This window comes from Vicia villosa, unplaced genomic scaffold (assembly GCF_029867415.1).
Source record: "Vicia villosa cultivar HV-30 ecotype Madison, WI unplaced genomic scaffold, Vvil1.0 ctg.005558F_1_1, whole genome shotgun sequence".
Taxonomy (NCBI): Eukaryota; Viridiplantae; Streptophyta; class Magnoliopsida; order Fabales; family Fabaceae; genus Vicia; species Vicia villosa.
Window position 1 is genome coordinate 44,911 of NW_026706644.1, and position 67,781 is coordinate 112,691.

The 67,781-nt window shown below is 36.3% G+C and overlaps 4 protein-coding genes across 4 annotated transcripts; 3 read left to right on the top strand and 1 right to left on the bottom strand.

The window, feature by feature from the left end:
* Positions 1 to 16,504: 16,504 nt before the first annotated feature.
* On the top strand, positions 16,505 to 20,233 carry LOC131642654 (protein trichome birefringence-like 43). Its single transcript, XM_058912875.1, has 5 exons — positions 16,505 to 16,988; positions 17,749 to 17,920; positions 18,482 to 18,657; positions 18,747 to 18,905; positions 19,737 to 20,233. Exons 1-5 carry the CDS (start codon positions 16,717 to 16,719, stop codon positions 20,041 to 20,043), a joined length of 1,086 nt encoding a protein of 361 aa, XP_058768858.1. The 5' UTR covers positions 16,505 to 16,716; the 3' UTR covers positions 20,044 to 20,233.
* A 3,901-nt stretch (positions 20,234 to 24,134) lies between these two features.
* Positions 24,135 to 26,790, top strand: LOC131642659 (uncharacterized). Its single transcript, XM_058912880.1, has 5 exons — positions 24,135 to 24,761; positions 24,849 to 25,363; positions 25,442 to 26,373; positions 26,509 to 26,606; positions 26,677 to 26,790. Exons 1-5 carry the CDS (start codon positions 24,135 to 24,137, stop codon positions 26,788 to 26,790), a joined length of 2,286 nt encoding a protein of 761 aa, XP_058768863.1.
* A 269-nt stretch (positions 26,791 to 27,059) lies between these two features.
* On the bottom strand, positions 27,060 to 38,619 carry LOC131642660 (protein MAIN-LIKE 1-like). Its single transcript, XM_058912881.1, has 7 exons — positions 38,604 to 38,619; positions 38,338 to 38,364; positions 37,622 to 37,773; positions 37,289 to 37,470; positions 36,870 to 37,197; positions 36,456 to 36,685; positions 27,060 to 27,504 (listed from the first exon to the last, which is right to left on the bottom strand). Exons 1-7 carry the CDS (start codon positions 38,617 to 38,619, stop codon positions 27,060 to 27,062), a joined length of 1,380 nt encoding a protein of 459 aa, XP_058768864.1.
* Positions 38,620 to 42,109: 3,490 nt separating this feature from the next.
* On the top strand, positions 42,110 to 42,742 carry LOC131642662 (uncharacterized). Its single transcript, XM_058912882.1, has one exon. It carries the CDS (start codon positions 42,110 to 42,112, stop codon positions 42,740 to 42,742), a length of 633 nt encoding a protein of 210 aa, XP_058768865.1.
* Positions 42,743 to 67,781: the final 25,039 nt, after the last annotated feature.

Consider the following 67,781-nt stretch of genomic DNA (forward strand, 5'->3'; position numbering starts at 1 on the left):
TTTGCATAAAATTCAAATTTCCCAAAAATTCCATCAAATTCAAGTGAAATGCACTCACAATTTTCTCATTTTTGCATAATCTCAAGTTTAATTCGTAACCTAATTTTAACTCTATATAAAAGCACATTTTCAAATTAGAAAATGATCCACAACTAAATCCTACTATTGCCAAAACTCTATCAATTTGAATCCTCAAAATTTAAATTTCTTCACTTTGATGAAACTTAGAATTTTCACTAATTCTTTTGAGTTCTTGAGCAATTATGTTTCCACTTTCATTGTATATAATTTACAGAATTTTTACCTACACAAATCACTAACCAAAATAGTTCAAATAAAGATCAAAGGTTTAGTTCGATTTTAGAGGATGTTGAGTGGATTTCAAATCTACAAAAATTTCTAAACTGGAATCTTGTTTGGACCTTCGTTGGTGCATGATCAGAGAGCCACCACATTCACCATTGTTGACGGCAAGTTCTTGATTTTTTTTGTTCAAGTAAACTTAATCTTTGCTTTTTTTTCTTGTGTTTTCTGTTGTTATAATGTTTATGTATGCTTACGGATCTTATTTCAATCATTAGTTGCAAGAAAACACGTTTAAATTGAATTTACGGAAATTCGATTGAAGAGCTCTCATGAACTCAAGAATACAAAAATGGCAAAATCATGAATCTCAACCATTTTGCACAAACTTTTATACCATCTGAATCGGTTTTTTGCGTTGATCATGAATATGTAATTAGTTTTGTGATTGGATTCATATTTCGGCCAAATTGAGCCCATATAGGTCGCAGTTTAGATTCCTTGATTTCATGTTTTTTGTGTTGTTTCACGCATTTTTTATCTTGGATTCTTGTTAGTCGTGTTTTTCTGATCAATTTCATATATTGACTTACTCGAATCCATGACCAATTAACGATTTCCGAAATTCCCACCATGGTTGTTGATGAAGCTTCTAGCGGTTAGCTAAAGGAAGAAGACTATTTCATTTTTTATTTTTTCTGAGCTGCCACATGTCAGCCACGAAGTGGTTGGTTTGTTTTTTTGGCTTTCTACATAGCACCACTTTTTTTGTTTGACCTATATTTGGCCTTGAGCCATATTTTGTTTATTTTCTTACTTTTGCACACTGAAATAATTTCTTGCACCTCCTGTTTGGTTAAGTCTATTTTATTTTATTTTATTGTCATGTTTATTTTGATTTGTTGTTTTATTGTGTTTATGTATTTTGATGTTATTCTTGTTATCCACTTTTTATTTCAGTTAATTACTCAATACTAAAAACACCAAAAAAACATTTTTTTCCTGAAATATTAAAGCGTTCAAAATCTTTTCACAATAAACTAGATGAAAAAAAGATGAGATGGACGTATGTCCTATCTTTTCCTCGAGTATTTGGGTGCTACCTATATAGTTTGTCCCTTAGATACTCGTTTCCGCTCAAAAAATGTAATGAATGCAATCAAATGCCTCAAGCCCTAAGAGTTGAAGAAGGAATAATTAGCCGCATGTCCCTTTATTATGAGTCTATGACGCCTGTTGTATAGCTTTTCATTTGAATTCTCACCTCCATCCATGGACTTTAATTCGATTCTACTCAAACACTTTTGCAATAAAAGGGATGAAAAAGGACGAGATGGGCGTATATCCTACCTTTCTCCTTAGTATTTGGGTGCCTGTTGTATAGTTTGCCTTTCAAATTCTTATCTCCCACCTAATATCAAACTTAACCAATCAAACCTCTTTTTTTCCCCTTAGCGCAACTCCCAAAACCTTTTCTTAAACAAATGATACTTTCTCAATTTCGAAGCGAAGCTCAAACTAACATTTCATTCTTCTCATGTGAAAGTAGCTAACAACATTGTCCCTCGAGTGTGATTAAATGCATTTTATTTGTCTCCAACCATATTTTTCATTTTATTTCTTTATTGTTTTAAAAATAGAAATTCATATTCATACATTTTATTTTTGTTTTGTTTTTGTATTTGTTTTTTAAAATGAAATCATGTAGATCAGAAAATGAACCCATTGAATACAACAATGCTATAATCCAATGTAACTTTGAATTCCCAATTAACTACGCCAACGAGAATTCTTAGGATGATTATGAACTTTCCCATGAGCTAGCAAGGTTTCTAAAACATGATAGGTTTGGGAATCGAAGATGACACAAAAATTAAAATTGGCATTTCATTGAATGAGAGTGAAAGATAAAAGTTTGTTGAACTCTTACAAGAATATGTGGATGTGTTTGCCTGGTCATATCAGTATATGCCAGGATTAGATACAGAGATAGTTGAGCATAAGTTACCATTAAAGCCAAAGTGTGCCCTAGTTAAGCAAATTTTGAGAAGGCATAAGCCTGACATGTCGCTCAAGATTAAAGAAGAGGTCAAGAGGAGATTCGATGCAGGATTCTTAGGTGTAGCAAAGTACCCGCAATGGGTTGCCAACATCATTCCTATTCAAAATGAAGATGAAAAAGTGTGAATGTGTGTTGATTAACGAGATCTAAACAAAGCAAGTCTAAAAATGATTTCCATTTGCCTCATATTGATGTATTGGTAGATAACACTGTTCAATTTTCACTCTTTCCCTTTATGGGTGTTTTCTCTGGTTATAATCAAATCAAGATGGCCCCTGAAGACATGGAAAAAAATGTTTATTATCCCGTGGGGAACTTTTTGCTACAAGGTGATGTTGTTTGAGTTGAAGAATTCTGGGAAACTTATCAAAATCAATGTTACCTCTCTTTCATGATATGATGCATAAAGATATAGAGGTTTGTTAGACAAAGGCAATGATCTAGAGGAGGGTGAATAGATCCCCAATAAAATTTTCTGATTTAAAATTATGTTTTTAAAAATATTTTATATGGAAAGCGAAGGTTATTTCGGATCAACACTTGTCTGTTTTGAACCGTTATCAAAAGAATCAGATATGTGTGTTAAACTATAATGTTGTAATTTAAATGCACCACAAATAACGAGAAAAAAATCAATCAGTTTTTCTAAAATACGTTTGAATAATTTATCACTTTGATAATCAATTTCCAATGAAATAGGAAACAAAAAACTAACTAAGACAATTTATCAAACACTTGGTGTGCAATAAACATCAAGCTGAATTTCCTTTGTGTTGATGATATGAAAAACCAATTGCAATTTGAATAGATTGCATTTTTCTTACAAAAAATTTAAAACGCTTCAGCAAAAAAGGATCAAGATAGAATTTTATTCAACAATTGCCGATTCGTTTTGGGGGATGGGGGGAATGCGATGTTTTGGATTGATAAATGGAATTCTCACTGCTGTATCATAGATTAATTTCCGAACTTGTTTGCGCTTAGCTCTGAAAAACTCGCATTGGTAAAGAGCTTTGGTTTTAGGCAAGGGAAGGATGGGCGTGGGGGAATTTTGGTTTTCCTGTAACAGCTCAAGCTGCGGCTGCCGCCAGTATGCAGGCCATGCGACAGTCTCTAGATGGCTTGACAGTCGGTGTTGGCTCGGATCTTGCGTTGTGGAGTTTGAGCATTGAGGATGGCTATAACATTAGTAGTGGTTATAACATTCTGGTTTCGCAGCAGACACAACAACAGGTTTTGTCTTTGAGTAACAAGGAGGAGGATATTTCCGGTCAGCTATGGAAAGTTTTGGTTCCTTACCAGATCAAGGCTTTTGGATGGCGGATTTTTTTTACAGAGTTGCGACAAAGAACAACATGCTTCTTAGAGGTATTATTTGTTCTCCTTCTGACATTGTTTGCCCGTTTTGCGAGGTTTTAGACGAGTCTTTGTATCACCTCTTGTTTTCTTGTTCGGTATTGAGGGAGGTGCGGAGTCGGGTAGCGCTGTGGTTCAGTTTTGTTAATAGGCTGGAGGTTAATATTGGGGAGCATTTTCTGAAGTGGATTGAATTTTTCAAGATGAAGAAAGTTAGATTTGCTAACAAAAGAGTTGTTTGGTTGGCAATTTGTTGGTCCTTATGGAGGGCGGGAAATGGTTTGATATTTAACAATGAAACTCGATCTTTATCGGACATTATTTGAGATATTAAAGTGGTAGCCTGTAAATGGTCTTTTATTGGGGATATTTCTTATACTAAATGTAACTTTTACGAATTCTGCAAACACTATTTGTTGTATTTAGGTTAAATTTTATTTGGATAGTAATATCTCTGGTTTGGACCGATTTCTTGTATTGAACTTGAGTACCTTTATGCTCTATAATGATTATATTATTTCTGGCTTAAAAAAAAACAAAAATGAAATTTTATTAATATATTTTAGAAACATCACTTTAAAAGTGGTTATAAACATCTAAAGAGGTTGGACCAACTTTTCAATTATTTATGTCTTTATGTAATAATAACAATTGGATGTCACACTTGCAACTTGACAATTTTGTTTAATTTATCTAATAATAATAATACTTTCATTTAAGTTTAATTATAAATTTTTATAAAAATTTTATTGGTGTTGTGGTCTCATGTCAATTTGTGTCTATCTATATGTCACTGTTGAATAGAGAAGCATAACGACCTTAAGTCTTAACATCATAGTCAAGTAATAACAATTTAAATGAATAACATGCAATGATATATATTACGACCTTCTATCAACTAGTCTCTTTATCAAGTAGTATTTCATTCTCAAAGTATTAGAGTTCCACACGGACAAGCAACAAAATTATGTAACCGAACAATTTATTTCGGAAGAGAAAATTGATAAAAGGAGTAATTTAATGTTTTAAGATACATAAATGAATAATCAAATGGCTATTAATTATAAAACTATAAAACCATGAAAGATACTAAGTAACAAGAAATAAACCATGCTAAATGATCATATACGCGGATAAGTTTTAATATAATAGCTCATATTAGTAAAAAAATATAGGCAACAAAATGTAATTGGGTAGAAGAAATTAGAACAATATTTGTTTAATGTAGAAACGAATGATGGATCAACATATGTGAAATCTCATGAATTCTAAATTAGTTCACCCCCATATCAAACATAACACTTTTTGAATGTTGGTCTTATTTTTATTTACTATTGCAAAAAATATATATCACTTCATTTCATTTAACAAAGGATTTCATCATAGTTACACTACTATGAAAAACACATATGAAAACGGTTGTGAAACACATATAATGACGGATATATATCCGGTCCATTGTTAGGTTGTGTGTGATTGTGTGTATGCTGGTTTCCACAACAGGCGCGTGACCATAGTGATAAGCTAGCTAGCACGTTACATATAACAATGGCTGAGAAAAACAACCGTTGTGATATAATTTATAAGTCTTGGGTTTGATTCCCAACAATGCCATTATTGAGTTTTAATATTCTAGATAACGTTCTACTTATAACAACGATTGAATTAGACAATCTCAAATAACTTTTGAATTTGAGGTTGCTATATTTTCTCAAAGGATATCCCTTTATTCTAGAACGTATAACCTCAACCTTTTTCAAAATGTTGGTGTAGTTTCAGCCAAACCACCATCCAACCCCACGGGTCTTGGTCAAACCATAAATTATATTAATTATATTAATGCAAAATTACTTACCGATACAAAACAATTCAAAAGTTTAACTGATAAATTACTTTATTTAATTCACTTCCCGCCTTACATGATTTTTTTGTCTGCATGCTAAGTCACTACCTCTCCAAACCCACATAAAGACATATGCAAGAAGTTATATGGATTTTGTGATACATCAAGATTGCTTCTGCATTATGAATATTATTCAATGAAAATTCAGATCTAAACCTCATTTGTTTGACAAATTTAAATTAGGGTGTAGGGTCGGTCCTGACTTTTTAGAGGTCCAAGACAAATAATAAAAATAGTATTTTGAGGCCTATCACACAGGTTCAATCCTTACTATAAGTAGTTTTGGTATTTTAATTAAATAACTAATTAAAAACATAAAAACAAAGCCTTAAGTCTCGAACCAGAGACCTCAGCATGAAAGGCAAAAATGCTTGGCCCTCTAGGAGGTTCATCTTAGCGAGGAGAGTGATATGTAACTTTGGAGGCATTCTAGTGATGGGTCTCTTTTGATGGCATTGGCTTATTAAGTTCCTGGTGTTATTCTTCAGACAACGGACCCTCCTTTAGTTAGGGACTTTCCACCTCTTCCTCTTATTTGAGATAGTTGGACTCTCCCTTTAAAGTGGTGAACTTCTCCTGGAAGCTTCTTTTGGATAGGTTCCCCTCTAGAGAAAACCTCTTCAAAATGAAGGTTATCATTGATCTAGAGGCTATCTCTTATATCCTTTATGGGGACTGGCTTGAATCGGCCTCCCACTTCTTCGTCACCTGTAGTCTTTCCTCTATTGTCTAATATATGATCGTTGGATGGTTAGGGGTTTAAGTGGCTCTTCTTATGGACATCGTGATTCTTTTTGAATTATTCGTCTCTTTAAAAGCTTAGTCTAAGTCTAGGAGAGTCTTTGATGTGATTTTGCATGCTAAAGTATGGTCCATTTGGTTAACGTAGAAATAAAAATACTTGTTTGTTAAGACAACAAACGTAAAAGAGTTGGAAGAGAAGAGTGTTTTTTTGACTTGAAGTTGGTGTTGTAGTTTGTTACCTGTGAACGTCTTCTCTTTCTCCGTCTAACTTCATAATCATATCCACTATCATGACCAATAAAAATGGCTATTAATTATAAAATTATAAACCATGAAAGATACTGAGTAACAAAAAATAAACCATACTAAATGATCATGAGGGTAAGTTTTAATATATATCACTTTATTTAGAAAATGATTTCGTTATGGTTACACTACTATGGAAAAACATATGATAACGGTTGTGAAACACATATAATGACGGATCTATGTTCGTTGTTAAGTCGAGTGTGTTTTTATTTAGGCTGGTTTTCACAACATGCGTGTGACAGTGATGATAAGCTAGCTAGCGCATTACATATATATGGTGTAAAGGGTATCCCTCCTTGAATAAAAAAAATATGATCCCCCTAATTGGTTTGAGTTAAGTTTTGTTAAGAAGGTGAGAACATCTCTCCAAACTTCTTTTGGAATGATACTTGGCTAGTAAATACTCCTCTTAAAGCCAGATTCCCAGGTCTCTTCTCTATTTCTAAGGTTTGGAAATGGGTTTGTTAGTGAAGTGGGTGTTAGAACAAGATTTGTTATGATCAATATTCTATGTTTTGATGATAACATTATATATGAATTTTGTATAAGACAATGTGGTACTCTAATCCTTTTCATTTTCCATTCCAGGAAATATATGAAGAGTATGCACAATTCAGCGCTAAGAAACACTGACTCAGAAGGTTCTGGATGGCTACATCAGAACATACTCTGGAAAGACATCAGAAGATGGTCAAGCGGAATCAAAACATGGACTATGAAGCATCAAAAGAACATGAAGTCAGAAGCAGAAGCACTGAAGTTCTGAGAGGTATCACGCTCAAGCTCTTCAAAGTCAGAAGACAAGAAAATGCTCTGCACCAAGTTAATTGACTCTGATATTCAAACGTTGTATCTACAAATCTGAGTTCAGAAGAAAGTACAAGATGACAGGCTATTAAGTCTAATCTCTGACTGACAAAAGGAACGTTAGAAGTTACAAAAGGCAAAGTCAGTAAAAGCAGGAAAAGCATGGCTCGAGGTAGTTGACAAAAGTGTGAAACATTAAATGTAAAGTTGTACTATTCACGCAAAGCATTAAATGCAACCCAACGGTCATCTTCTCAACGCCTATATATATATATAGAAGTTCTGATCAGAAGCATACAGCGAACTCTTGCGCATTACACCAAAACGCTGTCAAATTCAAAGCTCACGAACTTCATCTTCAACCTCACAAACTCTTGTAATATTTAGTGAGTGTTAAGCTTGGAACTTAAGAGAAATATGACTGTTGTGATTATAGCTTTATAAGAAGCAATTCATACTCTTGTAAACATTATTTTTACATTGATTGTAAAAGGTTCCTAGAGTGATCAGTGTGATCAGTAGACTCTATAAGACTTAGAAGTTATCTAAGTGGTGAATTCCTAGAGTGATCAAGTTGTGATCTGTATACTCTAGAAGACTTAGAAGTTATCTAAATGGAAAACCATTGTAATCAGTTGGATTAGTGGATTAAATCATCAGTTGAGGTAAATCACTCTGAGGGGGTGGACTGGAGTAGTTTCGTTAACAACGAACCAGGATAAAAATAATTGTGTTCATTGTTTTTATCTTATAAGTTTTTAAAGTCACACTTATTCAAACCCCCCCTTTCTAAGTGTTTTTCTATCCTTCAATTGGCATCAGAGCGCCGGTTCTAGGTGCAAGCACTTAACCGTGTTAGACAAAAGATTTAGGGAGAAAAACACAAAGTCAATATGGTTGAAACAGCTACATCCACTCCTACACCTGAACAAAACAACAATGGTAATGGAAGCAGTAACTTCAATGGCTATAATAGACCACCAGTCTTTGATGGTGAAAATTTTGAATATTGGAAAGATAGACTCGAAAGTTACTTTCTTTGTCAAGATGGTGACTGATGGGATCTAGTCTTGGATGGTTACAAACATCCTGTAAATGCTCGTGGTGTAAAGATGTCAAGACAAGAAATGAGTGATGACCAAAAGAAACAATTCAAGAATCATCACAAGTCAAGGACTATTCTGCTGAATGCTATTTCTCATGCTGAATATGATAAAATAACAAAGAGAGAAACTGCCTATGACATCTTTGAATCCTTGAAGATGACTCATGAAGGTAATGCCCAAGTCAAGGAGACAAAAGCTCTTGCTTTAATACAGAAGTATGAAGCCTTCAAGATGGAGGAAGATGAAAACATTGAAGCGATGTTCTCAAGATTCCAGACTCTGACTGCTGGATTAAGAGTGCTTGACAAGGGATATACAGAGGCTGATCATGTCAAGAAGATCATTAGACGCTTGCCCAGAAGATGGGGCCCAATGGTGACTGCATTCAAGATTGCTAAGAATCTGAATGAAGTTTCTCTTGAAGAGCTTATCAGCGCCTTAAGAAGTCATGAAATAGAGCTGGATGCAAATGAACCTCATAAGAAACGTAAGTCAATTGCTTTAAAATCAAATAATAAAAAATGCACTAACGCTTTTCAGGCTAAAGAAGAAGATTCTGAAGAGTCGGAAACAGAAGAAGAAGAAGATGAACTCTCTATGATCTCCAGAAGAGTAAATCAACTCTAGAAGAGTAAGCAAAGAAAGTTCAAGAACTTCAGAAGTTCCAAAAGGCCTGAAAGAGGAGAATCTTCTGGACACAGAAGATATGACAAAAAGAAGGTGACGTGCTATGAATGCAAGGAACCTGGTCATTATAAGAATGAGTGTCCAAAGCTTCAGAGGGAAAAGCCCAAGAAGAAGTTTGAAAAGAAGAAAGGCCTTATGGCTACTTGGGATGACTCAGATTCTTCTGATCAAGAGTCAGACTCTGAAGATGAGCAGGCAAACATTGCGCTGATGGCCACTGTTGATGATGAATCAGAATCTACATCAGACTCAGATTCTGAAGAGGTATTTTCTGAACTTTCTAGAGAAGAGTTAATTTCTAGTCTAACTGAACTTGTGGAAATCAAGGCTCAACTTAGTATCAAATACAAGAAGCTGAAGAAGCTCTTTGCATCTGAAACTAAGAAGCTTGAATTAGAAAATTCTGAACTTAGTGAAAAAGTTCTAAAACTATCTAAAGATGCTGAATCATCTTCTAGTTCAGAAAAATCTATTCCAAGTATGAACAATATTCTTAAGGAATATGACTTGAGTTTCAGGAAGTTTTTATCTAGAGGTATGGGCGGAAGTCAGCTAGCCTCTATGATATATGCAGTTAGTGGAAACAAGAGAGTTGGCATAGGCTATGAGGGTGAAACCCCATATAAACTTGAATCTATTGATGAGATTAAAATCACATACAAACCTCTGTATGATCAATTCAAGTATGGCCACTCCCATGATATTAGGCTCACATCACATGCTAAGAGTTTCCACATTACACACACCAAGAAGCATGTGGCACACACTAGAAAATATCATGCTACTCAGAATAGGGAATATCATGTTGTACCTCCTGTTAATTTTTATGCTAAACCCAAGTTCAATCAGAACTTGAGGAGAACTAACCCAAAAGGACCCAAGAAAATGTGGGTACCTAAGGGAAAGATAATTCCTGTTGCAGATATCATTGGCAGCCAAGAAGACAAAGGAAAACATGTCATGGTACCTGGACTCTGGGTGCTCGCGGCACATGACGGGAAAAAGGTCTATGTTCCAAGACCTGGTGCTTAAATCTGCTGGAGAAGTTAAGTTTGGAGGGAACTAGAAGGGAAAGATCATTGACTCTGGAACCATAAGCATTGGTAACTCTCCTTTTATAACTAATGTTCTGCTAGAAGATGGATTAGCTCATAACTTATTGTCCATAAGTCAATTAAGTGACAATGGTTATGACATAATCTTCAATCAAAAGTCTTGTAAATCTATTAGTCAGGAGGATGGCTCAATCCTATTTACAGGCAAGAGAAAGAACAACATTTATAAGATTGATCTTCAAGATCTTAAGAATCAGAAGGTTACTTGCCTTATGTCTGTTAGTGAAGAGCAGTGGGTCTGGCACAGAAGATTAGGTCATGCTAGTTTGAGAAAGATTTCTCAAATTAACAAACTTAATCTCGTCAGAGGTCTCCCAAATCTGAAATATAAATCAGATGCTCTTTGCGAAGCATGTCAGAAAGGGAAGTTCTCAAAACCTGCGTTCAAGTCTAAGAATGTTGTCTCTTCCTCTAGGCCGCTAGAACTTCTGCACATTGATCTTTTTGGCCCAGTCAAAACAGCATCAATCAGAGGGAAGAAATATGGATTAGTCATTGTAGACGACTATAGCAGATGGACATGGGTAAAGTTCTTGAAACACAAGGATGAGTCTCATACAGTGTTCTCTGACTTCTGCACTCAGATCCAATATGAGAAAGAGTGTAAAATCATAAAGGTCAGAAGTGATCATGGTGGCGAATTTGAGAACAGATTCTTTGAGATTTATTTCAAAGAAAATGGTATTGCCCATGATTTCTCTTATCCTAGAACTCCACAGCAAAATGGAGTTGTAGAACGAAAGAATAGGACTCTACAAGAAATGGCCAGAACCATGATCAATGAAACCAATATGGCTAAGCATTTCTGGGCAGAAGCAATTAACACTGCATGTTATATTCATAATAGAATCTCCATAAGCTATATTCTTAATAAGAATCCTTATGAATTGTGGAAGAACAGAAAGCCCAACATTTCTTATTTCCATCCATTTGGATGTATATGTTATATTCTGAACACTAAAGATCATATGCATAAGTTTGATTCTAAGGCACAGAAGTGTTTCCTTCTTGGATATTCTGAACGCTCTAAAGGCTACAGAGTATTCAATACTGAAACATTGGTTGTTGAAGAATCAATCTATATCAGATTTGATAATAAGCTTGGTCTTGAAAAGCCAAAGCAGTTTGAGAATTTTGCAGGTATAGAAATCTCTAATTCAGACTCTGAAGAACCCAGAAGCAAAGTTTCAGAAGATCAAGTAGCTGCTTCATTAGAGAATCTCAGAATTTCTGAAGAGCCAACTATCAGAAGATCTTTTAGACTCAACTCTGCTCACTCAGAAGATGTTATCATTGGGAAGAAAGAAGATCCTATTAGAACAAGAGCATTCCTGAAGAACAATGCAGAATGTCAATTTGGTATAGTATCTCTGATTGAGCCAACTTTTGTTGATCAAGCTCTGGAGGATGCTGACTGGATAATTGCCATGCAAGAAGAACTAAATCAGTTTACAAGGAATGATGTTTGGAATCTAGTTCCAAGACCAAAAGGATTTAACATCATTGGAACTAAGTGGGTCTTCAGAAACAAGCTAAGTGAAAAAGGAGAAGTTGTAAGAAACAAAACCAGACTGGTTGCTCAGGGCTATAGTCAGCAAGAAGGAATTGACTATACTGAAACCTTTGCTCCAGTGGCCAGATCAATCAAACTTCTGAAGGAACGTATGTTCATCAGACCAAGTATGTGAAAGAACTTCTGAAGAAGTTTAATCTTTCAGAAAGCAAAGAAGCAAAGTCTCCTATGCATTCAACGTGTGTTCTAGGTAAGGATGAGGTAAGTAAGAAGGTAGATCAGAAGCTCTACATAGGTATGATTGGATCTTTTCTATATCTTACTGCTTCTAGACCTGATATTTTATTCAGTGTTTGTCTGTGTGCAAGATTCCAATCAGATCCTAGAGAATCTCACTCAACTGCTGTTAAGAGAATACTGAGGTATCTGAAAGGTACTACTAACGTTGGTTTAGTCTACAGAAGATCTGAAGAATACAACTTAGTAGGATTTTATGATGCTGATTACGCTGGAGATAGAGTTGAAACGAAAATTACTTCTGAAAGTTGTCAATTTCTTGGAAGTCATCCGATCTCCTGGTACAGTAAGAAGCAAGCTACAATTGTCCTCTCCACAACAGAAGCAGAATATGTTGCTGCTGTTGGATGTAGTACACAAATGCTCTGGATGAAGAGTCAGCTAGAAGATTATCAGATATATGAGAGTAACATTCCTATCTTCTGTGATAATACTTCTTCTATTTGTTTATCTAAGAATCCAATCTTACATTCCAAAGCTAAACATATTGAGATTAAACATCATTTCATTAGGGACTATGTTCAGAAGGGTGTTCTATCTTTAAACTTTGTTGATACAGACCATCAATGGGTTGATATCTTTACAAAACCCCTTGCTGAAGATAGGTTTAAGTTCATTCTGAAAAATATCAGTATGGATTTATGCCCAGAATGAAAGGATGAGATGTTCTGATATATGGATTAGATTTGAAATGATTATTTATTTTTTTACTAGAAGTTTTGAAAATGTTGATCTGTTAGATATTCTGATTCTGTTATTTCTAACATTTCATATGTCTAAGTTGATTCAGAATTTCTTTTAAAGCAAAACAGCTGTCACCAGCTATTCCAGAAGATGAACACGTGTTCACTCTGAAGGGACAAGCATGCATGCAGTTGATGAGACGCCGCCCTAGGTAACTGTGAAAATCATTTCAAATATCACATTTTACCCTAACATCACTCAGCATTAAATGCTAACTGATTCAATGAACCTTCTGGCCATCTTAGCTTCTAGGCTTGGCCCGTCGTAGTCTGTCTTTGGTCTTAGTCTGTTTTCTTTGTTTCTATGCATCTGTTTTTCTTGCACCTGCTTCTATCAATTTTTTTGTACCTTCTGATATTTGATCAATGAAATGTTATCTTCTTCACTATGTGTGTCTTTTATCATCTGAACCTTTTATGCTTTTTGATGTTATGACAAAAAGGGGGATAAACATGATAATTGAATTGGTTTATTATATCAGTTGTTGGGATTAAGTCTCAACATTTCCTAACATTATTTGCAAGTTCTATGTCTTTGAGATTTTTTGCAAGATTGAAGATATTCTGAAAAAGCTCAACATGAGAAGCAAATACATGAGGAAAAGAAATTCTATAAAGAAGCATGCTCTTAAAGATTTGAAGCAAGCTTAGTGTTGTGAAGCTTCAAGATCAGAAGCAAGAAGAATGTTCTGATAGTCTTCTTAGAATGCTCTAATACTTTTTTTTAAGAATGCTCTGATACATTCATGCTCTGATACATTTTGTTTAGTATGCTCTAATACATTCCAGGATGTAAAAATGCTCTGATACATTCAAGAATGTTCTGATACAATCAAGCATGCTATGATTCAATTGATTACAAAGGAGAAATTCAAAGCTCTGAAGTTGTTCTATGGAAGCAAGAAGTAGAAGCTCTGAATATTCTAAAGTTCTATGCAAAGTGAAAGTCTCTACTGAAATGAAAAATACTCAGGGAAGTCTTTTATTTATAAATTCTTCTAGTATTTATTTCAGGGGGAGATTGTTAATCTCAGGGGGAGACATATTCACACACTCTGATTACATGCTTATGCTATATCTGTGTAATTATCTTTTGTCATCTGATATTCTAGTTACAAATTCATATCAATTATATATGTTTTTGTCATCATCAAAAAGGGGGAGATTGTTAGAACAAGATTTGTTCTGATCAATATTCTATGTTTTGATGATAACATTATATATGAATTTTGTATAAGACAATGTGGTACTCTAATCCTTTGCATTTTCCATTTCAGGAAATATATGAAGAGTATGCACAATTCAGCGCTAAGAAGCACTGACTCAGAAGGTTCTGGATGGCTACATCAGAACAAGCTCTGGCAAGACATTAGAAGATGGTCAAGCAGAATCAGAACATGGACTATGAAGCATCAGAAGAACATGAAGTCAGAAGCAGAAGCACTAAAATTCTGAACGATATCACGCTCAAGCTCTTCAAAGTCAGAAGACAAGAAGATGCTTTGCACCAAGCTGATTGACTCTGATATTCAAACGTTGTATCTACAAATCTATGTTCAGAAGCAAGTACAAGATGACAGGCTATTAAGTCTAATCTCTGACTGACAAAAGGAACGTTAGAAGCTACAAAATGCAAAGTCAGTAAAAGCAGGAAAAGCATGGCTCGAGGTAGTTGACAAAAGTGTGAAACATTAAATGCAAAGCTGTACTATTCACGCAAAGCATTAAATGCAACCCAACGGTCATCTTCTCAACGCCTATATATATAGAAGTTCTGATCAGAAGCATAAAACGAACTCTTGCGCATTATACCAAAATGCTGTCAAATTCAAAGCTCACGAACTTCATCTTTAATCTCACAAACTCTTGTAATATTTAGTGAGTGTTAAGCTTAGAACTTAAGAGAAATATCACTGTTGTGATTATATCTTTATAAGAAGCAATTCATACTCTTGTAAACATTATTTTTACATTGATTGTAAAAGGTTCCTAGAGTGATCAGTGTGATCAGTAGACTCTAGAAGACTTAGAAGTTATCTAAGTGGTGAATTCCTAGAGTGATCAAGTTGTGATCTGTATACTCTAGAAGACTTAGAAGTTATCTAAGTGGAAAACCATTGTAATCAGTTGGATTAGTGGATTAAATCCTCAGTTGAGGTAAATCACTCTAAGGGGTGGACTGGAGTAGTTTCGTTAACAACGAACCAGGATAAAATTAATTTGTTCATTGTTTTTATCTTACAAGTTTTTAAAGTCACACTTATTCAAACCCCCCTTTCTAAGTGTTTTTCTATCCTTTAGTGGAAAAATGGGAGAATTTCATGGGATCTTAGGTGGAGAAAATCATTCTTCATCCAGGAAGAACCTATGGATTTATCCTTTTCTTTGCCCTCTAAGTGGTTCATCTTAATGAGGAGAGTGGTATGTGGGTTTGGAGGCATTCTTGTGATGGGTCTTTTTTGGGGGCATTGGCCTATTAAGTTCTTTGTACGTGTTATTCTTTAGACGTCGGACCCTCCTTTAGTTAGGGACTTTCTATCTATTTCCCTTATTTGGGATAGTTGGGCTCCCTTTAAATTGTTGATCTTCTCCTGGCAGCTTATTTTGGATAGGTTCCCCTCTATAAAAAACCTATTCAAAAGGGAGGTTATCATTGATCTAGAGGCTATCTATTGTATCATATGTAGGGAATGGCTTGAATCGGTCTCCCACTTATTCGTCACTTGTAGTCTGTCCTTTATTGTATAGTATATAATCTTTGGGTGGTTAGGAGTTCAGGTGCTCTTCTTAGGAAAATCAAGACTCTTTTTGAATTATTCATTTCTTCAACGAAAAATTGAAATTCTAAGAGAGTCTTTGCTATGATTTAGCTTGCTAAAGTGTGATCCATTTGGTTAGCGTAGAACGACAAGTAAGACAACAACCGTAAAAGAGTTGGGAAAGAAGAGTGCCTTTTTGGCTTGGAATTGGTTTTGTAGTCGTTTACCTATCAACTCCTTCTCTTTCTCCGTCAGACTTCAGAATCATATCCAGTGTCTTAACCAATAGCAAAGCAAGTGGTCTGACCTACTTCAGAGTTGTTTAGTGGTTCTTGGTTTAACTGTGCTGCTTTTAGCCTATTGATGGTGGATTTGGAGGTCTGAGATCTAGCAGATACTTCGTTGGGTGGACATTCGTTATGCAACTGCTGTTTTAAGACTTTTTTTTATGTCACTTGAATTCTTATGGTGTTGTTTATTTTTGGGCATTTTTGTTTTTGTTTTTTCTACTTTAGCTTTTGTTTGTTGTTTTGATATTTATTGTGTCAGTTTAACTTTTGCATTCATATTCAAAGTTGAATTTTTTTTCTCTTTTATTATATATTTACATTATTTTACTAATAAAAAAACTCCAATTTAAAAGAAGATAAAACTAGTCATACTAAATTTTGAGGAGTCAATGTATCAAATGTATCTACCTCATTATTTGAATTGTATTTACATATATCATTAATTTTATTTATTCTCACTTACAAAGTCTTCATTTCCAATAAAACTATTTCAACACATTCTGTTCACTACCATACACTCACACGCCTAAAATACTCACATATTTTGTATATGGTATTTGTTTTTGTTAATGCATATCCATTCCAATTTAAATCCATTTGATGTTAACTCATCTCCCTCCTTCATCATATAAATAGATACAAACCTTATCAAAAAAAATTGCAAACATCTTCCATCAACAAAAGAAAAGAAAACACACCCTTGTTGTGAGTACAAGTATACCATGAAATTTATCATCATATTTGTTTTGATATTCCATACTCTTTCCATGAGTCTTGCACATGGGAAGAAGGTTAATATTGATCACAAGGAAATAATTGTAAAGAGTGGTTGTGATTTGTTTAAAGGAAGATGGGTTTATGATGAATCATACCCTTTATATGAAACTTCACAGTGTCCTTTTATTGAGAAAGAATTTGATTGTCAGAGTAATGGTAGACCAGATCAATTCTATCTCAAGTATAGATGGCAGCCCACAGGATGCAACTTGCCTAGGTACACATTTTTCATTTAGTTACTTTTATTATTTTTAGTCATGTATATTTTATTCATGTTATTTTACACACAATAGTGTGAGAGATTTAGGGTTCGATCCGGAGTTCGATTTTGTCAATGACGTCCAATTTAGTAATATTGATTTTGTTAATTATTTTAAGATTTGCTTGACACATTTTATGAATGTTATTCATTGTTTAATCTTAAAGTATATTGTATAAGCTTTTAATTAGATTTGGTTTAATCCTAACAAATGTAAAATCTAATGTTGTAGCCCAACTTGTAAGTACTCAAAAATTTGTTGTTCTCGTGAATTCGATATTTTTTTTGATTATTAGATCAAAATCAAATGATCAAAATGTTAAATTAAATATTTTTTATTCAATATAAATTAAAACTATATTTAAATTTAGACCATTCTATCTTGAGAAATAAGCTATTTGTTAAATCTATCTTTAAAATTTGAACTCAATTTATTTTTTGTTAGGATGTCTTTTTAATGGTTGTCATACTCCAAACAATTAGTTAAAGGTTGTAATTAGACTTAAATACACGTATTTCCTTGACCTACCAATATGACTTATATGTGAAGAAGTTGAAATTGAGATGATCATATTGTGAAGTAACTTTCAATCATTTTGTTTGTAAATAAGGATTACTTGTCATGTTAGAATCAAACAAAAAGTTCATTTAATGATGATTTAGACTATGCAACTTTATTTGGATCCACTTGTGATTTTGAATTAATTTTATTTTATAGATTCAATGGTGAAGATTTCTTAAGAAGATATAGAGGGAAGAGTCTATTGTTTGTGGGAGACTCCTTGAGTTTGAATCAATGGCAATCACTCACTTGCATGCTTCACATAGGTGTTCCACAAGCTCACTATACCTTAGTGAGAATTGGTGATCTCTCCATTTTCACCTTCTCGGTTAATCTCTATTCTTTTTTTAATCTCCTATTTGATTCTTGTCTTATTCAATATTACAACTAAATCTATCGTAATCAAAATTCACAAATATATACATATTTAGATATATCTCGTAACATATAAAATATCGTTGCTCAGCAAATATAAATAGATATAACTCAAATACAAGTGTTATTTTCGTCAAAGAGATAGATAACATACAACTAGGTCGATCTTACAAGTGCAAAGAGATCCACAAAACATGACTTCAAATAATTAGGGAGCTTAATTTTATGTTGGACTTTATAAAAATATAATAAAAAAATAATATATAATTCTGTTTTTGAAAATAAGTAATATTTATTATATAGTCTATCGGTTATTGTGGATATCAATGTATAGAAGATCGTCCGTTTAAGCAACAAAATATAACCAAACAATTTATTTCAAAAAATAAAATTGATAAAAAAAAATTAATACTTTAATGTTTTTAGAAACCATAAAATAATTTCTTATTTTTATTAATTGTAAAACTATAAAAGTAGCTTATAACTTATAGTTTGTGTATGACATGATTTGCAGAGCTACAATGTTAAAGTGATGTTCTCTCGCAATGCATTTTTGGTGGACATTGTTGGTGAAAATATTGGTAGAGTTTTGAAACTAGATTCTATTCAAGCTGCCCAAACATGGAAAGGAATTGATGTCTTGATTTTTGACTCTTGGCATTGGTGGCTTCACACCGGAAGAAAACAACCGTAATTAAAACTTATTCTTCATTTTTTTTTAATCTTTCTAGTACATACTTTGTATATATTCTTTTAGCCCTTTTATTTTGTTCATGCAGATGGGATTTTATTCAAGAAGGGAATAATAGATTTAGAGATATGGATCGTTTGGTTGCATATGAGAAAGGACTGAAAACATGGGCCAATTGGATTGATACAAATATTGACGTTAATAAAACAAGAGTGTTCTTTCAAGGAGTCTCTCCGGATCATGTTAAGTAAGTATTTTTTGATATTAAGTTGACTATGAGAAGAAAAATAAAAATTATGATTTTTAAGATAGTTTTAAATAACAATGGTAAATGTTGCAATTTTGACTATTGTGATTGTTGTGATACGTACCGTAAAGTATTGCATCTTAAAACTTAAGAAATCATAAAAATTATGGTTAACGGACCGTTAAAGTGAACAAAAATTATTCATTATATTGTTGGAAGTTTAAAGTTTTGGAATTCTAAAATTTTAATTTTTAATAAGAATTCAACGTTGTTTTTAAGGATGTGAAAGACATATTAACGCACAATCTAAAATTTAATACTATTAAATTGTGGTCAAATAGAAACTAATAAAATATTTGTCACTGTCAAACTCTAAAAAAATATGGGCTCTATTTATTTTTAAATTGTGACTAATCAATATAGAGTTTTCAAAAATTTAAGACGACGCTTGAAGAACTAAATAAACATGATTGAAATTGTATCATATAGGTCACACGTATGATTTTTAATTACATTGCAATCCGATATGATTTTAAAAACTTCTCAAGGGCAGTGTCAATTTGAAAACAATTTAATAAAGAGTAGTGCTATTTAGTACGAATCAATTTGAAGAAGAAATGCAAGAATGAGTATGTGTCACTATTTTAGTGGTAAATTTTAAATTAATTTTAAATTTAACTTCCTTTTTAATAGGGATTATGGGGATTGTGGTGATAATGGATGGTTGGGATCTATTCTTGCATTTCTTGTTTTTCCACTTTCTTATTAATAAGCATTTTCCTTTAATAAAATAGCTCAATTATGAAAATCTTCATTTCTAATTATTTGCAGCTCAGAGCAATGGGGAACACCAACAGAAAGTGCAAAATTTTGTGAAGGACAAGAGAAACCATTATTAGGAACCATGTATCCAGGAGGCCCCCACCCAGCAGAGTTGGCTTTACAGAGAGTTCTAAGTACCATGAAAAAGCCTATAAATTTGCTTGACATTACAACTTTGTCACAGCTTAGAAAAGATGGCCACCCTTCAGTTTATGGACATGGAGGACATAGGGACATGGATTGCAGCCATTGGTGCCTGGCTGGTGTTCCTGATACTTGGAATCAACTTTTATATGCAGCTTTAATTCAAAATTGATTAATGTATATTTTGAATCAATATTTGTAAAGATTATTGAATAAGTTATCTCATTGCAAAGAGTGGAATTTTAAGTTGGAATTAGAAAAGTTGGCAGAGCATTGAAGATTCTACCAGAATTTTTTGTTTTTGGTTAAATATGTTTTTGTCTATGTAAATTAGTAAATTTTATATTTGATCTCTATAAAAATATAGGTATGTTTTAATCCGTGCAAAATTATTATGCACGTAGTTTTAATTTTTAATATTAAATTAATGTGTATTTTTGAATAATTATTATGCAGATATGTCTAGAACGTCATAAAAAATTTCTTTAAAAAAAATAAACTTAAATTTTGATTTTTAAATTGAGATTTTCATTACTTTTATTATTATCTTTTAAAATTTTCAAAATTTATATTTAATTCTCATTTTAAAATATTTTAAAATTTGATAAATAAATATTCTACAATATTCTAAATCAGAGTCGATCTTAGGTCAGGGCAACCAAACTCACGGTCCATGGTCTCAAAACATAGGAGTTCAAAATTGGAAATATAAAATTAAAAATTATAATAATTAATAATATACAAAATTGTTTTTAAATATAAAAAACAAAGCGGGGTAGTTGAGTGAAAGTTGGTGATATTGGAAACCATGTGAGTTTGATTCTTGGTTTAAGCTTTTTACTTGGCATTATATTTTTGTTTTACTAAAATAAGCTTATTATATAATTTTGTATTTTTACTTTATTAAAAAGGGAATTTGTATTAATATCACATTCTCATTATTAAAAATACAACTTGTATTAATATAATTAAAAATATCATATATGTATCTTTTTAATTTTTTAAAAATAAATTTTGAATAATATATATATATATATATATATATATATATATATATATATATATATATATATATATATATATATATATTAGGGGTGACAAAACGGGCCACGGCCCGGCAAGCCGGCTCGCGCACCCGCCAAAAAATAGCGGATTGGGTTGAGATTTTAGGTCCGCCGCTCGCCAAAGTCCGCCCCGCCAAAACCCGCCGCCCGCCAAAGTCCGCTCCTCCTCCCAAATTCACTCTTTTTTTAATTAATTTTAGTAATTGCAATTCTTGATGGTTTATTTTATACATTTATTTATAAATATATGTAATACTTTTTTAATTAAATTTGTTAAAAAACTGCTTTTATAAAAAATTATTTTAAAAACTAAGTGAAAAGTTTAATTAAAAGGTAAAAAAAGCCTATTAATCTATTAAAAAAAATATAAATAAAAATAGGCGGATAAGCCTGCCGCCCGCCAACCCGCCATCTTGGCGGGGCAAGCATGACTTTTATGCCCATTTTACTTGGCGGGCATGCCTGCCCCCGCTTGTTTTTTGACGGACATAAGGCGGGGCGGGCGGCCCATTCTGCCACCCCTAATATATATATATATATATATATATATATATATATATATATATATATATATATATATATATATATATATATATATATATATATATATATTTAATTCATATTTAAAGATTCAATATCAACAAATTCATTTATCATTAATTTTATATGATAAAATATAATATATTATTATTTCTGTCTAAATCTATCATTTTTTTTACTTTATTTTATAAAAAATATTATTAAATTTTGTTTTATAATAATAAATTAAAATTTAAAAAATTCAATATTATATTTGTGTAAGCGGATCTTCAACAATTATTTATGTATAACAATCTCTAACTCAATACTCTGATTTAATTTAATTGCATATTGATGTCAATATAAAGTTGACATATTCTTCAATACATTTTCATATTAATACAAGGTTAATTTTTTTACTATGACTTTACTTAAAACACTTACATAGTTGAAAGATTATTATACTAATAGCCATAGTTAATTAAGCAGAGAAAAATAAATTATAATGATACACATCCTACTAAACCATTGTTTAAAGGTTTTAAATTAAAAGTAATTTATTTTAATGGTTAATGTATTGTCTCTTTGTTAAACATTCACTTATTATAAAAAGAAATAATAGACGGGACTTGACAATAAAAAGTTTAATGATTTAAGAGTAAATGAATATAAAATACTATATAAAATTTTATGCAGAGCTAACTGTTCTCTATGCACATTAAAGTAGCAGATATTGAAAATAAAGGAAAACTCAATCATTTATCGGTCGTAGTGGCGGAGCCACATTGAGACAGATGGTGGCCATTACCACCCCAATATTCTCACAAATATGTAATTTATGTATAGTACTTTTGTATTCATGAAGTAAAAAGTAAAGTGGCCAAGTCGTTTTAAACTCTGATTTGTAATTTGAAGTCCCCAATTCTACACTCAGCAGCTTATACCACTACAATCTTTTTAGTAGAAATGCATTAAAAATATATATATATTTTATATGGTTCTAGTATTAGTACTGAAAACATTTCATGTTAACATTTGTTTATTATATAAAAATAGAAAGTAAATTAAATTTTGAGATTTAGAAATATTTGAAGAATCATAAGCCAAATTTTTTGATGTGATTTTTGATGACGGCGAGACGCATTGTTTTAATTCGTTGTGGTTATGTGGTTACAAAGACTACTATATTAATGATATTGCAATTACAATTGCGATTGCAAATTGCAATTTAAAATTATGTTATGTATATTATTTATATTTGTGGCCCCCTTAAAATGTTGGACCTGGCTCCGCCACTGATCGGTCAGTGATGGATTTCAATCTGCATCTGTCAGTATCAATCCATTGGTAACTAAAAAGTGTAAATTGTGAAACTGTAAACCAGTTTCAAACCGATCGTGTCTTTTAATTTTTATCGATTAATGCGGGTTTTGGATGGTTTAAATTTTCTGTCCACCCCTAGACTAAAAGGCATATTAAAAGATTCAAAAAAAAAGTTACAATGAAACTCGAATAAAAAATTTACAATGAAACTCGAATCCAATTGCTATTATTTTATAATAATATCATAGCAGTGTCTTGTTTTTTATCATATGAAAAAGTTACAATGAAAAAGTACACAATTATCTATCATGCATATACTGCTGCATTGAGAGCCACAAAAGGCTAGATAATCACACTTCAATCTATTCTTCTTTTTTTCTAGCCTTTTATTATTATACTACTACCAGTTTTTCCTTGATAGTGTGAATATAATTTGTTAGGTGTTGAATCCAACTCTGAAAAATTAACTCCCTAACAATAAACATAATATATACTTATAGACAATCATATTTGATCAAAACTAACATGTTTAAAACAAAGATGTACAGAAACATATTTACCACCATTAATGGCATTATGCTTTCTCATCCTTTCAACCAAAAATTCACCTATGGTATATATACACCTAGAATTTTGTTTTCAAACCATAATGATTCAAGTTAGAGAAACCAATCATATGAAAACATAACATATATGATAAAAAATATTCAACTAAGTATGAAAATATAAATTGTTAATAGCTACCAACATAAGAAAAAACAACAAGAAATATTGGATATTTTACTCGATATGTTTAGATTATATTTATATCAATCAAACACATAGTATAATAGCCCTATCTTACATTTAGAAATGGAAAATTATACCCCGTACTCCTACATTTATCCCAATACCCCTACAATTTTAAAAAATTCCAATTTTGTCCTTTTCAACTTTTAACTTTTAATTTTTATTTTTATTTTTTTTTATTTTTACTGTTTGTACGAACATTTGAGTGGTTGGAACCTGTACGTTGCTTCAACCAGATATCCCAAGATGCAGAATTCCGGTTAGTAAATATTCAAAATCGGACAACCCAGGGTTGGGTGTTCCGGTTCACATTTTCCTCAACCGGATATCCCACTAATGGGTGTTCCGGTTTGTTTTTTTCTCAACCGGATATCCCACTAATGGGTGTTCCGGTTTGTTTTTTTCTCAACCGGATATCCCATTAGTGTGTGTTCCGGTTCCGCTTTTTTTAAAATTTTTTTTTTATTTTTTTTTAATTTTTTTTTATTTTTTTTAATTTTTTTTTAATTTTTAAAATTATATATTAAAATAAATTAATTTTATATATTTAGGTGTGGATCCTCCTTTGATGAAATGCGATGTAACTCAAACATGTGTGGATACAATTGATGTTTTTGTAACTGGTCAGAAATTTGCTACAAGAGAAGAGGCGATAAGTTGGATTAAGGAGGTTGGAATCAGGAATAAAGTGACAGTTATAATAACTCGTTCAGATACCAAAACAGGCAAGAGAGGAAGAAGTGATCAATTAGTATTTGGTTGTGATAGAGGTGGAAAATACAAAAAAACAGACAGCGAAACCCAAAGTGCTAGTAAGAGATGTGGCTGTCCTTTCAAAATTAGGTCAACACCGTCGAAAGATGGTTCTGGATGGAAAATCGATGTAAAATGCGGAGTACACAACCACGGCTTACCTGATAGATTTGAAGGTCATGCTTTCGTAAGTCGACTAAACACAGATGATAAGCAACATATTGTTGACTTCACAAAACGCCATGTTCCATCAAGACACATATTGTTGTCATTGCAAGAGCGTGACCCGAAGAATGTCACTCAGATCACGCAAATATACAAACATAAGAGTAAGATACAAAAAGACATAAGGGGTCCTAGAACAGAAATGCAACAATTGCTCAAGTTGGTTGAAGAATCAGGTTATGTTTATTGGAGTAGGAAAAAGGATGAGTCAGAAGTTGTGAGAGATATTTTCTGGGCTCATCCAGAATCAGTGAAGTTGTTGAATATGTTTCCTATTGTATTGATTATGGATTGCACATACAAGACAAACAAGTACTGGCGACCGTTGTTTGAAATAGTTGGTATGACATCAACTAAATTAACATTTGCTGTTGCATTTGCCTATATGGAATCTGAGCAGACAGAGACTTTTTGTTGGGTATTGGATAAGTTGAAACAGTTGTTTATCAAGCAGGATGATTGTCCTCAAGTAATCTTGACTGATAGAGATCTTGCTTTAATGAAAGTCATTGAAACAGTATTTCCAAAGACAACTAATTTGCTTTGCCAATTTCACATCAACAAAAACGTGAAATCAAAGTGTAAGGAAGATGTTGTGGATGATATGCGAGAAACAGTGGAGAAAATATGGTTTGAACTGACAAAGGCTAGTGATGAGATGGAGTACCATCAAAGGTTGAAACAACTTGAGGATGCATGTGTTGACTCCAAAGGTTTTATTGATTATGTGAATGACACATGGTTGACACCGCACAAACATCGATTTGTCGAAGCATGGATCAATCAAGTGTTACATTTGGGCAACAACACAACAAATAGGTATGTTTATGTGTTTTTATCGACATTATTTCTTTATCTTAATATTACAGATAATTAGTTGTTTTGTTTTATTTAAAGGGTGGAATCTGCGCATTGGAAACTTAAGCAAATGTTAGAGAATAGCTTAGGTGATTTATGCAAATGTTGGGAGGCTATGAATGACAATATCAAGATACAAGCGAGCAACATTAGAGCTTCATTTCAAAAGAGTTTTTATGAAGTTGAGCATGCACACACTAGTCCTTTTTATTCAAATTTGCGTGGTTTAGTATCAAGAGCTGCATTGAGGCAGATTGCTGAAGAGTGGTTAAGGACTAACATGGTAGGTACCGATACGCAAAAGTGTGGATGTACTCATAAAAAAGTATATGGGTTACCATGTGCTTGTGAGTTAGGGAGATATACATTGAGTGGTGATGCGATACCAATTGAGGCTATTCATATTCATTGGAGAAAACTAAGTATGGAAGGAAATAAAGATGTAGATGCAGATGATGGATCAGAAGTAGACATGACAAATGCAATCGATGAAATCTGGAAAAGGTGGAGGTCACTAGATGTTGTCGGAAAAAGAGCATTAAAAAGCAGAGTGTGTGAGATTGCTTATCCGACTACAACAAAGATGTGTCCACCGCCTGAAAAAATTAAAACCAAAGGAGGGGTTAAGAAGAAAGGGAAGAGACCTGTGGGATATGATGTTTATCGTGATCCTTCAGGATATGGGTATGTTGATCAAGCACATTCGAGTTTGCTAAGATATTTAAAGAGGTTATGTTCACAACTATCCCAAACCTCAAAAAATAAAGAATTTGATAAATACATTGTACAATTTCCAGATTACATCAGACCATTTATTGATGACATTGTTGATGTAAGAGATGATGGAAATTGTGGGTTTAGAGCCATTGCATCTTTGCATGGTTATGGCACAGATGGATGGTCAATGATTCGTCGGGATTTGGAGAAAGAAATTATAAGTCCTAGAAGCAAGTTGTATGAGGATTTATTTGGTAAACGCCTTCCAACAGTGAGATAATCGTTGGTGATAGAAACTTTAGGACAACAGCCACCAAATAAATGGATGACGTTACCTGAGTTGGGCTACGTAATAGCTAATCGGTATAACGTTATTCTCGTTTCTTTAGGTCACCCTAGTTTGAGTTACTTTCCTATGACCAGTGCATATTCACCTAATGCATCCATTTACTGCATCGGATTTGTCAATGGAAATCATTGGGTTCAGGTAATTAGTAACACAATTTTGGTACATTCAATCCCTATTTGACTTTTTCTGATATTTATTTTGTGTGCAGGTAAACATGAATGAAGGATTCCCATTGCCACCTGTCACAACTGATTGGAGGAAATATCGCACAAAAGATGCAACTTCTTGGATGGTAGGATTTGTCGAGCGGTTACAACATTAGCAACGGCTTACGCCTATACTGCCAAAATATGTCAGTTTAGTTTGATTTTATGATATTACAACATTGACACTATTTAGTTTGATTTTATGATACTAAAACATTGGTACTATTTAGTATGATTTTATGATATTGGATTTTAATATGTTGACAAATGGATTATAAATAGTTAATCTCAAACTATAAGTCTCATAATAATACATACGTCTACAAGTCTCATAACAATACATAAGTCTCAAACTAAAACATAAATATAAACATAAAATGTGACATTAATCAGACTCATTGTCATAAGTAATTGGACCTTCACTAGGTAATGGTCCGCCCTGTGCAAGTCTGAGTGCTCTAAATATCTCTAGAAACTGTTCGTCTTCAGGAACAGCCTGATGACGCTGTAAGTAATGATGAAGCTCATGAGATATATATGATAATCTCGGGTATGACAGTCCTTCGTCATAGACAGGCACTGGTACCTCCATCGGCCGATCATCCCGTGGTGCTCTCAAACGATGATGTGACACCATACAATACCACGGCAAATAATCATCGTCTGTCTCATATAGCATGGTGGCAAACGCAGCTGGGGGATCATTGTAGGATCGGATCACCTGCAACACACTCTGCATATATGTAGCCCACTCAACATCCACATCAAGTGTGTCTACATTAGGAGGAGCAGTCGGTATGTACTGTCTGTATCCAAACTGACGCATGCATCTGTCAGGTAAATATAGAACTACAGTACCATACCACTTCAAACCACCCCGGTGAAGGATAGAAAAACACTTAGAAAGGGGGGGGATTGAATAAGTGTGACTTTAAATCTTGGACGATAAAAATAAATGCACAAATATTTTTATCCTGGTTCGCTGTTAACGAAGCTACTCCAGTCCACCCCCGCAGAGATGATTTACCTCAACTGAGGATTTAATCCACTAATCGCACGGATTACAATGGTTTTCCACTTAGCCGCAACTAAGTCTTCCAGAGTCTTCTGATCACAACCTGATCACTCCAGGAACAACTGCTTAGTTCACTCCTAAGACTTTTTCTAGAGTCTACTGATCAACACGATCACTCTAGGCTTAGTTCACTCCTAAGACTTTCTGCTCAGCCAACTGCCAAGACTTCCTGCTCAGCCAACTGCCAAGACTTCCTGCTCAGCCAACTGCCAAGACTTCCTAGAGTATACTGATCAACTGATCACTCTAGTTCCTTACAACTTAATGTAATCTATTCAAGAGTTTACAAATGCTTCTTAAAAGCGATAATCACAACTGTGATATTTCTCTTACAATTTAAGCTTAATCTCACTAAGATATTACAACAGCAATGTAGTGAGCTTTGATGAAGATGAAGATTCTGAGTTTAGAGTTGAACAGCGTTTCAGCAAGTTAATTTGAATTGTCTTTGTTCAGGATCGTTAACCTTGCTTCTCATCAGAACTTCATATTTATAGGCGTTTGAGAAGATGACCGTTGAATGCATTTAATGCTTTGCGTGTTCCGTACAGCTTTGCATTTAATGTTATACGCTTTTGTCAACTACCTCGAGCCTTGTTCACGCTGTGTCTACTGACGTAGCCTTTAGTAGCTTTAACGTTCCTTTTGTCAGTCAGCGTAGTCTGCCACGTGTACTTCCTTCTGATCTGATGTTTGTGAATACGACGTTTGAATATCATCAGAGTCAAACAGCTTGGTGCACAGCATCTTCTGATCTTCTGACCTTGAAGTGCTTCTGAGCGTGATACCATCTTCTGATCTTCAGTGCTTCTGATCTCATGTTCTTCTGATGCTTCCATATACCCATGTTCTGATTCTGCTTCGACCATCTTCTGAGTCTTGCCAGACCATGTTCTGATGTTGCATGCTGAACCATTTGAGACACATCTTCTGAGCGCTGAATTATGCGTACTCTTTATATATTTCCTGAAAGGGAAATTGCATTGGATTAGAGTACCATATTATCTTAAGCAAAATTCATATTATTGTTATCATCAAAACTAAGATAATTGATAAGAACAAATCTTGTTCTAACAATCTCCCCCTTTTTGATGATGACAAAAACATATATAAATGATATGAATTTGCGATCAGAAAGAGTAGACGGCAAAAGACAAATTACACAGCTATAGCATAAGCATATGAATATGTCTCCCCCTGAGATTAACAATCTCCCCCTGAGATAAATAATCTCCCCCTGAAATAAATACTCAAAGAACTTTGATAAAAGACTTCCCTGATTATTTCGGTAGAGACGATCATATAAGCTTCTGCCTTCAGAGAATTCATAGCTTCTGACTTTTGCTTCCATTGGACAGCTTCAGAACTTGAATTTCTTTAGATCCTTAGAACACTCACAGCTTCTGACTTCTGCTTCCATTCAGGACAGCTTCAGAACTTGAGTTTCTTTTATCTTCAGAACATTCACAGCTTCTGACTTCTGCTTCCATTCAGGACAGCTTCAGAACTTTGAATGTCTACCAACATCACTTCATGCTAGATTTGTATCAGAACATTGTTGAATGTACCAGAGCATCATCTGAGCATCTCTACATCCTGAAATGTTACAGAACAAAAACTAAACGACAAAAGTCAGCATGAACGATTTAGAACATAAAATGTATATTCAAATACATGATATGTATCAGAGCCAAATGTATCAGAGCATTTAGGCTAAAAACATGTATCAGAGCAAATAATGTATCAGAGCCATAACATTATATGTATCAGGGCAAATAGAATTTTGTCATAACAGGATAGACAATGATATTCAAATTCTATTATCAGTGCTTCTGATTCATTCTTCTTTCTTGCTTCTGATCTCTGAAGCTTGATAGCACTCAGCTTGCTTCAGTTTCCATGGTTTTGCTTCTAGTGTTTGCTTTGAAGATTCACTTCACTTCTTTGTACCTGCAAAACACTTAAACCATATAGAACTTGCAGTTCTTGTTAGTGAATGTGTGGGAGCCTTTACCCAGCAACTGATAGATTTAATCAAATCATTTATCATTTATCTTCTCCCCCTTTTTTGTCATAACATCAAAAAGAATATATAAAAAGATTCAGATGTATAAAACAGAACACATGGAGGAAGAAAATGATTTCATTTAGGTTCAACCAATGGGTACAAAAGTACAGGATGAAAAGATCAGATGCACAGAAACAAAACAGATGCAAAGAAAAGAAAGAAACGACACAGACTCAATCTAAGATGGCCCTAGTCTTGATAAGATCTTGGCCAGCATCTGTTTAACATCGTTGTTGTGTCCTTCTTGCCTCTCAATGAAAGCATCATACTTCTCATTGAGTGAGCTTTGCTCATCCTGTCTCCTCTGAATCGCTTCTAGAGTCCTTGCGAGACGAGAAGGTTCATCAAGAGAAGTTTCACCGCTTTCAACCACAGGAATGACATGTTGATCTGCAGCTTCCATAGAAGTATCATTTGCTGGGATATCCTCAACAGGGTCTGATTTAGCAACATGATCTTCAGCATCTGCTTCTTGCATAGAAGCATCTCCATATTCTGCAGCAGGAATTTCCGAGTCGCCATTCTCAAGTGCCTGAAGAATGGCAGCTAGATTCCTTGGAGCAGAGGGACCTTCAACTTCTGGTGGGTCAACAACTTCTGGAATGACCAAGCTAGGGTCTTTCTTAGAAGGGTTTTCCCTCAGAAAGTCAAATAAGGTCTTGAAGTCTCCAAGCAGAACAGGATACTCAGGAATCCAGATAACCATGTCCCTGCATGGGTTTGCTTCCATTGCAGCAGCCAATCTCAATACTTCCAATTCATCCACAAAGGGCTTCTCCTCAGCAGCAACACAATTTCTGAGAGGATGGTAGTATATACCATTATCTTCCTCCAGAAAGTAACCAGGGTAACCAGGGGCAGCAGCCACTAGTCTTTTCTGAACTCCCATTGCTTCTACTTGAAAATCCTTGCGAAATCTTCTCCAGAGATTTCTTGTAGAAACATCATCCAGACCATTTAGGAATGCATCCTTCAGAAGGTCTAGACTGCTAATCACCTCATGTCTGAAGAGTTCCAGGAATGTAGAAGGTTCAGGTTCAGGCGGATTGAAGGAGAATTTGTAGTCAGGATAGAGAAGACAGTAGGGTTGGGATTTTCTGGTAGGTAATGGATGGGATAAAGAAGGTGGAGGTGCGGTGGTTGATGAGGAGGGAATATCTGAGAGAATGATTGATGAGGTTGGAGTGTCAGATGGAATGAATTGAGGAGAGGGTGGAGTATTTGTAAAGGGAATTGGTGAGGGGAAATAATCAGAAGGAGTTGGTGGAAGAATGCTCAACGGTGTGGGGTTTAGAATGGGAGAGGAGGAGGATGATGGAGAAGGATTTGGTAGAGTGAAGTTTACTTTTGGTTCAGATAGAGGTGATTGGAAAGATGGTTTAGGGACAGAAGGAGGTAGAGAAAGGACATTTCTGGAGATTTGTACAGAAGAAGAGGAAGAAGATCTGGTTCTGCGAAAGGAATCTCTGATCCTTTTATCTCTTCGTTCTTTAGAGTCCACCTTGTCAGGATCATAGGTGACCCTCAACTTCTTGGCTCTTTCAGCCTCATCTTCTTCAGCCTTTCTTTTTAACCTTGCCTATCGTTCCTTCTTATCCTTCTTCAGAATATCCTCTTTAGACGGAAGTACTCTGCCACGGATCCAAGCAGGATCAACATCTGATTGCTTCCTCACGCAATCTTCCAAGTAAAACTTGACAACTTGATCAAGTTCTTTATGAAACAGAGAGATGAACCCTTTAACAGCTATTCTTCTGGACAGAATGTCAGGAAAGCTTGTGCACATAACAGGTACATTCTTAATGACTTCCAGTCCGAACAGATCAACACCATTGAAGATGGGACCTTGAGTTACTCCAAGAGAATGCGAGGCATTACGATTTCTGATGGAGTCCACCACTTTGCTTTCAATCAGAATGTCTGAAATCATCCTTCCAAAAGGAATGGTTGTTCTTGGAATATGAGGATACTTCGCCCTTTCATCTTCTCTTGACTCAAAGATAGAGGTTTTCAGATTCTCAAATAGAATATGAGAGATGTTGATTTCTATCTTTTTGCCAATGCAGAAAAGAGTATACTTGTGAGTCGGGCTGATGTAGGAGGAGCAGCGCATCTTTTTTCTATGGTGAAGAGAACCCAGGATAATCTCAGTCCATACTTTATAAAAAGGCTTTAAGTTGCCCGTAAAAGCAGAGTCTGTTCCGACAACCGTAGAGATTTGTTTTTCAACTAAAGTCCAGTCAACAGTGTGGGGTTGAAACTCAGACCAACCTTCTTTATCATCAAGATTGTACAGCTTTCTGATGAGTTTCTCAGTGATGGTCACTTCATGCCCTAGCACGAATGAGATGATGGCAGTTGGGGTAACTGTTGCATGTACCCAAAATTCCTTTACAAGTTCAGGGTAAATTGGACCAACCAATCTATCAAGATATTTAGACCATCCTTGCTCAAAGATTCTTGCATCACACTGAAAGCCATTTGCCTTAAGGTTGTTGACGTCCACTGCCGATTCACATAGAACTTCCAGTTCTTTCGTGGGTATTAAGCATGTTTTCAACGGAGCATCATTTTTGCTTAAACGGTTCTGTGTGGAAGTGATACTATCTTTAGAGATTGATGAACGAGGAGATGGATTCATTATGATAATGCTTTGAGATCAAATCAAGAACTAGGGTTTGAAGAGAGATGCAACAAGGTGAATGCACAACAGAGAGAGAAGGAGAGAAAAAAATGGGAATGAAGATGAAGCGGGTTATTTAAAAGATTTAAAAAGAAATCAATATGCATTTAATGAGAATTGACATTAGGAGAGAGAGGACACAGTAAATGAAATGATTTAATACAGTTACCTAGGTCGGCGTCTTTTCGACTGCACGCTTTGTACAAACCGTACAGACACGTGTTCATCATTTGATAATAGATGACAGCTGTAAATATCAGAGGGATTTTACGCCTTCAAATTCTGATCACTGCTTCTGAGTTGATCAAGTTTCTCTTCTGGAAATACTCCTTCTGAAGTGTGCTGATATAAGACTGAATGATCTTCTGATCCATTACTTCTGATATACACAGCTTCTGGAGGATCACTTCTTTGTTCTGCAGCTTCTGATAAGATAAAACTGTATCTGCAGAAATTCTTAAGCTCTTTGTTTCATCAGAAATAAGTTTATCATCAAAACAGATGTTTATTGATTTGTCCACAATTAATGTTTCAATGTTGTATATTCTGTAGCATTTAGAGCAAACAGAAAAAAAACAAGAATGAAACACCAATGCTTTAGAGACAAACAAAACAGATGGATCCAAGACTAATGAACTTTCTTTTCTGAATTCCTACAAACATAGTTTCTTCAACAGATTTAAGAACCAGAACTTGAGAGACAATCTTTCTTCCCTTCAAGTGTTGAGACCACCTTGAATCCAGGTGTCAAGTCATGTTGAATGTTGTCTTCTTTGTTATCAGGAGAATCTGCAAAAGAAATAATCTTTTTCTTTGGTACCCACATCTTCTTGGGTCCTTTCTTGTTAGATTTTCTCAAGTTCTGTTTGAACTTGGATTTAACATTGTAATCAATAAGAGGAACAGCATGATAATTCTTAATGTGAGTTTCATGATATTTCCTAGGTTGTGTCACATGCTTCTTAGTGTGTGTTATGTGAAAACTTTGTGCATGTGAGGTGTGCCTAATATCATGAGAGTGGCCATACTTGAACTGATCATACAATGGCTTGTATGTAATTTTCATCTCATCAACAGGTTCAAGTTTGTATGGGGTTTCACCCTCATAACCAATGCCAACTCTTTTGTTTCCAGACACAGCATATATCATAGAAGCTAGCTGACTTCTGCCAATACTTCTAGATAAGAACTTTCTGAAACTTAAATCATATTCTTTCAGAATATGGTTCAGACTAGGAGTGGATTTTTCTGAATCAGAAGGAGATCCAACATTATTGGATAATTTTAAAAGTTTTTCTTTTAATTCAGAATTCTCCAGCTCAAGCTTCTTTGTTTCAAATTCAAATTGCTTTTTCAGCTTTTTGTATTTGAGACTGATCTGAGACTTGAGTTCCAGAAGTTCAGTTAGACCGGAAACTAACTCATCTCTAGTAAGTTCAGAAAATACCTCTTCAGAATCTGATTCTGATGTAGATTCTGATCCGTCATCTTCTGTCGCCATCAGCGCACAGTTGGCCTGCTCATCTTCTGAATCATCTTCTGATTCATCCCAGGTTTCCATAAGACCTTTCTTCTTATGAAACTTTTTCTTGGGACTTTCCTTTTGAAGATTTGGACATTCATTCTTGTAGTGTCCAGGCTCATTGCATTCATAGCACATGACCTTCTTCTTGTCAAATCTTCTTTCATCAGAAGATTCTCCACGTTCAAATTTCCTTGAACTTCTGAAGCCTCTGAACTTCCTTTGCTTGGTCTTCCAGAGTTGATTTAGCCTTCTGGAAATCATGGACAGTTCATCTTCTTCTTCAGATTCTGATTCTTCAGGATCTTCTTCTCTAGCCTGAAAAGCGTTAGTGCATTTCTTGATATTTGATTTTAATGCAATAGACTTACCTTTCTTTTGAGGCTCATTTGCGTCCAGCTCAATCTCATGGCTTCTCAAGGCACTGATAAGCTCTTCCAGAGAAACTTCATTCAGATTCTTCGCAATCTTGAATGCAGTCACCATCGGACCCCATCTTCTGGGTAAGCTTCTGATGATCTTCTTCACATGATCAGCCTTGGTGTATCCTTTGTCAAGAACTCTCAATCCAGCAGTAAGAGTTTGAAATCTCGAAAACATCTTTTCAATGTCTTCATCATCCTCCATCTTGAAGGCTTCATACTTCTGGATTAAGGCTAGAGCTTTTGTCTCCTTGACTTGAGCATTTCCTTCATGAGTCATTTTCAAGGACTCATATATGTCATAGGCCGTTTCCCTGTTAGATATCTTCTCATACTCAGCATGAGAGATAGCATTCAGCAAAACAGTTCTACATTTATGATGATTCCTGAAAAGCTTCTTTTGATCATCATTCATTTCTTGCCTTGACAGCTTCACGCCTCTGGCATTTACTGGATGTTTGTAACCATCCATCAGCAGATCCCATAGATCACCATCTAGACCCAGAAAGTAACTTTCTAGTTTATCTTTCCAGTATTCAAAGTTTTCACCATCAAATACCGGCGGTCTAGTATAACCATTGTTACCGTTGTATTGCTCAGCAGAGCCAGATGTAGATGCAGGTGTAGGTATGGTCCTTTCACTTTCATCAGCCATCTTTTAAATGAAGCGTTTTTCTCTTCCTGAATCTTTTCTAAACACGGTTAAGTGCTTGCACCTTAGAACCAGGCTCTGATACCAATTGAAGGATAGAAAAACACTTAGAAAGGGGGGGGATTGAATAAGTGTGACTTTAAATCTTGGACGATAAAAATAAATGCACAAATATTTTTATCCTGGTTCGCTGTTAACGAAGCTACTCCAGTCCACCCCCGCAGAGATGATTTACCTCAACTGAGGATTTAATCCACTAATCGCACGGATTACAATGGTTTTCCACTTAGCCGCAACTAAGTCTTCCAGAGTCTTCTGATCACAACCTGATCACTCCAGGAACAACTGCTTAGTTCACTCCTAAGACTTTTTCTAGAGTCTACTGATCAACACGATCACTCTAGGCTTAGTTCACTCCTAAGACTTTCTGCTCAGCCAACTGCCAAGACTTCCTGCTCAGCCAACTGCCAAGACTTCCTGCTCAGCCAACTGCCAAGACTTCCTAGAGTATACTGATCAACTGATCACTCTAGTTCCTTACAACTTAATGTAATCTATTCAAGAGTTTACAAATGCTTCTTAAAAGCGATAATCACAACTGTGATATTTCTCTTACAATTTAAGCTTAATCTCACTAAGATATTACAACAGCAATGTAGTGAGCTTTGATGAAGATGAAGATTCTGAGTTTAGAGTTGAACAGCGTTTCAGCAAGTTAATTTGAATTGTCTTTGTTCAGGATCGTTAACCTTGCTTCTCATCAGAACTTCATATTTATAGGCGTTTGAGAAGATGACCGTTGAATGCATTTAATGCTTTGCGTGTTCCGTACAGCTTTGCATTTAATGTTATACGCTTTTGTCAACTACCTCGAGCCTTGTTCACGCTGTGTCTACTGACGTAGCCTTTAGTAGCTTTAACGTTCCTTTTGTCAGTCAGCGTAGTCTGCCACGTGTACTTCCTTCTGATCTGATGTTTGTGAATACGACGTTTGAATATCATCAGAGTCAAACAGCTTGGTGCACAGCATCTTCTGATCTTCTGACCTTGAAGTGCTTCTGAGCGTGATACCATCTTCTGATCTTCAGTGCTTCTGATCTCATGTTCTTCTGATGCTTCCATAGACCCATGTTCTGATTCTGCTTCGACCATCTTCTGATGTCTTGCCAGACCATGTTCTGATGTTGCATGCTGAACCATTTGAGACACATCTTCTGAGCGCTGAATTATGCGTACTCTTTATATATTTCCTGAAAGGGAAATTGCATTGGATTAGAGTACCATATTATCTTAAGCAAAATTCATATTATTGTTATCATCAAAACTAAGATAATTGATAAGAACAAATCTTGTTCTAACACCCGGTACAAACAGATATCATCAACAGGACGGTGCACCCTATGATCCTCAAAAGGGCGCCAGACGATATCGTGAGGAGTCAACTGATCTAACACAGCTCGGATGTCAGCCACTTTTTGCGTCCCCTGCCTATATTCCCATTTCATCGCCCTAGCCATTGGACTATCAATGCCACATAATCCAGAAGTACCTCTCTTTCCAACAGTTGGAAAATACTCATGAATCCAACACTGTAACAAAACATTACTATTATAAATTAAACTAAATTATAATAAACTAAATTAAACTAAAATAATAGATATTAAGTATAACTAAATCATAAGTAAAATTTTGTACCTGAAGAAGAGAGGCATAACCGCCAAGCTGCTTGCATGAGTAAAATGAGGCATCCCCTAAGTATCTCTACAGAGTAACCAGTGCAGCTGCCCCCCAGCAATATCTTCCACAAGTACTCAAATCTCTAAACAGTGGTAGATATTTTGCCTCGACAAGAGTAAAAGTCTTGTCGGCAAGAATAGTACAACCTAATAGCAACATCATGTAGGCTCTCATAGCACTCGTAAAGTTATTTGCCGCTCTTTGTTGCTCAAAAATTTGCTTCAACCAATCCAATTTATAGTAAGGACCCCTAACAGTAGAAGCCTCTGTAGTTGCATCACTAAGTGAAACACCAAATAACTCAACAACTAGATGGATAGCATCATAATCGGTGACAACAACATTGGGGTCAACTAGCTCGCCCCTAATCGGTACATGAAGAAGACATTGAAACATCATCTAGCGTGATGGTCATCTCGCCGAACGACATATGAAATGACGATGTTTCAGGATGCCATCTCTCAACAAAAGCAGATAATAGATGTGTATCTACCCTGGCCAAATAAGTATGCTGCAAAGATGACAAACCAGATGCAACTAGCCAATCATTCATTTTCCTTGGGAGCATTGGCGGAACCCATCCTATTAATTTGCTGCCATGTGCAGCAACCTTTAAGGTTGGCTTTGGTCGTCTCTCCTGAAAATAATTTGTAATATATGTGTTAATATATAAGTACATATAATTTAAAATTATTCAACATAAATTTTTAAATTATTGAACCTAAAAGAAAACATTTACGTACCTCGCCAAACCATAAATGTCAGGCAACATGATTCTGATATCTAACCAATAAAGAAGTATCAGTCGGTTCTCTGGGAAATGCCTGGTGCTCCGGACCAACCTCAGGTGCAGCTCCCTGATGTCCCTCTCCATCAGGGTCTCGACGTTGTCTTCCTCTTTGACGCATTATGTCGATCGCACTTCCTCTTCTTCGAACCACTGAAAAATAAAAATAAAATATAGTTAACAATAAAATAAAATGTTATTAAAAATTAAATATAATAGTGAAAAGAAAAACAAAAACGAAAAAAAAAATGAAACGGATACCCCAAGGGGGGGTTATCCGGCTGAGACTTTGAAGAACCGGAATACCCATTGGTGGATTATCCGGCTGGTACAACATAAAACCGGAAATCCCACTATTGGGTTATCCGGCTGAGGCCTGGCAAAACCGGAATACTCACTCTTGGGTTGTCCGGTTGGTTGCTTTCTTGAAATTGAAGAACCGGAAATGGGAGCCTTGGGTGTTCCGGTTTTGGAAAAAAAATTCACAGAATTCCCCTAGAAACGTAACTGACTCAATGAGTGAAAAGTGTAAAAATTTGAAATTTTTACTATTTTATGCAGGGGTAAATTTGTCCGAAATTTTTTTAGGTAGGGGTATTGGGAAAAATGTTGGGGTATGAGGTATAATTTTCTTAGAAATGAGTTGAAGGCACAACTTCAAAACCATAGATTTGTAAATTGCATAGAGCTTCAAAATGTGTTACAAAGGAAACATACCAGGAGCAGCAACAGAAGTTACAAACACTGCAAAAAGCCCACTATCAGCTAAATGGAACAATCAAAGCCATAAAGCCCTCTCATTTATTGGATCCATAGATACTTCTTATTTAATTTAAAAAGTAGTGTTTTATGCAAACTCTAAATAGTGAATTACATGCATAAAATATAGGCCTCAAAAAGATCAAGTCAATATCTTCATTAAGATAAATAACATTATAAAAAAGAAAACTTTAATAGCCTTAAGATGATAAGCAAGCACTCACCCGATACACTCCACATTTCGATATCAAATGTTTCAAGAAAGGGGACATTTCAAATGGTGTAGTACGTATTGTGGATGAAAATGAAACCCTCAATACTGCAAAAGATACATTTTCAAGTTAAAATTAGAATTATAGAACAAATTAAGTACATTTACAAGTAAATTATCCATCTCATAGGTTCAAAACTAAGACCAAGTTTTCCTGGCAGAAAGAATAGAAATAATTGGTGGCTTTAGATGTTACTAACTTTGAGCTCAACTGACTTTCATCAGTGTCATATACACTTGCATTTTTCTCATCTAATAACAACGATAAGAAAAGGAGTTAATCATCCAATGAAAACACTTAAATATTTAGAAATCGAAACAGAGTTAAACAGAAAAATAAGACAAGTGAATAAAAAACAAATAGTGAAACAAAACACAAACCTAGGATGAAGAAAAGCACCAGTAAGAAAAAAACAAACTCGGTCACTGTTCCTTCATGTTTGGTGATTTTACGCTCTTTTTTATTCTTCTTTTAGGAACATCAGCAACATCACACTATAAAATGAGTTGAGTTTGTTGAATAAGAAGAATCAGGAGACGAGAGAGAGTAAGAAATCTAAGTTTGAATTTAAGAAACGGAGTTATGAAATGAGAGAAATAGAAGTGTAAGTGAAAAGTAGTGGAAATGAAAAAGTTTATTTCACATAACATTTGTTTTAATCGGATAATGGTGTGCTTTAAAGGATTTTGAAAAAATTGACTGCCATTTGGCATAAAGCAAAAATTTGATTGGGTTGTATAATTTTATTTAGTAAATTATGAAAAAGGGTATTTTGTAGTGTAAATGAAATATGAATTAAAAGTTAATATAGGGTGTTTGATGATATGTTTTATTGATAGGTAAGTAGTTGATGGAATGGTGAAGATTTCTTAAGAAGATAGGAAGATTGTTTTATTTGTGGTAGACTATTGGTTTGAATGAATGACAAACACTCACTTCCATGCTCTACATAGCTTTTCCACAAGCTCATTATGGCTTAGTGAAAGTTGGTGGTCTCTCCATTTTCACCTTCATTGTTGGACCTTTATCTATATTTTTAAATTTTATATTTGATTCTTCTCATATAAATACATATATCTCAACTACTTGTTAGTTGATATATGCAGCAGCAAAAACAACGGGAGCTGAATCAACATTAACTGTTTCCATTAATAAATTAGAGAAAATAGTATTAAAACATAATCTTTAAGGGTAAGTTTTTTTGCTATGATGTGGTTTGTTCCAATATCATCTTCCTATCTTGGAGATGGTTGTCTTTTGGTTACTCTAAGTTTAGTGTCATTTATTATGAATGGTTTAAACTCCCTTTATCTTGTTCAAATGCTATTTAGCGTTTCTTTGTAAGGGTTGCACCCCTGGTGCGAGCTTTATATTATCAATTGCTTATTAAATAAATAAATAAATTAGAGAAAATAAGTAAAAACCATTTAACTTTAACATGAATTTCTCCCTATAGTTTTATTGGAAAAATGATAACGTCAATAAAGTGATAAAGTTGATATATTATATTTTTATGTTTTAATACTATTTTTATAGTTTTAAAAATATGAAAAATTGCTTGAAACACTTATATTAATGAAAATTTATATTGTAAATGTCCGATCTCCTAGTCGATCTCATAAAAATATTGAGTTACTTTGTGATTCATACTTAATAGATTGCGTAAATTTTCAAACTCTTAATCGGTCTCATGAAAGCATTTCAGCCAACGTGGTTCATCCTTAGGGAACGTAAAGATGTTTGATATTTTTTCTTGTCTCAAGAAAGCATTTATCCACTACGTGACTCATATTTAAGTGATTAGGTAAATGTTCAAACTCTTAATCGATTTAAGAAAGCGTTTTACCCCTACGCGACTAATGATTGAAAAACTATGTAAATGTCTGACCTCTTAGTCAGTCTCAAGAAACAATTTTCCCCTAAGTGGCTTATTTTGCATAAATGTTTAACCACTTGGTAGGCAAGGATTCCTTAAATTTAAGTCCATTGTATAACATAGTGAAGAGCGCACCAGCGACAGTAAATGAGGTCAGGTCTGATTAAAGGATTGGGTCGTCCCATCCACCCCAAAGCTGGCATTAAGGATGCAATCAAATAAAGAAACTTACATGTATAAGATAATTCATTTATAGCTAATTGGCAAACATCATGACCCAATTAGGGGCGGCTCAAGGGTAAGGCGGGCTAGGCCCTTGCCTTGTACCTAATTTTTTTTTCTAAAGGTATTTTAGACCTCAAAAAATAAAAATTCACTAAATTTTTTAAAAAACGAAAAATGTGTACATATGCTTGTTTAGCTGGTAAAGAAATGACGTTTTATTTGAAAGGTTTTGTGTTTAAATTTAATAGAGCTACAAAAGAGCAAATTTTACTATCCTTTTTATTAGAACTAATGATTTTTGGGTGTTTTTTAAACATTGTTTCAATCTTTAACAAAGCAACGATCATTTCTAGAGTAATTTGAATATCTAAACTATTATTGAATAAATTTTTTTTATTTTTATAATCGTAATACCAACTTTATATTTAATTTTAAGTTAAATATATTTTTTAATTCTTACCTTATAAATAATTAAAACACAATATAAACAAAAATTATATTTCTTATATAAAATCTTTACAAAATACAAATTTTTTTGTTTAATAACCTAATATGTGAGAGTTGACAACATGACTAATCGTTTTCATATTTAATTTTTTATTTTGAAAGATAATTAAACCTTTTTGTTTAATAACCTAATATGTGAAAAAAAAAGTTGACAACATGACTAATCATTTTCATATTTAATTTTGTATTTTGAAAGATAATTAAACCTTGATATAAAATGTAAATATTTAACTATCAAAGAGGCGGTGTGGATTTTAAGGCGATTTCTAGAGAGGATGCGGAGGGACTAGAAAAACATTTTCTTGAGAATGAAATCAAAGAGGCGACATGGAATTGCGGTGGAATGAAGAGTCTGGAGCCGGATGGTTACTCTTTTCTTTTCATAAAGAAGTGTTGGCATTTTATTAAAGATGACTTTATCAATTACTTCAATCATTTCTTTGATGGAACATCTATTTCAAAGGCGATCACTTCTTCCTTTTTGACATTAATTCCGAAGTCTAACAATCCGATTAGTTTGGATGGATATAGGCCCATTTGTTTGGTGGGATGTTTGTACAAGGTGGTAGCTAAGCTCTTGGCGGGGAGATTAAAAGGCGTTCTCAATTCTATTATTTCTCCTTGTCAAAGTGCCTTTGTTCCCGGTAGGCAATTGTTAGACGGAGTGCTAGTGGCGAACGAGGTGGTGGATTATGCTAGAAGAGAAGGGAGCAATTGTATTCTTTTTAAAGTGGACTTTGAAAAAGCGTGTGACAAGGTTAGTTAGAATTTCTTACAGTACATATTGAAAAGGATGGGTTTTGGGGAAAAGTGGAGGCGGTGGATGGAGTTATTGGTGTTTTCTAGTAAAATGTCGGTGTTGGTCAACGGGAGTCCAACAAAGGAATTCGAGGTTTCTAGAGGTCTAAGGAAAGGTGATCCTCTTTCACCTTTCCTTTATGTGTTACTGGTGAAAGGTCTTACGGGCCTTGTTAGAAAATCGATTAAAGTGGGAGAATTCCAAAGTTTTGCTATTAGGGATTCTTGTAAGGTGGACATTCTTCAATTCGCGGATGACACACTTATTGTGGGGAATGGTAATTGGAAACATGTTTGGGCGTTAAGAGCAGTTCTTCGGGATTTTGAACTAGTATCGGGGCTTGGAATCAACTATCTCAAAAGTAAGTTAATTGGCATTAATACTAATTTACGTTTTTTAGAGGCAGTTTCTTACTTTCTTTCTTGTAAGTTGGAAGATAGAAATTTTTATTTTCTTGGCATTCCAATTGGTTTCAATCCAAGGAAGGAAGCCACGTGGAATCCGCTCTTGTTGAAAATGAAGAATATGTTGGAAGGTTGGACGAATCGTTTCCTAAATTTGGGAGGGAGAATTACTCTTCTCAAATGTGTGCTTAGTTCATTAAGTATTTTCACTATGTCATTTTACAAGATGCCGAGAAAGGTGGTGAAAAAGTTTACTATCATTCAAAGTAATTTCTTGTAGGGTGGAACGAAAGATAAAAGGAGAATTCATTGGTTAAAGTGGGAAGATGTGACTTTAACTTTGAATAAAGGTGGATTAGGTGTCAAAAACATGGCTATGTTTAATTTGGATCTTCTTAACAAGTGGAGGTGGCAGATTCATCAAGGTCAAAGTTCTTTGTGGTTTAATGTGTTGAAATCGCGTTACGGTGATTTATCTTCCAAAGTGTTTGGATGTGGCACGGAAAAGAAGGCTTCCTCTTCTTGTTCCATTTGGTGGAAGAATATTTTAAGGATTAATTCGTCATCTTCTCATGATCCTATAGCTAGTTGTAGTAAGTTTAACGTTCATAATGGCTTTAATACTCCTTTTTGGGATTCTATTTGGTTGGAAGACATCGCTTTAAAAGAGTGTTTCCCGGATTTGTTTCTTGCTTCCCGTTTAAAGAATGATCCGGTAGCGGCCATGGGTGGTTGGATGGATGGTGTATGGAATTGGAGTGATTTTTTGTTACCCGTGGATGTAGGGGATAATGTGGTGCTCATGGAGGAAGTCTTGGCTTTTAAGGATAAAGTAGCGGTTTTTAGAGGGTGGTCGGTAGGGAAAGATTCCGTGATTTGGCCCGGAAATCCGGATTTGAGTTTTTCAGTAGCTTCTTATTTTGCTTTTTATGAGAGGCTTCGTATACCGTATGGTCCTCCTATTAATCATGCGGAGGTGTTCGGTTTATTGTGGGAGATGGATGTGCCTTTTAAGATAAAAGCTCTCGGATGGAGACTTTTTCATAATAGACTTCCGACGAAAGATCTTTTGGTGACTCGAGGTATGTCTGTTCCCTTGGATGATTTAAAGTACATATTTTGTGGATATTGTATGGAATGTAGGAACCATTTATTTTTAAGTTGTTTGGTGGTGAAAAATATTTGAAGGGAGATAGCTTTTTGGGTGGGTAAAGGGGTTATTTTTGAAGAGGAGTGCCGGTCGAATTTTATGGAGTGGCACCTATTTTTTCGTAGTAGAAAGGTGAAGGATAGAAAGTTGGGAGTAGTTTGGTTTGCTACTACTTGGAGTCTTTGGTTGGTTAGAAATGGGAAGTGTTTTCGGAAGGAGGCTTGGAATGTGAACAATACCGTTTGAAACATCAAGCTCTTGGTGTGGAAATGGTCGTTTTATAGGAAAATTACACACCCCAATTATTCTTTCTACGAGTTTTGTATGGATCCTTTGTATTATCTCTCGTGATAGTAATTGATTTGTAATCTTTCCTTTTTATCGGGGTTTCCCGGTTCTTTTGTAAGCGGGTTGGAGAACCCTTAGTTCTCTCTTTATTGGATTCTTGCTTACTAAAAAAAAATAGTTGATACAAAAAATTTAATTGTAAAAAATATTAAAATTTTTTTTAAAAATTAAATATTTAATTATGACGGATGAAAAGAACTTCGTTCTAATAATCGTCTTAAATTTCAAATTAGGTTAGACCCGCCCTAAACCCCATATCGAGGTCAAAAGGGTCACAATAAATCAAGACAGTCACCATAATGTGCATTAAATGCGAAGAAAATCATATTTACTATATAAGTATAATAAGTATGTTATCACAAAATGGATATACACACACAATTTACTTGAGAATCTGACTAAGACTTTACTAATCATCGTCTATAAAGTTCCATGGTGTTTTTCTATAACTCATTAAATACCATAGTCTAGCGGATATTTTCACAAATATAAGTCAAATACAACAGTTTTATTCAAGGAGAAAGATAACATATAATAGATACACCTTCTTAACATTGACATGAGATACAACCACAACAATAATTTTATAAATTTAAATTTAAATATAGGTCATGCTAACAAATATTTGCAAACACATTTTTAAAAAAAAACGTATTGCTTTAATCACTTAAAAAATATCCCAGGAACACTCGTTAGCATTTTTCTTTAATATTTCCATTTAAATATAACCACATACTTTTATCGGGAAAAAATAATAATTCAGTTGCGAAGTTTGCAGCCATAGATTGATCTTATGAAATTTAGTGAAACATCATAATCAAGTAATAACAATTTAAATGTGATAATGCAATGATATAAACAACCTTCCATCAACTAGTAGTCTCTTTATTAAGTATTTGATTCTCAAAGTATTAGAATTCCTTCCTTAAGTACAAGCAAAAAAATGTAACCAAACGAGTTATTTCAGAAAAGAAAATTGATATAAAAAAAAAAAGGGATAACTCATTGTTTTGGTAACCAGAAAATGGGAATTATTTACTTTTTTGGTGACACCTTTTTTGCAGTGCTACAACGTTAAGGTGATATTCTCACGCAATGCATTTATGGTGGACATTGTTAGTGAAAATATTGGTAGAGTTTTGAAACTAGATTCTATTGATTTTTGACTCTTGGCATTGGTGGCTTCACGCTGGAAGAAAACAACCGTGATTAAAACACATTCTTCATTTCTTTATCTTTCTAGTATATAGTTTCTATCAATGTTTTTGTCTTTTCTTTTCTCACTTTTATTTTGTTCATGCATATGGGATTTTATTCAAGAAGGGAATAAGAGATTTAGAGATATGGATCGTTTGGTTGCATATGAGAAAGGATTAAAAACATGGCCAATTGGGTTGATGCCAATATTTTAAAAAAACAAAGGTGTTCTTCTAAGGAGTCTCTCTGGATCATGTTAAGTAAGTATTTGTTGATATTAAATTGACTATGAGATGAAAATTAAAATTTGTGATGTCTATGATTTTAAATTCTGGTTGTGTGGATGCGGTTGGAAGTGTAAGAGACACTTAAAATACATTACTTAAAGTTAAGGATTTTCGTTAAATTAGATGAAAAGTAAAAATTGTAATGCTAACTATGATTTTAAATTGTAGTTGTGGGTGTTGTGATTTTAGATATTGCGATTGTTGTGATGCGCATCGCAGGAATTATAACATGAATACCATGAATTTTGATTGAGATGAAAATAAAAAATTATAATGTTATCCATGGTATTAAATTGTAGTTAGGGGTGATTGCAATCTATCGTGATTGTTGGAATTAGGGCTTGCAATGAACCGAATCAACTCGAAAATAGTTTGAAATTTGGTTCGACAATTAAATCGTTGAATTAGGTTGATGAACCAAATGACCTGGATATGAGATAGCAAAAAGACTAAGTTTGTTAATTAAATGAGCTGAACTTGAATTATACATAGTTTGACTTGTTAGGTTCATGAGTTAGCTCGATTATATATGAGAATAATTATATTATCTTTAAGAGCTGAACTTAAATGATAGTTCCAGTATATATAACACTTTGTTTGAATTTTTTTCTGAGAGAAAGGTTGTAAATTGTGTGAAAGAGGTGAGACATTGAAATCTGATATGCATGGTATTTATAAGTTACTATATGCTTCTTAGAAGGATTGTGTGGTGTCGTTTTCTTTTACCTCCCCGTTTCACTTGGGAGGACGGCACGCTAAACCCTTCACGCGAAATTTGGAAGGAGAATGCGCCCGTGGTGGGATGAATTTTATTTCAGTTCTTCCTACGATATCACACGAACTTTCTTATTTGTCCTACGAGTAGGAAAGGGGAAAAAAGATCTCAACTAAACCCTAGGAGTTTGCTAAGTGTGGGGATTTACACCTAGACTAGAAATTCTGGAGTCCGGGAGGTCGGTTATACATAGGGAAGTGTTTAAACACCCTACATATCTGTAGTACTCTACAGGAACCTTCTCTGTGTCATTGTGATTGTGTTTGCTGCTAATGATTGGGAAAGTTTCTCCTTTGTATTAGGAGAAGGAATTGAATTGATTTGAAAAGACAGACAGATAGATAGACTGACTATTTTTGGTATTTTATTAGCTTGCTGAGATTCCTTGTGAACCTCATGCCTACATATCCCTAGTGGAAGTCAGAGCTTAATGTAGTTCGGGGAACTAACTAGGGAAAATAATTGTTTTTGGTGCCTTGCTTGAAGCTCAAGGTTGAAGCTTGGAATTAAATCTCTGTTTACAGTAAAGAGACATGAAATCATCTCTACAGAGAGGTATTTGTACTATTCTACCACAAACATTTTGAAAGAGTGACAGAATAACTGAATTCATTTCATTCAAGAGGGGGACCTTACTTGTGTGTGTGCAAGTATGCCAGTCAGATGCCTCTTAAATGAAAGAAAGATGCTCGTCCAAATTAGGGAAAGTGTACAAGTCTGGGGATGTGCCAGAGCATGTCTTTCAGAGTCCTAAATGGGAGACTTTGATTGAAATTGAAATTGAAATGTTTGTTTTTTTGAATGTGGTAGAGTAGTAAAAATATCTCTCTATAGAGATAAGCTATGTCTATCTACTGTATGAAAGATTTGACTTTAGCTGGCTTGTATGAGGCCCAAGCTTGAGGCTTTTTGATTGATTAATTAATATTATTGACTCTGGGAGATGACTCTACTGAGGATTAATTACAGGGTATTTTTGTGTTCTGTACAAAGCCCAGAATTGAGGCTGACTCTACTTAGGGAGACTCTATTTATGTGCCTTGTACAAAGCCCAAGGTTGAGGCTGACTTTAGCTAGGGAAAAAACACTATTTTCTGCCTTGTACAAAGCCCAAGGTTGTGGCGGACTCTTAAATGAATTAAGTATGGATGACTATATGGGGAAAGATCCTAAGTGTTAGGAATCTTTGACACATGAAAGATATGGTTTATCTGCCTTGTACAAAGCCCAAGGTTGTGGCTACTGAATGATGAAGAACTCACTGGGGAGACTCTATTATCTGCCTTGTACAATGCCCAAGGTTGAGGCTGACTCTTGACAGGGGAGTTTTATTGTTTGGGTGCCTTGTATGAAGCCCAAGGTTGAGGCTAACTGTTTTTGTTGGTTTTGACTCTATTGAGGAGATTTTATCTATTAAAAGACTGTTTTTTGATGGAAGCTAACCCTTTCCAGGGATTTGACTCAGCTGGTGAATTTGTCTGTTAAAAGACTGACTTTTATCATGTTTTTGGAGGCTGACCCTTTCCAGGGGTTTTGACTCTTTTGGGGAAATTATCTCCTAAGAGAAATGAATCTTTATTTTTTTTTTTTTGACATTTATTAATTGACTTTGGAGGCTAACCCTTTCCAGGGATTTTTATTGAAATGATGGATTGATTTTAATTGACTTTGGAGGCTAACCCTTTCCAGGGATTTTTATTGAAATGAAAAGTGGATGGCAGACAGATTATCTAGTGGAGACTCTTTGTTTAAAGCCCAAGATGAAGGCTGACTCAATGCTGAGGATGACCAAAACATAGATCCTAGACTCTACTAAGGAGGATTGATGAAGATAAGGGTGACAGAGACTGTCCATGTCTCTCATTCCAAAAATGTACTCAATGCAAAATTGAGACAAACTTAGCTTGTTTAAAGTCTGGTTTAAATTGGAAGAAACTCACCAGGGTAGGCTAAAAGGTGACTAAAGACCTGTTCCTATGTTTATAAGAAACCTGATGGGTCCTTGTATACAAGCTCAAGAGGAAGCTGGAAATGCTTTTAAGAAGCCTGTGGGTCCTTGTACAAAGCCCAAGAGGAGGCTAATCGAGGGTCCTTGTTATAGCACAAGAGAAAGCTTATGTAGTTTTGAACTTATTTTGGCTCTAAGCAAATGGGTAAGAGGTTTCACCGGGAATAATTCCTCTTTGGGTGGATGTGTCCTATTTTTTTGGATTCTAAGGTTTTTGCCAAGATGTTTCACCGGGAATAATTCATCTTGGGGGTTTGAACTACAGATCTCTAATTAGGAAAGAGCCTTCACCGGGAAGACATTCTCAATCCTAGGTCATATTCCTATAATATATATATAGTTTAACTGTCCTAAGGTTTATACTCAAACGCAGTTCTAAACTAATATATGCACAGTTTATATTTGACAGTAATTTAAACAAAGACTGTAAATTGAAAGCTTGTAAAGCCTAACCTGGATGGAGTGGAGGCCATTGAAGAAGTATGTACAGAGCCTCAACAGTATTTTTGTTGTTTTGTTGATAACAGTTGAGTATATATGATAAACAGTTAATGGTTTTTGAAAACAGAAGAAGTGAAGATGGACAAAGGTCACATAGGTATCTGAAGAGTTTCACCGGGAATAATGCCCTTCAAATACCAGAAGAATGTTTTGAAAACAGGAAGAAGATTTTGAAAATACAGTTTTGAAAACAAGCTAAGAAGAGAAGATTTTTGGGACTTACACTCTATTAGAGGCCCACTTAAAAATGATTTACTGTTTATGAAAACAGTTGAAGAAAAGATTGAAATGATATAAGGTTTCGTTGTTTGAAAACCTTAATCATCTGTTTAATCGGAGATTGAAAACAAATTTGTAGATTGACAAAAGTCAACTTAATTAAGGCAAAGATGAAATCTATACCTAATTAAGACCTAAATAAATAGGGTTTTTATCATAACATTATTCACAAAGTAATTAGGTTGAAACAAAATGAATATATATATTTTAAAGTATTTAAGAAAACATTTAAAACATACTATTTTAAACCTAATTAAAATACATGAAATAAATAATATTTTTATGATTTTTTTGATTATTTATAAAATATATATATTAATCAACAAGTGTTTAAAAAATGAAGTCAAAATGAAATAATTTGATAAGTTAAATAATTGGTTAAAGTTGTGAAGGAATTAAGTTAGAAAAGTGATAAAAAAATAGGTTTTGGTCCTAGCAAGGCTTGAACTCACGCCCTTATAGCCACACACTCAAAACAACACCACTGAGCCAAACGCCAGTTGGTGACTATAACACGCGCGCATTTGGTTTTGTTTTAAAACAAGTTAGAAAAATCTGAAAAAAATAAAAGGATGAAAAAGTCTGGGGCGAGGGGGATTCGAACCCCAGACTTGTGGCATGATGATACTAAGGGCGCATGTGTGGCCACTAGGGCAAGTTGTTTAGTCGTTAATAAAACGCATGCCATTCAAAATAAAATAAAACCTGCCCTGAGAATTCAAATTTGCGCGCCACCACCATCTTCGTCTTCAACCTCAAGCTCTCCATTTTTGGATTTCTGAACTCACTCGTTTCTCAACCATTTGTCATGATGTAAACACGAAACTTGCTCTAATTTCACTCACGATTCTAAATATGTAACTAACATGAACTATCATTAACTACATCTAACTAATTTATCAGAAATCGTGAAGAACCCTAAAATTTCAAAATCAAATTAAATGACTATACTGAAAGATAAATGGATGATGATAGAGGGTTTTCAATCCTCTGATGATGCTGAACAAGATAGAATCGAGCTATTTCACAAAAGGTACTTAAATTAAAGAGGTGAGGTTCAGAAACTTACCTCTGAAAATGGAGATCGTGAGGATGATTGAGAGCACCTGGGTTTGAATGAATGATCTCAATAGCTTCCCTGAGACTCAATGATGCTAACTGGATGCTTATTGTAGCCTGAATCCTTCTGAATTGTTCTATGGACCTCCCTCGATTTGAGCTTCAAGTGGACATGGAGGTTGTTGAATCCTGAGTTACAGATGAGCTGCAGCCATCTGGTTAGCTTCACTATGACCTGAGGAGTGTGTCTGGATGATTGGCTTGCCTTGAAACCTTCTGAATCACTCCATGGACCTCCAACTGCAAGTGCTCCAAAGTGAGAGCAACAATGGTGTTCCTCCACCTACAGAAGTGATCCAGGTGCTTGGATCACCTCAAATGACCTCCCTTGAGATGTTAGAATGCTCACTTCCCAAAGATAAGCTTTGGTTTGAAGAAATCGATTCTTCTTGCCAAAGAACTTTGAAAAACAATGAACAAGAGGAGAGAAGGAGAAAGCAAGTAATATGGTTGCTTTGGTGTGTTTTTGAATGAGGAATGCATCTGTATTTATAGGCAAATGGATCAGTATAGCTGCAGAGGAGTGAGCTTCCTTAGTGAAGTTGATTTGCTTTCTTAGCCATGAAGGAATTTTGCAAATATCTCTTATGCAATGATGAGAATTTTGATTCCATTTGATCAATCCCCTAGCCCTCGATTTTGCTTGATCTTAGGGGACAATTCTGAGCCAGAAATGAGCTCTAATTGGTTGGTGAGAAGATTCCTTGGGTGATTCATCAATTTGCCATAAATTCACAAATGTAATCATTACATAATCACATGTTCTTGTTTTTTTAGAATCTTCTTCAATCCTTATGGCATGGTGAAAATGAATGCATGGCATGGTTTCAGATGTGTTATGGGTCGTGTAGCATCCATAAGAGAGGTTATTTGCACAAAATTTGCAAAGTCCAAAAGTGTCCATGACCTATAATTTTACTTCATGAGGCCAACTTTGAACAAGCATAACTCCTAGCTCAAATTGAATTTGGAGAAGGTTGAACACAATTTGGAAAGCCCTAAACATCTACTTCAAATCATTAGTTTATGTCTTCTTCAGAATCATTTAGGAAATTTGTGAAAAATGAGCCTAAAGTTGGATGAAAACTAGGTTAAAACACTTAGAAAAATTTCTAAGTGTTTATGACCTAAACTTCAAAATTTCCAAAACTTCATAAATGGTTGATCTTTTGAAAAAAGTTCCTTTGTAAGATGTTGTTTTATTTTGCAAGATCTACAACTTTCATGTTGGAAGTTTTTTGAGTTGTGTAGGTGAAATTTTGAGATTCTCACCATGCCTTCAAAAACCCTAATTCCCGACTTTTCGCTCCTTGATGAATTTCTTTGAATTTCTTTGGCCAAATGACTTTGACATCCATATATTGATGATATTGATCTTTGAAAGTCATTTTTTGACCAAAAACCTTAAAAGTCAATGATGATCCTTCACAGTTGACTTTTTCCTGACAAAGTGAATTTTTGGGCTTTTGTGTAGAAATAAGATCTTCTCCACAAATGGATGATATAAATGGATTATATGGAGGTAGTAGAGATCCTTGAATCATGTCTTGAGTTTTGGATTCATGCCCTGATCAGAAGTCAACTATCTTGGTGAATTAGGTCAAAACCCTAATTTGTCGACCATGTGAAAGTAATGACTGTAGACTTTGAATTGAAGTGTGATGTCCAGTAGACCTTGTAACATGAGTTATTTGAAGATGATTGATGTCTTTGAATGACCCTCTGAGGTTTTTTAGGGTTTCCCAAATGTGATCCCTGATTTCAGTCCTTGATAGGCTCAGAACCCTAGTCTGGCGACCTGAGTAAACCTGTACTCATATGACTGGATGTCTAATCAATCATAGATGAGAAAAGTGAAGTCTTTGAGCCTCATGATTGTATTAGGGACTAATCCTTGTATTGATTGATCCTTTGCCTGAGCTTTCTTGTCTTTGAGCATCCTCGATTAGGTACCAGATGGAGAAATGACTGCTCTGGGTATTTGTCTTGACCTGATGAAAAATCCTGAAGATATGTCATCTCAGGGGGGTCAAAAATTAGGGTATGACAGATGCCCCTATATAAGTTTCTTTTATCTGGAGGGAGAGAGATTGAGATCTCGATCTCTCCTGCGTAAAAGAGACTTAAATATCAAAGAATGCCCGAATTTTGGGCGCTCCTGAGATGTTGTAATTGATAAAATCTTTGCATGATTTGATCCTGTTGTCGCGCTTGGCGGGGGATGAGGGGACAAACTCTTGTAGAAATACTTGATGTGGATTCTGGAGAATGGATGGCAATGTAGGATGCGCAATCCATCTTCTTTAACTAAGTGTTGATACTTAGAAAAAGGTAAACAACCTCCTCTCGTTCCGGATGTCCAAATCTCGAAACTGGTCTTAGTTGCGTTTGGACAATATCTCAGATAAAGAGAAAATCTCCAAAGGTCTGTTTCCTCATCAAACTTCTTACCAGCGCTTGGAGGTAAGATGCCATTTGACGGCTGTAGAGAAACTTCAAATGTTTGTTTCCTCGTCAAACTTCTTATCAGCGCTTGGAGATAAGATGCCATTCGACGGTAGTAAAGAAACTTCAAAGGTTTGTTTCCTCGTCAAACTTCCTATCAGTGCTTGGAGATAAGATGCCATTCGACGGTAGTAAAGAAACTTCACCATCTTCCCTTTTGACTTGACGTCTTTGAAAGATTGTCATATGGGCCCATGATCTTTTGAGGGGCTAATGACTTCGTTTGAAGGCGGACGAACTGTTTTCGGGGTGAAAACTGCCATTTGTCAACTGATGCCTGGGGAATCAACGAACTGTTTCCCTAAGAGGAAAACTGCCATTCATCGACTCTGTGGGGAGTTAAGCATCCCAGAAACAGACAAACTGTTTGAAGAAACTGCCATTTGTCGATCTCTTGAGTATTTAGCAGACAAACTGTCTTTTCTTGGGAAAAGACTGCCATTTGCCAATTGCTAGGGGAGCAAACTGTCTTCTACTGGGAGAGACTGCCATTCGTCGACCCTGTCATGAAAGTAAGTGAGCAAACTGTCTTCTGCTGAAAGAGACTGCCATTTGCTGACTTTGTTGTGATAGAAAGTGAGCAAACTGTCTTCTGCTGAAAGAGACTGCCATTTACTGACTTTGTTGTGATAGAAAGTGAGCAAACTGTCTTCTGCTGAAAGAAACTGCCATTTGCTGACTTTGTTGTGATAGAAAGTGAGCAAACTGTCTTCTGCTGAAAGAGACTGCCATTTACTGACTTTGTTGGGGAATCTGAACTATCTTCTGGATGAAGACTATCATTTGCTGACTCCGCTGGGGAATCATTTGTAGATCTGCTGGGAGATTCTGAATTATTTTCTTTGACGAAAAAGAAGGTGGCATCTCTCGACCTTGCTGGGGAAATACCAGACCTGTAGGGAGTTCCGGAATGTGAAGCAGACTATCTTATCTGAAGGAGACTGTCGAATGTCGCTCTGCAGGAGATTCTCAGTTGAGGGATTCCAAAAGTGAACAAACTATCTCTTTGAGGGAGACTACCATCTATTGACTTGCTTGGGGAAACCTCTCTACATGGATCGTTGTCTTGAAGGAAAAAGTTTCTCCAGTGTTTGCAGGGGAAACTTGAGTTCATGCCCTCATGACTCGGGCATTCTCATGATTAAAAGCCTCAATTTAACTATGCAGTTGTGATGTAATGTATGCATGAATATTATGACAATTATAAAATGTAAAGTGAATGTGAATAGAATTGTCGCAGATGTAAAATCCTATGATGCGACTTAAATTCTTGTGGATCAGAAGATGTCCTCTTCTTGGAGTTCGAACTCTCTCGGGAATATCTGGTTATCAGTTGTCCGCTGTTTGAAATGAGTAATATGAATTGAAGTGAAGATCCGTCATCGGGAGATGTTCGCAAAGCGACCTCATGGGGAAATCTTGGTTCCCGGAGTCTCCCCCGTTCTCGGAGCAACTGTTTGCATTCTTCCTATTGTTTGTAAGCCTTAGAAAGAACTTTCACCTTTATTTTTGCAAGTAAATTCATTTTTATTTTATGAAAACATTTGTTTCAAGAAATTGACTATTTAAACTTAAAATGCATTTCAAGAAACTGAATAAGACTAGATTGCAAAGGAAAGCACAAGGCTCAAATTATTATATATGGAATGGTAATCAGCCAAATGCTTGATTCCATGGAGTATTTACAAAGTTGGAAATTGGTAATTTTCGGGAAAAGGGCTACGATGAAACGTGACGACCGTTATCTTTCCCTTCCATTCCAAGTCGCGCTGTATTCGTGCTTCGTAGAAGATGACCTACTGCTGATGAACACTCCGCTATGGATTTTGGATGATCAAGTTTGTCCTGAACACAGTTACTTGCCATATATCCCTAACTTTTGCGTAAACTACCCCTTTCGGGTTTTAAGTTTACCGGGATTGATTATTTATTTTTTATGTCTCTAACTTTTGCCTGAATCGCCCTTTCGGGTTTTCGATTCACCGAGACGCTCTTTTTTGCCTAAGTCGCTCTTTGCGAGTTTTCAACTTAGCGAGCTGTTCTTTTGTTTATTTAGGCGAAGTATTTCTTGACTGCGTCGACGTTCACAGGACGGATGAATTCTTCTCCATCCATAGTCGTGAGTATTAAGGCTCCTCCTGAGAAAGCTCTCTTGACCACGTAGGGGCCGTCATAATTGGGAGTCCATTTCCCTCTCGAATCTGTGAGAAAAGATTGAATCTTTTTGAGTACAAGGTCGCCTTCTTTGATTGTGCGAGGTCGAACCTTTTTGTCGAAAGCTTTCTTCATTCTTTGTTGATATAGCTGTCCGTGGCATAAAGCTGTCATGCGCTTTTCTTCGATTAAGTTCAATTCATCGAATCTGCTTTGACACCACTCGGCTTCTGTTAATTTTGCCTCCATCAAAACTCTCATTGATGGAATCTCAACCTCTATAGGTAGGACTGCCTCCATGCCATATACAAGGGAGAAAGGAGTTGCTCCAGTCGAAGTACGTACTGATGTACGGTAACCATGAAGAGCATACGGGAGCATTTCATGCCAATCTTTGTAAGTGATGACCATCTTCTGAATGATTTTCTTGATGTTTTTGTTAGCTGCTTCTACAGCTCCATTCATCTTTGGTCTGTAAGGAGATGAGTTGTGATGTTCAATCTTGAATTCTTCACAAAGTTCCTTCATCATTTTGTTATTCAAATTTGACCCATTGTCAGTGATTATCTTGCTAGGAATGCCGTAGCGACAGATGATGTGATTCTTGATAAACCTGACGACAACTTGTCTTGTAACGTTTGCATATGAAGCTGCTTCAACCCATTTGGTGAAATAGTCTATGGCTACCAAGATGAAGCGATGTCCGTTGGACGCTTTTGGCTCGATCATTCCAATCATGTCGATTCCCCACATGGAGAAAGGCCAAGGGGAAGAGAGTATGTTGAGCAGAGATGGTGGCACATGAATTCTATCGGCGTAGATCTGGCATTTGTGACACCTCTTTGCGTATTGGTAGCAATCTGACTCCATCGTCAGCCAATAATATCCTGCTCTCAGTATTTTCCTTGTCATGGTATGTCCATTGGTGTGAGTACCAAAGGAACCTTCATGTATTTCTCTCATGAGTATTTCTGCTTCTTTTCTGTCAACGCATCTGAGCAGAACCATGTCGAAGTTTCTCTTGTACAGAACATCTTCATTCAGGAAGAATCTACAAGCTAACTTTCTCAAAGTCTTTCTATCTTTCTTTGACGCCCCAAGAGGGTACTCTTGCTTTTGAAGAAAGTTCTTGATGTCGTAGTACCACGGTTTGTCGTCGATGATTGCTTCTATTGTGAAAACATGAGCGGGCCTATCCAGGCGCATAACATCGATCTGAGGAATGTCATTCCAATGATTTATCCTAATCATGGAAGAGAGTGTGGCTAATGCATCAGCCAAATTGTTTTCTTCACGAGGAATGTGATGAAAATCTACCCTGTCGAAGAATGGTAACAATCTTCTCGCGTAGTCTTTGTAAGGAATTAGCCCTGGTTGGCGTGTTTCCCATTCTCCTTTGATTTGATTGATGACCAAAGCAGAATCTCCATATACATCCAAGTGTTTGATTCTTAGATCCATGGCTTCTTCGAGACCCATGATGCAAGCTTCATATTCGGCCTCATTGTTTGTGCATTTGAAAGTTAATCTGGCAGTAAATGGAATATGGGTACCCTGAGGTGTAACAATGATTGCCCCAATTCCTCGTCCATAAGCATTGACAGCTCCGTCAAAGATTAAGCCCCACTGGGATCCTATCTCAGGTCCTTCGTCTGGTAGTGGCTCGTCGTAATCTTTCATCTTGAGGTACATGACGTCCTCGTCCGGAAAGTCGAAACTGGTTGATTCATGACCATTGAGTGGGTGGTGAGCCAGGTGCTCAGCTAGAATGCTTCCTTTCACGGCTTTCTGTGCGTGATACTCAATGTCATATTCTGACAACAACATCTGCCAACGGGCAATTCTCCCGGTTAAAGCAGGCTTCTCAAAGATGTACTTGATTGGATCCATATGAGAGATCAAACAAGTAGTATGTCGAATCATGTACTGGCGGAGACGCTTGGCAGCCCAGGCCAAAGCACAACACGTCTTCTCGAGCATGGAGTAGCGGGATTCACAGTCAGTGAATTTCTTGCTCAGGTAGTAAATGGCATGCTCTTTTCTCTTTGTCTCGTCTTGCTGTCCAAGGACACAACCCATGGAGTCTTCTAAGACGGTTAAGTACATTATCAAAGGTCTTCCTTCCACTGGAGGAGACAAGATGGGTGGTTCGAGCAGATATTCCTTAATGCTGTCGAACGCTTTCTGACAATCGTCTGTCCAGACGCAACTTTGATTTTTCCGTAGAAGTTTGAAAATAGGAGCGCAAGTTGCAGTCATGAGATATATGAATCTCGAGATGTAATTCAGACGTCCAAGAAATCCTCTAACTTGTTTCTCGGTTCTGGGTGAAGGCATTTCTTGAATTGCCTTGACTTTGTCTGGATCTACTTCAATTCCTCGTTTGCTGACAATGAAACCAAGGAGTTTTCCTGAATAGACACCAAAGGTACACTTGTTGGGGTTCAGGCGAAGCTGAAACTTCCGTAAGCGTTGAAATAACTTTGTCAGATTCTGTATGTGATCTTCTTCATTTTCTGATTTGGCAATCATGTCGTCCACATAGACTTCCACTTCCTTATGCATCATGTCGTGGAAAAGCGTAGTCATGGCCCTTTGATAAGTTGCCCCTGCGTTCTTTAGTCCAAAAGGCATAACACGGTAGCAGAACGTGCCCCAGGGGGTGATGAAAGCTGTTTTTTCCATGTCTTCAGGTGCCATTTTGATTTGGTTATATCCTGAAAATCCGTCCATGAATGAGAAAACTTTGGATTTTGCTGTACTGTCTACCAACATATCAATATGTGGTAAAGGAAAATCATCCTTAGGGCTAGCTTTGTTCAAATCTCTGTAGTCGACGCACATGCGGACTTTTCCGTCTTTCTTAGGAACGGGAACAATGTTGGCTAACCACTGAGGGTATTCTGAAGTGACGAGGAAACCTGCGTTGATCTGCTTTTGAACTTCCTCTTTGATTTTCATGGCCATCTCCGGATGAGTTCTTCTCAATTTTTGCTTGACCGGAGGGCATTCTGCTTTTAACGGCAAGTGATGCTCCACTATACTGGTATCCAACCCTGGCATATCTTGATAAGACCAAGCGAAGACATCTGAGAATTCTTTGAGTAGCTGTATCAAACTCTCTCTGATCTCTGAACTGAGCGAAGCTCCAATCTTAACCTCTCTTCTGTTTCCATCGGAACCAAGGTTAATGATCTCTAGAGGCTCATTGTATGGCTGAATGGCCTCTTCCTTTTGTTGAAGTAACCGTGAAATTTCCTTTGATATTTCTTCGTCTTCTTCTTCCTCTGCCTCGAATACAGGAAACCCAAAGCTTGGAGAAGTCATACGGTCGCACGTTTCAACGGGGGGTATTTTATGATTAATCTGCATATGTGTGATAAGTTTTATTTAGACAACGAGGGAAGACTCGGTGTATGCAGTTAATAATTTTTGATGTTTTTTAAGGGTGTTTTTTAGGATTACCAATTTCCGAAAAAGAGAAAAGGGAAAACTAAACGAAGGAACAAAATGACATTTTTATTTATGGACAGTCATTTCTTGAAACAAAGACCCTATAAAACAAAACTCTATTGCTTTGGGCGAAGCAAAGAGGGACATTTAACTAAGAAATAGTAAAATGCAAAGCCCTATGAAACATCTATTCACCCTGGGCTATGGTGAGAGGACAAAATAACGGTGAAAGTTCCTACTTAGGAGTGCGAACAACAGTTGAAACTTCAACAGCTGTCCAGTAGTGGCGAACCCCATTGTGCACTAAGTAATCTGGAACCTTAGGCTTAAGCTGGCCTGTGGTAGGTCTTGATTTACCAACCACTGTCTTTGCAACACTCAGGCGATCTTCTTCTACTTCAGCAGACTGAGCGGTGTGAGCATACCCCTTTCCAAGTGGAGTATGTCGAACTTTCTTTTGAGGAAACTTCCAATCTTCTGAATGGAGAGACTCGTTGTCGGAGACACTTTCGAGATCATCCTCTTCTGTATTTTGGTCTTGCTCTTCTCCCAAGATGGCATTGACTAGATATGTGAACTCTAGATCCTTAGCCTCGGAAGGTGACTTGGGGATATAATCCTCAATGATGATTTCACCAGTCGATGATGATGAATAGCAAGGGTTATACATCTCTTTTGGCTGAGAGAGGTACTCATAATCACTGTTCCATCCAGTTGGAACAATATCTTCAAGAGAGATTCTTGAACTTTCAGGAGCGGAGTATTTCACCATGTAGTCGAATTTTCCGCTTGGTTCTCCTAATGTATCCCAAGTCTCTTCGGGGATAGGAGGAACTTCTTCTGATGAACCATGACTTCTGGTGGTGAAGCTGTTAGTAACTTCTTCACTGCTTGGTTGAGTCTTACTTTCAGATTCTTCATTTGGATAACAGCAAAGTGGTTCAGACTCTGATAGGGCGATGTATCCTGCTTTGTTAAGATAGGATAACCATTCCTCTTCATCGGTGCTTTCCGTATCGATGATATTGACTGTTTGTTGAACAGGTTGAAGAAAACCTCCACTGCAGAAAGTTTCTTGAATAGGGAGAACTACTTCAATCCCTGGGGATAGCTTTTGATGATGTCGGAAAGAATCCAATTCCGTTCTGTTCTTGTTGTTGGTAGGAATATTAATGTGCCCCCAACCACTGGTAGTGCCATCCTTCACAACTTGGATTGCATCTTTGTATGAAGAGATAGACGCTGCTTTCTCCTTTCCTTTGTCCAAGGAAAGTGCTTGGAATTTAGTTCCAACAACTTCTTTTGGTTCTATGTCGGAGAATGATGACAGGTTGCTGACGATCAGAGCTCGTTCTCCACATACGGTTACCAATTTGTCATTCCTTATGAACTTCAGTTTCTGATGAAGTGTTGAAGTAATTGCCCCAGCCTCATGAATCCATGGGCGACCTAGCAAACAACTATATTGTGCTGGAATATCCATAACTTGGAAAGTGATTTTGAACGTCTGAGGTCCAATAGTTATGGGAAGATCTACTTCTCCGAAAACTGACTTCCTTGATCCATCAAATGCTTTGACGATGACATGACTTTTTCTTAGAGGGTAATCTTCGAAAGATAATCTTGATAATGTTGATTTAGGCATGACGTTGAGAGAGGATCCATTGTCTATTAGGACTCCTGTGAGTGTATCACCCATGCAGCCAACTGAGATGTGAAGTGGAAGATTGTGGTCCACTCCTTCTTCAGGAAGATCTTCGTCACAGAAACTTAGGTTAGTTCCGGCGGAGATGTTGGCAACGATGTTGTTGAATTGGCTTATAGTAACACTTGGTTCTACGAAAGCTTGTTCCAAAACTTTCTGTAGAGCTTCCCTATGAGCTTCAGAACTCAATAGCAGGGAAAGAACAGAAATCCTAGACGGAGTATGTAGTAATTGATCTACAATGTTGTATTCACTCCTCTGGATTAACTTCAAGATCTCATCATTTTCTTTCGCTTGAACAGCATTGGTCGGAAGATTGTCTTGCCTATGTGGTACTTCCTCCGAAGGTTTCTCCACATTTTCTGTTGTTCTGTTGAAGACTCGTCCACTTCTGGTGACTCGACTAACATCAGCAATGTTGACAACAGACGGTAATGGTATTTCCTTACCATTTTCAATGAATGTAGCGTTGTACTTGTATGGTATAGCCTTGCTGGACTCATACGGTACAGGACCTGGTAAGTAGATGACTAGCGGTGCAACTGCTGTCTTCCTGCTATCATACTTAACTTGCATAGGTTCAACTTGATTAATTTGAGGAGATACGGTAAAGACTTCATCATCTTCTCTGTTGGCAAGAACAGTAATGGTATTGTCATCCATCAGCTTTTGAATGTCGTTGCGAACACGCAAACATCCTCGTGAATTTCTTCGACAGATTCTGCATCTACTGTAAGCGTGGAAATCTGTTCCAAAGTAGGCAAGTCCATTTAAAGTTTTGTGGAACCTGACTACCGATCCTTCAAGGTCTTCAACTTTGTAGATTTTGTATTCTCCTGGACATCCTTGAACCATGTTGATGTCATGTTCAGTCCTGACTCGGATATGTTGAATCCATCCTAAGTCCATTTGTTCTTGTAATGCAGCTTGAATTACGGCACATCCTTGATTATTCTTTGGACAAATTTCACATGTGAAGTAGTTGTGAGGTGGTACATGACCGTACCCAGCTTGTTTAGCGTGCATCTTGACAAGATTTTCCCCTATCTGACGAATGTCGTAGATTTGAATGACATTGGGGTGCTGGTCTATCAGATTTACTGAAGCTTCTTTATGCTGCGGCAAAGGATTTGCTTGGACGTTTGGATTAGTATCTTTTGAAGGATAGCATTCCGCTCTTCACTAATCGTTGGACGTCAATCTTGAAAGAGAAACAGTTCTCAATATTGTGACCTGGTGCCCCCTGATGATAGGGACAAGATTGGTCAGCCTTATACCATGGTGAGGAACTGTTTGTAGGATTTGGAGGACTCCTTGTCTGAATGAGCCCTTTTGCCAGTAATGTTGGAAACAATTCTGCATACGGCATTGGTACGGGGTCAAAGGCAGGATACCTTGGAGCCCGATTGTTGTAATTTGGAGGTCGAACCTGCTGCGGAGGTTGCTGCGACCTTTGTTGAATTTGTTGTTGCGAGACCTGAGGTTGATAAGCTGGCGCTGAGTTAACAACCGGAGTTATTGTTGCAACTTGAGGTTGGAATTTCTTCTTGATTTTGTGCAAGACATTGCTAACATCTTGATCCTTTTTCTTCTGGAAAGAACTTCCATACTTCCTTGGACCAACAGAAGATTCTGGTTCTTTGTTCAAGCGTCCCTCCCGAACTGCTTCTTCTAAACGCACACCCATGTTTACCATCTCGGTAAAGTCACTTGGTGCACTTGCAACCATTCGTCCGTAGTAAAATGGACTTAAAGTTTTGAGATAGATTTTTGTCATTTCTTTCTCTTCAAGTGGTGGACAGATTTGAGCAGCAACTTCACGCCATCTTTGAGCGTATTCCTTGAAGCTTTCTCTATCCTTTTGAGTCATGGCCCGGAGTTGATCTCTGTCGGGAGCCATATCCAGATTGTACTTATACTGTTTGACGAAGGCCTCTCCGAGGTCTCGAAAAGTACGAATCTCTGAACTGTCCAAGTTCATGTACCATTTGAGTGCAGCACCAGTCAGGCTGTCTTGAAAATAATGAATGAGCAATTGTTGATTATCAGTCTGAGTTGACATTCTTCGAGCGTACATCACAAGATGACTTTGTGGGCATGAATTCCCTTTGTACTTCTCGAATTCTGGTACTTTGAATTTGTGAGGAATCTTAACATTTGGAACCAGACAGAGGTCTGCAGCATTCTTTCCAAATAGATCTTGTCCTCGGAGAGTCTTGAGTTCCTTCTGCATTTGCAGAAACTGTTCTTGGAACTCGTCCAATCTTTCATACACGCCAGCGTCCTCACTGGGAGCGTGATGATATACTTGTCCGCCCTGCGGGGGAAAAGTATGCATAATTGGTCGTGGAGAAGCCATGACAGCAGATCTTGGTATCTCAGCATTCTGTTGTGCGAAACCCATTGCCGTTGCTCTTGGGACTTCAATTTCCAGAGGTTTGTAACCCTCCGGTGGACGCATATCCATGGTGACTTTTGGAGCTTCAGAAGCTGGAGGTATGTACCCTTCTGGAGTAAAGTTATACGGCATGCCCCAAGGTCGATCAGGCGGCATGGTATACTGAGGAATAGGAGTAGAAACAATCTCGGAAACCACAGTCCTTTGCGGTTCTTCTGGCGTTGGTCGATTCTGCGCAACTACCAGGGCTTCTACCATACTATTGAGCCTTTCAACAGTACCCTTGAGAGTATTAATCTCTTCTCTGAGTTCTTCATTCTCTTGCTCAAAGTCTTCCATTCTTTTCTTGCGACTTGAACGAGTGTTGTATGGATGAGACAGCTTGAAAGTCTTGGTTCACCTCCTTCTCCTCCTCTCTTTCTGGAGAAAGGAAAGTGACTATTAGATCCGCGACAATTCTCGTGTCAGTGCGTACGACTAAAGCGATGTATGATATGCAATTAAGTTAATTATTTTTCAAGGAAACACCATAATTACGTTATGAAACATCAAACTTTTATTAATTAAGCGAAAACGCCGTTTTTACACACTTAGAAAATGGAAAAATAAATACAGAGAAACTGAGAGAGAAGGACTCTAAAACTTTGATGAAGAGCCGACTTCACGTTCTAACATCTTCTTCTGTTTCTTGAGCTGAGCGTTCTCTGACGTGAGCTGATCGATGATCCAGGAAAGCAGGAGGGATATGATGAGAAAGTGACGTTTTGTGTCACTTGTCGATCGAGTACTTCAAGTAACTCATCCTTCCTTCTTAGGATGTTTTGAATTTCAACATTTTCCGTGTTGACAATTCGATACTTGTTCCTCCAAGCATTCCTTTCTTGGCATACCTTGTTTAATGCCGCTTGCAATTTTTCAACATCGGTGAAGAAAAGATAAATTGGTTCCCTTAGGGGAATAGGTTCTTGACGTTGATATGGCATCCTGAGCTTGAATGCTCTGACGCGTACCCATTGAAGGTAAGGATCCAGGGAGATGCAAAGATGTTTTCCTAACAATCTTCTCCCTTTGCTGTGAACAAGACGCCAGGCCTTGGGACAATTTCCTTCTTCAGCATGTTGCCATGATCGTCGATGTTTTTGAAGAACAGGACCCCTCCAATTGGATGTTTACTTGGTATATTTTTCATGGGATAGCCGTATTGACGACGGGCTAAAGCTGGATTGTAACTGATTCCTCCCTTAGTTCCAATAAGGGAGGTATGTTGGGAAAACTTCCGCAACTGAAGATGATCTTGGTTTCGTCGTTGTCAGGACTACACCAATCAATGTCTGTATGAGTAGAGGAGACATGATTTTCTCTGTGACCAGTATAAGGCCATCCCTCATGTTCCAGGAAAGTGCTAGACTTTGGCAGGTGTGAAACGAACCATTCGTACAACAACGGTACGCAGCATGTGATTAATCCTCCTCGCTGCAGGTTTCTTGAATGCACAGAGTGTGATAAGCATCCGCAAGCAAGGTTGGAACTGGATTTCCAATTAAGAAGATCTTAATTGCGTTGATGTCGACGAAATCGTTAATGTTAGGGAACAAAAACAATCCGTAGATAAGCAAAGCCAAGACTTCCTCAAAAGCGCTCATATCTTGGATGCTGACGAAGTACCGAGCTTGATTAAACAGGAATTTGGAGGGCAATCCTTGAATTCCTCCTCTACTCACCATATGAGTTTTCTGATGTCGACTACCGTTCAAGGGAGTAGTTGCAGCAATGATAACGTCGTCAGGATTCTTTTCCAAACCGGAGTACGGATCTTGCGCGTACACGGGTATTCCAATCAGACGAGAGTACTCCTCCAACGTAGGCATGAGTTGATAATCTGGAAAGGTGAAGCAGTGTAGTGATACGTTGGATCGTAAAACTGTACCAAGGTGGGAAGGATCCCATCCACCATGTTGGTATTGAGCAAGGCAGAAGTTTTCCATACTTCTCCTTGAAAAGCCTGGGGGTTGACCACCAGTTTTCCAAGCTTTCCCAGTTCCTCGACCTGGGGAATCTTGAAGGTGTATTTCCTAGCTCTCTTTCTTCCGTAATCCATGGTAATAGATCCTTAAGTCCTTTTCTCAGTTTCTCTCTTTCTCTGAAGTTCAAAACGTTCGTTATTTAGTTTCCTTGAAAAACCGACTCGAAAAAGACTCTCTTTTTTTTTTTAGTTGTTTATTAATGAATGGATGCATGAATGCATGAATGCACACACAAGAGTTTTAAACAAACATGGCGTTGAAGGGTATAGTGGTCATGAAGTCAAAACGCAATCTCCCGCCCCAATGGTAAACTAAGGTTAAGGATTTTTGTACCTGTAGAACGGGGTTCTATGGATCTCAGAGTTTTTGCTCACCTTAAAGATACGTTGATTGGTATCTATAAGAGAGTTTTCTCTGAGTGTAGTATCTGCGTGACAATTACTTCCGTAATCACCGCTCTACGTCCTAAAAAAGGCTTTAAGTGGGGTTAATGTGTTTCTAGGTCCTCCTGGTACAAATCAGTCTCGGAATGCAGTGGCGCAGTTAATCACTAACCAGCCAGGCAAAATCCCAAGAGTAGACTTGGAAACCCAAGATTAGAGGGCCTTCACCGGGAAGGACATCCTCCATCCTATCTTATGTTGCACTCAAATCCGGGTATAGGATTTCTCACCACAAGGGGGGAATCAAGCCCTTTCCCGATACAGAATAAACAAAGTAAACAAATATATATGCAACAAACACATGATAATGACACAGAGGTTAGGCATGACCTCTCTTGTTTGAGGGGGAATTTGGCATCCCTAATTCCTCATTGGGGCTGGACCAGCAACAGGTCAACCATTGGTTTGGATGAAAAACCAAGGTTTTTTAACACTTATATCCCCAGCAGAGTCGCCATTTTTCTGTGGTGGTCGTTTTCTTTACCTCCCCGTTTCACTTGGGAGGACGGCACGCTAAACCATTCACGCGAAATTTGGAAGGAGAATGCGCCCGTGGTGGGATGAATTTTATTTCAGTTCTTCCTACGATATCACACGAACTTTCTTATTTGTCCTACGAGTAGGAAAGGGGAAAAAAGATCTCAACTAAACCCTAGGAGTTTGCTAAGTGTGGGGATTTACACCTAGACTAGAAATTCTGGAGTCCGGGAGGTCGGTTATACATAGGGAAGTGTTTTAAACACCCTACATATCTGTAGTACTCTACAGGAACCTTCTCTGTGTCATTATGTTTGTGTTTATTGCTATGATTGGGAAAGTTTCTCCTTTGTGTTAGGAGAGAGAATTGAATTGATTTGAAAAGACAGACAGACAGACATACTGACTATTTTTGGTTTTATTATTAGCTCGCCTGAGATTCCTTGTGAACCTCATGCCTACATATCCCTAGTGGAAGTCAGAGCTTAATGAAGTTCGGGGAACTAACTAGGGAAAATTATGTTTTTGGTGCCTTGCTTAAAGCTCAAGGTTGAAGCTTGAATTAAATCTCTGTTTACAGTAAAGATACATGAAATCATCTCTACAGAGAGGTATTTGTACTATTCTACCACAAACATTTTTGAAAGAGTGACAGAATAACTGGATTCATTTCATTCAGAGGGGGGACCTTACTTGTGTGTGTGCAAGTATGCAGTCAGATGCCTCTTAAATGAAAGAAAGATGCTCGTCCAAATTAGGGAAAGTGTACAAGTCTGGGGATGTGCCAGAGTATGTCCTTTCAGAGTCCTAAATGGGAGACTTTGATTGAAATTGAAATTGAAATGTTTGTTTGTTTGAATGTGGTAGAGTAGTAAAAATATCTCTCTATAGAGATAAGCTATGTCTATCTACTGTATGAAGATTTGACTTTAGCTGGCTTGTATGAGGCCCAAGCTTGAGGCCCAAGCTTGAGGCTTTTTGATTGATTAATTAATATTATTGACTCTGGGAGATGGACTCTACTGAGGATTAATTACAGGGTATTTTTTGTGTTCTGTACAAAGCCCAGAATTGAGGCTGACTCTACTTAGGGAGACTCTATTTATGTGCCTTGTACAAAGCCCAAGGTTGAGGCTGACTTTAGCTAGGGAAAAAAACACTATTTTCTGCCTTGTACAAAGCCCAAGGTTGTGGCGGACTCTTAATATGAATTAAGTATGGATGACTATATGGGGGAAAGATCCTAAGTGTTAGGAATCTCTGACACATGAAAGATATGGTTTAATCTGCCTTGTACAAAGCCCAAGGTTTGTGGCTACTGAGTGATGAAGGACCTCACTGGGGAGACTCTATTATCTGCCTTGTACAATGCCCAAGGATTGAGGCTGACTCTTGACAGGGGGAGTTTTATTGTTTTGGGTGGCCTTGTATGAATCCCAAGGTTGAGGCTAACTGTTTTTGTTGGTTTTGACTCTATTGAGGAGATTTTATCTATTAAAAGACTGTTTTTTGATGGAAGCTAACCTTTCCAGGGATTTGACTCAGCTGGTGAATTTGTCTGTTAAAAGACTGACTTTTATCATGTTTTTGGAGGCTGACCCTTTCCAGGGGTTTTGACTCTTTTGGGGAAATTATCTCCTAAGAGAAATGAATCTTTGTTTTTTGACATTTATTAATTGACTTTGGAGGGCTAACCCTTTCCAGGGGTTTTTTATTGAAATGATGGATTGATTTTAATTGACTTTGGAGGCTAACCCTTTCCAGGGATTTTATTGAAATGAAAAGTGGATGGCAGAAAGATTATCTAGTGGAGGACTCTTTGTTTAAAGCCCAAGATGAGGCTGACTCAATGCTGAGGATGACCAAAACATAGATCCCTAGACTCTACTAAGGAGGATTGATGAAGATAAGGGTGAACAGGGACTGTCCATGTCTCTCATTCCAAAAATGTACTCAATGTGAGATTGAGACAAACTTAGCTTGTTTTTAAGTCTGGTTTTAAATTGGAAGAAACTCACCAGGGTAGGCTAAAAGGTGACTAAAGACCTGTTCCTATGTTTATAAGGGAAACCTGATGGGTCCTTGTATACAAGCTCAAGAGAAGCTGGAAATGCTTTTTAAGAAGCCTGTGGGTCCTTGTACAAAGCCCAAGAGGAGGCTAATCGAGGGTCCTTGTTATAGCACAAGAGAAAGCTTATGTAGTTTTGAACTTATTATTGGCTCTAAGCAAATGGGAAGAGGTGGTATCACCGGGAATAATTCCTCTTTGGGTGGATGTGTCCTATAATTTTTGGATTCTAAGGTTTTTTGCCAAGATGTTTCACCGGGAATAATTCATCTTGGGGGTTTGAACTACAGATCTCTAATTAGGAAAGAGCCTTCACCGGGAAGACATTCTCAATCCTAGGTCATATTCCTATAATATATATAGTTTAACTGTCCTAAGGTTTATACTCAAACGCAGTTCTAAACTAATATATGCACAGTTTTTATTTG

Excerpts from the sequence above, each read along its gene's own strand:
- LOC131642662 (XM_058912882.1), top strand. The coding sequence starts at position 42,110 with ATGTCGGTGTTGGTCAACGGGAGTCCAACAAAGGAATTCGAGGTTTCT.
- LOC131642660 (XM_058912881.1), bottom strand. Across the intron at positions 37,471-37,621 it reads CGACTGATACTTCTTTATTG|GAGAGACGACCAAAGCCAAC; the intron begins GTTAGATATCAG and ends AATTATTTTCAG. Across the intron at positions 27,505-36,455 it reads GATATCTGTTTGTACCGGGT|ATGCATGCGTCAGTTTGGAT; the intron begins GTTAGAACAAGA and ends TTTACCTGACAG.
- LOC131642654 (XM_058912875.1), top strand. The coding sequence starts at position 16,717 with ATGAAATTTATCATCATATTTGTTTTGATATTCCATACTCTTTCCATG. Across the intron at positions 18,658-18,746 it reads CACACCGGAAGAAAACAACC|ATGGGATTTTATTCAAGAAG; the intron begins GTAATTAAAACT and ends TTGTTCATGCAG. Across the intron at positions 18,906-19,736 it reads GTCTCTCCGGATCATGTTAA|CTCAGAGCAATGGGGAACAC; the intron begins GTAAGTATTTTT and ends AATTATTTGCAG.
- LOC131642659 (XM_058912880.1), top strand. The coding sequence starts at position 24,135 with ATGAAATGCGATGTAACTCAAACATGTGTGGATACAATTGATGTTTTT. Across the intron at positions 24,762-24,848 it reads AAAAGGATGAGTCAGAAGTT|ACAAACAAGTACTGGCGACC; the intron begins GTGAGAGATATT and ends TGCACATACAAG. Across the intron at positions 26,374-26,508 it reads GTTGTATGAGGATTTATTTG|GTCACCCTAGTTTGAGTTAC; the intron begins GTAAACGCCTTC and ends TCGTTTCTTTAG.